This window comes from Nannobrachium achirus (assembly GCF_963921795.1).
Source record: "Nannobrachium achirus genome assembly, chromosome: 9".
NCBI classification, from domain to species: Eukaryota; Metazoa; Chordata; class Actinopteri; order Myctophiformes; family Myctophidae; genus Nannobrachium; species Nannobrachium achirus.
The window spans coordinates 27,989,011-28,048,386 of NC_137818.1; the positions used below are offsets into that span (position 1 = coordinate 27,989,011).

Below are 59,376 nucleotides of genomic sequence, written 5' to 3' on the forward strand. Positions count from 1 at the left end.
TCATTTGTTCATGGAATGTACCGTGTAGGCTTTTTGAAGTTATTATGAGCCACTTTATTCAGAATTCTAGTCTGCTGATTGATTAATTTAACCGTATGCTGCATCCACTCATTCTACATCTGCATGCATACAGTTGAAGTGGAAAAGGTGCAACTTGCCTTAACCCACTGCCTATGCATTGCAGCCTGCACACATCTCTGTGGACATTTTGTTCCAGGGTTGCATGCCAGTTGCCACACGTCATCAGCCATTGCAGTGGAGGTTTAAGTGCTGCCAACTGTGCCAGTCTAATATTGAAATCTAGCCACCAGCTGAGACATTATTTGGCAAAATGTGATTAATTTATGGTTACTTGTGTTTGAAATGTTTGTCAGTCTACCCTTTGTTTGGTTGAATTTGCTTTGTTGGTATTGCTGCTTTTTATGTATTTCAGCATAATTTCACTGCTCAGGTATTCCGTACCTGCTTATCTCCAACTTTTAAGAGTCCACAAGGGGTATCAGAAATCTGTCAGCACATGACACAATGGTCTACGTAATGGTTTGACTTGACAAATGGAAGGTCTGATATGTGCCATGATTTAGCAGCCATTAAAACATCTTAATAAATTAGAGCGGGCCTGAGGGGACTCTATGGGAAAGGACATATACTGTAGGAGAAATGGGTCTAATGGAATCCACACAAGACTAATATATCAGGATTTAGGGATGTCTAAATCAAGACGATCCCTCCCGGATGGCACCACAAAGATTGTGTGTGTGTGTGTGTGTGTGTGTGTGTGTGTGTGTGTGTGTGTGTGTGCGTGCGTGCGTGCGTGCGTGCGTGCGTGCGTGCGTGCGTGCGTGCGTGCGTGCGTGCGTGCGTGCGTGCGTGCTTGTGTGTGCGTGCTGCGTGTGCGCATATGCGCGTGTGTGAATGGAGTGCATGTGTGCTGCGTGTGCGCATATGCGCGTGTGTGAATGGAGTGCATGTGCATGCTATTCTGTGGGTGTCTTCATTTATAAAATGGGCACATATTACATTGCCCGGTGTGTGCCATGGATGACTGTGTTCTTAGGAAGGCCATTCAGCATTTGGAAAAAAAAACCTTAAACCCATTTCTTGTACTTACCATGGTTCAGGGCCTCGGACAGCTTAAGCATTGAGGAAGTTTTTGCACTCATTTTCAAATTGAACAATACTACAAGGTCAGTCAGGGGGTGGAGGAACCTCATTTTGAACCTAGCCATGGGTTGAAACATTATTCTATCTACATACTGTACTATCAACGCTATGGATTGCCAGTGAAAGGGAAACATTGGAAAAGCTCAGACTGCAGCAAAGTCAAGGCCAAGTCAAGGCTTTGCATTATGAAACGCATGTCTGCGTCTACATTGCTTCTGAATGTTTACCTCCCCAAATGAGTGTTATCCACTTTAGAAAAGCAGTCTTTGAATCCTGTTTTGTTGATGTGGCTTTACTGTACGTGTGGTCAACTTGCATACTTTCTCTCATCACAGAATGTCATTGTTAAGAAAACAAATGTTTACAAAGAAAATGCATCTTTCTGGCTGATTGAATAGTCCACCAAACAGAAGAAAATACAACAGACATTAACAGTTAATTAACTTTGTTTTGAGTGCACAAAAGCACTAACAACCATCAAGTTTTGTAATGCATTATTAACTCCAGTGGATAGAGATGTTCTTGGTTTTGGTTTCGATTATTTATTTATTTATTAATTATTATTAATGTCTTATTATTTTATGTTTGATATGTTCTTGGTTGTTTTTGACAATTCTGCACAAAGGTCAAGTGTTACTTTTTAAAACAACGAATTAGTCAGCCATGGCTCATTCAAAAGTGAGTTGGTCAAAGTCTCTCCCACTATTAGATATTATGTACAGTATTAATATTTGGAGAAATGTCCTCAAGTGGAGGACCATACCACAATGCTCCAATTTAAAAAAAAAAGCAGAGAGCAACAGATTTCTTGCAGCTGCTATCACGTCCGTTTGGTGGAGTGACACAAACCCTACCTGTTGCAAGGTAGTTGGCAAATGCATACTAGATACTTTTATTGTTTTTTTAATGTTATGACTTTACAATTCTATTGCTACTTGAAGGCCCATCAAAAGATACACACAAAAGTAGATCAGCACGAGTTGCCCACCGCTCTGTTCCATACTGGTCAAAGAACAAATACGTTACGACAACGCTTGGCCTTTCTGTTATGATTCCTCTGTATTTTGATGTCCAGGTGATCTCTGTGAGATCGTGTCAGGGAATGTTTTCACATTGAAAAGTCGTCAGCTGATCTTGGTATACCTAAGCTGTGCATGTATGATATTGTTTGGTGCATTTGTGTTTTCTAAATCAGGGAGTTAATAAAAATAATTCACTGGGGATCTTTTTTCTGTTTCTTCTTTTTCTAAATGCAGTTTCATTTTATCAGCATCATCCGATTTTAGTGTCTTTGACTGCAGGACACATAAAAGCAGTGTCTGGGGGGTACCATCAAAGCTGTAAAGATGATGTAGTGAAGAAATCATATAACGGATAGTAAACTGCTGCAGTAAAGCGTCCTCCTGCGGATTAACTATAGATTCAAGAATTGATGCAGGTATCGAATGCACCAATGAATTGGTTAATTATATGACATTGGTTGTATTGAAACACTTGCTTTCTGTATGTGGTGGCATTGAGATACTTCATTTACTGTTAAGAAACAGACATGCATCATATTTGTACTGAACAAGAGAGACTACTTTATTTTACCTTACTGAAGCCTTAACTTGGAAGAGCGTTTACAGCTTAAAATGAATAGGCCTACAGCTATTTGCTGAAGTTCAGATAGTTTCCCTGGAAAATACACCAACAACATAGGAAGCTACAGTGAAATATCGATCGGGGCAGTGTTGCAGAGATGCTTTTAAGATAATAAGAGGGAGAGGACCCTGTGAGGGGATCAATACGAAGGGGAAGTGAGGAAAAGAGAGGTTTCTCGCCACACACCACAGATCATCCATAATGAGTTGGTGTGTCAATACTTGGGCGATGGCTCTTCACGTGGTATTGATCTCTGAATCAGGAGGACCTGGGCTAACTTTACACCAGGCATAGTATGTAAACTGCTGGGATGCAGGTCAAGTGCACCTAAACCCATAGTGGGCACCTCAATGTTAAAATGCTAGTTCCGAAATGTAAAAGAAACCTGAATAAATGTTGCTTGTGGTTTGGAAAATACATGTAGATAAATTTAGAATATAAAATGAATTAAATGTATTTTTTATTATCCTTATTAGCATCACGAATAGAATACCATAATATTTTGCCTTAATAACTGCCACTGTTTGTTTAAGTTAGGGTTCTAAAATGAGTGAAAATTAGGTGTGGCTTGTGAAAATATGGTGGTGTTTAATGTGTAGTAATATTATGCTTATCTCCTATTTGATAGCAGCAGCAGCAGCCTGCAGATAGTGGTCGACCTGCGTCATTAATTATACTCTATCCGCTTCAGCGCCTCAAACGCTCCCAGGCGATGGGAACAACCCTATGGATGGGAAACGACCATGGATCATTTTTATAGTGAACACTGCCCTCTCGTGGTGGTACCTAGTAAGCATCCCAATGCAAAAATTCATTGGGGCAGAGTTGCATCCTCTTGCATCCACAGCCTCACCATGGTTACGATACTTTACTTTACGATGTAAAGTAACTAAGTACGTTTACTCAAGTACACTTTTGAGGTATTTGATTTTGTACTTTACTTGAGTATTTCCAATTTGCAATTCTTTTACTTCTATCTACTCCACTAAATCTTTGATTGATTGATTGATTGATTGATTGATTGATTGATTGATTGATTGATTGATTGAAGACTATCAGAAGTTTGCATAGGAAAAGGTAGACTACAGTTCTGGTACAAGGTCAACTAAAAGGAGATCCTAGAAAAGCATTTGGCTTATATACACAGGAAACCATTGAAGAATCTCATATAACATTGAATGACAGACAGACGGATAGAACACAGTACTATGAAGTAGATAGCCTATAGGGGGAAAAAAGGAAAATAAGAAATGCAAATAAAAATGTAAAATAATACAACAGTGCAAGAAAAATATATAGGTCTACAGTAGGTAAATACAAAGAGGGTCAGGGGAGGGTAGGCATGGGCTAGGTTTGTTTTTACCAGTTGCGAACGGCTGCCGCCTGTAAGTGGTTTTTCAGGGCGATTTTAAAGGATGCTTGGGATCCACACTTAAGGCCTTCGGTAAGGCGTTCCACATTTTGGTGGTATAGCAGAAGAACGAGTTTGACCCTTTGATTGACTTGACTCTGGGTTGAACGTGATCTGTGGCGCTGCCTCTGGTGTTGTAATTGTGGACATCCTTAAAGCTGGTTGCACACAGGCCTACTTTGAAAACTTTAGTTGTAAGATTTTGATTATTAGCCTATTACAAAACATGAATTAACAACTTTAGCCCTATATATCCTACAAAAGGCCATTAGAAAACAGTCGATCGATCTACACAACCTCACATTGTGAGCTTGTAGATGTGCTATTTTCAATAGAAAGAGAAACGTCCCAAACATTTTATACCAATACTTTTGTACTTTTACTCAAGTACATTTTGAATTCCAGACTTTTAATTGTAACAGTATTTCTACCAAACAGAACCGCATAGAGCATCGCAGCGGAAGTTGATTCCTGGGGTCACTACGTCATTCCCCATTCATTTTCGCCATAGACTTTTACAAAAATATTTATAACAATTATGTTAAGCCTCGAACCAAGCCATCCAGGATGGAGGTGAATCATGACCATATAACCTTTTTTTCTATGAAAAGAACATTTTGAAAATCGCTAAACAAAGGGTAGTTATTAAATGTAGTATATCAAATAATGTAATATTAAAATATGTTTTCACATAGGATCAAAGGTTATATGGTCATGATTCACCTCCATCCTGGATGGCTTGGTTCGAGGCTTTTAACATAATTGTTATAAATATTTTTGTAAAAGTCTATGGCGAAAATGAATGGGGAATGACGTAGTGACCCCAGGAATCCACTTCCGCTGCGATGCTCTATTATGCAAAAATGTGTCCACCACCCCTGGCCAATTGGTGGCGCAGTTTTCCCCGGATCGCCGATTAAGGGACATAGAAGGAATGCTGCTGCGGAAGTAGGGTTGTTTCCTCTCGGACACATGTATACATTTTGTACACAAATTCGACATGAATACTCCGGGGTCCAATGGTTCAGCAAACAGCGGCCAACAAGACAACAATTCGACCACAAATGACGAATCGGCTGAAGAAATAAAGGAGTTCTGCCCCGGTTTTAAGGACGTGGATGCGTTCGTTAAAGTAAGTAAAGCAGCGGTCTCTGCATTGAGACCACGCAACGTGGAGAGAGGGACAGGCTGGCTGCTGCTGGGTCACAGTGTGGAGTAGCCCTGAATACATGACTATCATATACATGAAATTCATGTATTCAGGGCTAGTGTGGAGCTGCCTGTCCTGACTGTAATACATTATAATAGCCATCTGGTGAAACAAACAACATACAGTAATTAATATGTTGTGAACATGTCGTAACATAAAGTAGATCTGATCTGATCTTTTAGCCCACGTCTCTCAACGAGGCTGGCCAAACTAAATATAACTGATGCTATATAGTTAGTTACTACTGACTACTAGCTGGCAAGCAACTCCGCAAATGACATAATCAGTATTCTATAATGCAATCTGGCATCTAGAGTTGCAATACCAGCCCTTGACTGCATAGTACTGTGTCTACTGCATAGTACTGTGTTCCGTCTGTCATTCAATGTTATTTGAGATACTTCAATGGTTTCCTGTGGAAATGAGCCAAGTGCTTTTCTAGGATCTCCTTTTCCTTTTCCTATGCAAACTTCTAATAAAGTCATCAATCAATCAAAAAGACAGTCCATTTAGCCAACTGAGAAAGGAGTGCATCTCTCCACTCCGACTGAGGAAGGTCCTATGTGGATGTATTCAACTACTTTGCACCAAGTTTGCAGGTGTACTTTCAAGCTTGTATTATCCTCCTTGTATCTGTCAAGTTTTGTCTAATACAAGACAAGTCCACTTTAGACATGTACAGTAGGAGGCGGAGCTACTGTCTTGTCAATAAATTCTGTTGCAGGTGATTATTTTTGTGTTTGGAAGCACTCGTTGGTAATCTCTCAATGGTCCTGCGTGCCACCTTGTTTCACTGCAAATAATGCAGAAGGCTGCAGGATTTATTGACAGAAAGTAGCTCATAACATGTCTATGGTGGATTTTATGAAACACAAACTTGACAGATACAAAGAGGATAACCCAAGCTTTCTTTACAGCTGCAATCCTGTTGAGTTTAATATAGCTTAATACAATCAGATAAGACTTTTCTGTTTGGATGAATGGGCTGTCAAGGGTTGGTATTGCAACTCTAGATCTGAGTTGCTTGTGGTTAGTTAAAGTTAGTTAAATGTTCATTGTATAGATAATGTTCTCTCTGCACAAACCACCAGTGTATTGTAATCTATGTTCTCTTGCCCACAGTATGGATTGGGGACTGTATTATCAGCCACCAAAGCGTCCGCTGGTCTTCCTCAAACAGGAGATGATTTTGATTTTTATCGCAGCTTCCCTGGGTTCCAGGAGTTTTGTGAAACTCAAGGAGATCGACTCCTCCATTGGTGAGTAGGCCTGTAAGACTCATCCCTCAGTCATGTCAAGAACCCATAGTTTGTTGACTAAATTGTAATTTGTTGTTAAACAGAAGATTCGGGACCTTGATTTATGTTTTACTCTTTCCGTATCTTAGCATGAGTCAGATTATGCATTACCATGGCTGCAGATCTCGCATGAGAGACCGGGACAAACTGACAGGGTTGGAAGAACGTCTTGACCTGGTGGTCGACTCCAACGATGTCATCCTTGAACGAGCGGTAAGGTCGAGGACACCAGACATATTTGAAAAGCTGGAAATATTGGAAAGGTGGCTGGTTTGCTGGGAAGTACTTTGTGCTTTGGAACATTTTCATGTCATGGACCGGGCCCCACATTGTCTTTAGTCCCCGGAACCCCATTTCAAATGTTTTTGACCTAGGGACCCTTATGTGGATGACATTGGGGACCCCTGGAACTACCCCATTGTTTGACCACTGAAGGTCCCCACTCTCTACTTTGAAAACCACTGCTTTAGACTATATACCAGTATTTTCTATTATTTTTAAAATAACTTAGCTGTTAGAGGATCTAGTACAGTATTTCTTCAAGGGGCCCATAATTCCTTGGAGATGTCCTACATATGAGCTATGGCTCCTGTTACTTTTGGTCTGTGATAGCATAGACATAGAAAGGTAGACACCTCCTCTGGCTCTGGGAAGTTGGTAAAAGAGGACTGGCATTTTTAAGGCAAGCTTCCTGAATTCTGAAGGACACTTCCTTGTGTGTCACAGAAGGGGATGTTCGGTAGGCCAATCGGAGGCAGGACTCTCTTTCCCAGAGGCACTTGCTTTTTCAATGTAAACGGTTGTCTCTAAGTCCCGGATCTAGCTTGTATCTAGCTTTTTATATCTGTGTGTGATAGATACTTGGATTAGAAAGTTTATTTCCTGTGAATGTTTCCCAGGGGATCCTGCTTGATGAAGCTGATGGGGTGAACAGGAGCCAGCAGCCTGTCATGCCTACAGGGTTCCAGACCCCGAAGGTTGTTGTGTCCAGCTGGAATCGCAAGGTTGGCTAATTAAAATAAACATGTCGTAATTTCAGAGAGTGCAGGCACTGAACACTGTAAGGCACGCCAGCTCTGGGACTAAAACAGTTGCAATCTTTGGCCAATAAATCTGCATGAACATTTATGCTTGTTATTCACAGTAGTTTGCATTTCATTTAGAGTTGGGGTATGGTTGGTTAACAGTTGTCGTCAATGTTCTTCCATCCAATCCCTTAATGACAAAATGTTTTGCTTTTATTTGTTCAGAGTTCAGAACCTGGCCGTGGTTCTGAGACATACAGATTGCTCCATGCCAAGAATATTATCAGGCCTCAGCTGAAATTCAAAGAAAAAGTCGACAACAGCAACACCCCATTTATTCCCAAGATCTTTGTGAAGCCAAATGCAATCAAGCCCCTTCCCTCATGTAAGCCAAATGTGTTATTTATTTATTTTTGCATCTGATGTCGGCCTTCGTTGCAACAATGTTATCTCGGTACTGGTTTTAATTTACAGGTTGTGTCATGCAATCATTTATTTAACCCTCCTTGATTGAAACTGCTTTGTGAGAGATTGCACCAAAATCCGTTCAACTGATTCATATCTTTGTGGTTCCCTCTTCAATTGTAGATTTCACCGACAAACAAATACGCAAAGAGAGACCTGAGGACTTGGACGTGCCGGCTGCTCTGGCTGACATGATTCATCAGCAGAGAACCCAGGAACATGTGGATGACATGTAAGACACGTGTTTCACCTTCATCTTATTGGATCATGAACAGAGGGTGGGGTGCATATAAGGAAACACAAATGGCAGGATTCAGTCTTTTTTAGGTATAGACTTACACAACAGTCTCTAGACATTTTGTGCAACTATAGACTGAGGATAATATCCCAGCTTTTGTTCCTAAAACTGTGTAGAAAATGGTTACAATTAGAGTTTAGAGAGTTAGCATCTTTAGGGCAGTCCTTCATATTGGTTGCAGTGGCGGATTGGTTTTCAAAGCTGTAGGCATAGGTTAGTTAGCTGTTCAACTATGGACTTGCAATAGAATTACTGTACTCATGTTACAGTTATTTATCTGTTTAACTCAGTTAGCGCCGGGCGACTTTACGAGCGACTAGTTCACTATGGCGTTTGGTGCCGAGCGACTCGGAGCGACTTTTATATAAAAGCATTGTTTAAGCTTTTAATATGTGTTTATAGACGGAGCGAAATGGTTAGCTTACCTCAGCTAATGTCCACACGTAAACCGTGAAAAAAAAGGATACGATTATGACGTCACCTTTAAACCAGGGCTTCCTGTTGACAACAGGCCTCTGCTAGCGTTAGCCTCAATGCAACCATCCGACCCTCACGTAGCTTCACTAGGTCGGATTTTGATTCTGAAACTTTCTGTGTGGCATCTATATACGTCCCGATGCCCATACCAATGGTGGTTTGAGACGATCAAGCACGAATTGAACAGTATTGAGCTGAAATGGTGACCGGCGGCCCGTCCATGTTAAGTCAATGAGGACCAAGTCAGCGTCTCATCCTGTTATGTGGATTTAAACAGGCTTAACATGGGACCATGTCAGTGTATGGTGTATGGTGGTCTCTAGTGGTCATCTGGTGGTATGGTATGGTGAACGTGCATTCGTTAAGGTGGTCTGGTTAAGGTGGTCTGGGGGGATACAAAATAGCTATTTCCTGGCGTTATAAGCGCACATTCATATTCATATTTTGGAAATCTGGCCCTGTATGAGTTAATGTCAACTTTACTGTCTAGCTTAATCTTTTTCCCTCTGAACATCCCGATCCGTGTAGGTTTGCACACCCGTACCAATATGAACTAAACCATCTGACAATACCAGAACGCCTTCTGTCAAAGCCTGAACCACAGGTAAATAATAAGATTTATAATTTGTTTTATAATTAATTTATACATATTTAATGCTAATGATCTTAAAACTGGATTTAGACTTGAGGTTGTGCTGGTGTCATGCACCAAAAATATCTGATCTACAAGCTAAAAAGGCTTCATGCTGTGCCACATTGTGTAGTTTTGCTATTTTCTCTGTGCAATAAATACACTGTGCAATAAAGTATAGTCATTATTTATTTCACTTTTAGCTTCTTTCACACGCTAAGCCTATTGGTTCATAAATATGTCTTAATATTTATGTATTTATTAAGTATTATTTGAAATGTTTACAAACGTATAATATAGATTATTTTTATGTTAAAATATTTTCCACTTTTTATATTTTGAAATGTACCCCTGATACATACATTCATTATTTCCAGATGTACAAACCATTAGATGAGACCAAGTGCTCCTTCGTGGACACACTGGAGGAGTTGGTGGCTCTTAATGAAAAGTTGTGCAAGCTGTCAGAATTTGCCGTGGACCTGGAGGTACAGGAGAGGACTGGACATTTATTGGATTTGTTTGGCTATCAAATTGATTTGTGTGAGATCATTGATTTTGGCTAAACTAAAGTGATGATAGATAATTTGCCATTTTATTTTATTATTTGTAGATGGTAATGCTGGCTATATTAAATAACATTGTGTGATGAATTAAATGTTCAGTGTATCGTTAATATGTCGGTTTTCTATATTTATGAGTCATTGACAATTACAAACTAAAGCCATCACATTCCAGTGTGAACAGCTGTGGATTTTATTTTCAGAAAATTAGACGTAATACCATTGCGTTTCAGACCGTAACACATTGATTCTGTATGAATGTTTTTCTCCCCTCCTAGCACCACTCTTACAGGAGTTACCTGGGGATCACCTGTCTGATGCAGATCTCAACCAGAGACGAGGACTTCATTGTAGACACCTTGGAGCTCCGCAGTGAGATGTATGTCTTGAACGAGTCTTTCACAGACCCGGCTATTGTCAAGGTAACTGCATCCCCTTACATCCCCTTACATCCCATCCCATCCCATCTCCCCATAGTGCAGTGGTTCTCAAACAGTTTTTCCTGTATAGATAATGTATACTAAGCTTCTAAAAACTGAATAACTACCAATCGAGGATATCATAATTATACATATCCTCGATTGGCAGTTATTCTGTTATTAGAAGCTTAGTCACTTCACGTGGCTCTGGGATCAGATTATTTATATTCACTGAATAATATTTGGTGAATTCACAGGCAAACTAGTGCTGAACATAAGGGGCAAATATTTAACATGTATACACACTGAACACTGCAAGAGGGAAAAGTAGGCAGTTCTAAGGCCAGACCCATCGTTTTTGGCAAGTTTGGAGGCTATTGGACAACTGGTCTGCTGGGAGGAGGTTAATGCACACACCCACTCACTCCACATGTTTTGGGTAATATCAAGTCTTAATTGATTGCCTTATTTTGACCAGGTATTTCATGGTGCTGACTCTGACATCGAGTGGCTCCAGAAGGATTTGGGCGTATATGTGGTCAATATGTTTGACACACACCAGGCGAGCCGTGCTGTTAACCTGGCCAGGAACTCTCTGGACCACCTGCTGTCACACTACTGCAACGTGGACTCGGATAAGCGATATCAGCTCGCTGACTGGAGGGTTCGGTAGGTAGATTGGTTCTTGTATTGTTCAGGTTTGGCTGTGTGATTTAAGCTTAAGATTGTACTTAATTGTACATAGCATAGCATAAATGGATAACCAACAACAACAGCAAGTGGAACTCAGGATTCACTGGTTTTGGTACCGGTGATAGCCCAATAGTTTGGTTAAAAAAATGAGGAAACGGCATGATTTCTGATTTGAAGGCATGATTGTTTGAGTGTTAAAGATGGTGTTATCATTTGTTCCTACAGACCATTGCCAGATGTGATGTTCCAGTATGCTAGGGCTGACACTCACTACCTCCTCTATGTGTACGACCGTCTGAGGGTGGATCTGTTTGAATTCAACCACGGCCAGCCTGGTCTCCTGCAGAGTGTCTGGAATAAGAGCAGAGACCTCTGCCTAAAGGTCCAACTCTACCAGGCTTTTCACCTTGCACCCATAAACCTGTCATTGTTTTAACCACTGGGCATCCCTTTTTTGGGTGTTTCTTTATTATTATAATTTTTAATTAAAACATTTTCCGAAAATATATTTAAAAAAAGAAACTCTCCACAAAAAACACTATAGCAGATCTACAAGGTCACAGCATGTTTGCATTATGATGTGTTGTTTGTAGATAAGTATTTAGGGCAGGGTTTCTCAAAACGCTTTTATACCATGACCCCATTTTATGAGGGAAATGTTATAGTCCTCTTCACGCAGGTCACGACGACCCCACTTTTTTCAGTTGATAAAAAAAAGACAAAAAGAGACAAAAACGTATTTTTCTGGTTGCCAGTGCCACACCTTCCCACGACATGACTTTGGTAAGCGACCCGATAGTTGAGAACCGCTGATTTAGGGATCAAGTTGTCTCATGCAACAGGATGATCAAAGCTCTTCGTCTACTGATACGTCTGGGGTGAATGGGCTAAAACTGTAAAATAACTTAACAGCATCACAGAACCAATGCAAAGACTTAAGGACGGTCCTTCATATTGGGACAGTATCGGGGTTGGTTTTCAAAGCAGAAGGCATAGGTTTGTTAGTGCTGGTTTCTCCACCGTTCAAGTCCTTACATTGAATTTAAATTTCCCCAGACAAATCGGTAGGCGGAGATCTCTGATTGTCTGGCTACGTGAGACTAGGGCTTAAGTGGTTTACGGGTCCATCTGCTATCTTTTTCGCGAGGCTGTTCCCTGTGATTTCTACATTTGTAACTGTTAGTTTAATATTTGCTGAATCTATCCTTATAGCCAAATGCATAACCTAACATTCTCCACGACACTCCCCCTCAAAACCCTGCAGAAATATGTGAAGCCAATCTTCACAGAGGAGTCGTACTTGGAGCTCCAGAAGAGGCAGAAGAAGGCGTTCAATACCCAGCAGTTGACCGCCTTCAGACTGCTGTTTGCCTGGAGGGACAAGTTAGCCAGGCAGGAAGATGAGAGCACTGGGTAGGCTGCAGAAATTGACGGAGCAGCTGTTACATTAGCATGTTAGAGCTACTTTCCAAATCAAAATGTATTTCTAGCAGAATTGTATATACTGTCGCTGAAACACAGAAACCTTGTATGTCCATAACTTTGACTTTTCAGGAAATGTGTGCCAATGGAGACTATAGTTATTATTTTGTTACAAGCGTGTGTTAATACCTTTCATTGGTTAAATATTATAAAATCCACCACGTCATCCCCATTTTGAGCATGTCATTGTAGGTGAATATCTTTCAAAGAAATTCAAACATTTTCAAAAAATCACACCTAGTGTGAAGTGAGAAGTGCTATTCATGAGTTAATTTCATTAAGCGTCCTGTGAAGCTTGGCCAATGTGATCATGGGTGTACAACAAACTTTGCGCTTTGTGCCAAGATGTAGGCCATGCTTCAGAGCCCATACAAAGCCAGATGTTGGATCTTGGCTCCTTCCTGGAGCACCATTAAAAAAAAAATACGCAACAACACGTTGCTATCCTTGATCGTGATTGGTGTACTGTACATACATGCAAGAAGTCCCGCGAAGCTTGGCCAATACGGACATACATACACACAAAGACAGATGTAGGAACGGTTAGTCCCGTTCAAAAAAAAAAAAACATAAAAAGATGAATATGGAGATGCAAGGTTTCTGCCCAACACAATGATAAATAATGCACTTCGCTGCTCTTAGGATCTTTCAGAATCAAAGCTTTCCGCAGCACTGGTACTTATGTTCATTTATATGCATCTCTCCTATTTAGATATCTCCTGCCTAATCATATGATGATCAAGATATCTGAGGAATTGCCCAAGTAAGTTAATGCAATGCAATGTCTTATTTAATTATTTACTTCTTGTATGTGGTGGGGCTGGGATCCTTTAGGATTTTAATGATTCTGATTCCTGGTTTCGTAAATGTGATGGAAAAGTATTCCGGTTCCTCAATGTTGCATCCGGTGCCGGATCCCAAGCCTAGCATGTGGTATATTTTGTGGAATGCTCATCACACCTGTGATCATAATCCTAAACTTGTGTTTTGTGTTCCTTCACCCAGAGAGCCTCAGGGAATCATTGCCTGCTGTCACCCTGTCCCACCAATGGTGAGGCAGCAGATCACTGAGCTCCATCTATTGGTACAGCAGGCCAGGGACATGCCTCTTCTTAAGGTGAGCAGTGATTGTTTTTAGATCAGTAATGCTCTTTTACTGGTTTATTTCACTTAAGGTCACATGACAATAATGGCAGCTAGATAAAGAAAACATGATTTTGTTTCTTCTACAGGCAGAAATCGTTGCTCAGAAGAGCAAAGGACTCACACCAATAAAGAAGGTTGGTTGAGAAATGTATATCAGCATTGATTTTGATATAACAATCATGCCCTGAATATTTGTAATGATCTTAGATGTACATTTAATATTTTATAATAATTTCACAGCCAGAGAATACATTGTTTGGTCCTCATGATACATCAAGGGACTCTGAAAGTGATTTCCCTGTCTTTTCACCACATGGTAAGTAACACAGAGTAATGTACTGTGTGTGCGCTCTTCAAAAGCAAGATAATATACAATAATTGTCATTATTAATTGTCAGTCACATGTGCTTAACCACTTCAAACCCTAAATACTTAGTTGACCAGTGTCCCCCAGGGCTCGATACTCTCTACACAAATCTCTGCGTACAAAGTTTGTAAATCTTCACCCCCAAAATAAGGATGCTAGGGTTCATGTACGTTATGAACGCAATATGCTATATGAAAAGAGTAGAGGAACCACTATGCAGGCCCAAGAAGGGGAATGCAAGGAGACATTTGTGTTGGTGTTATAAGAAAACAGGAAAACCTTTTTTGTTAAAATGATCACCTGTAGAATAAAATCTAAAAGATGATGTATGCGCTATAGATTAAATAATTCAAATGTATGTCTACATTTTGATTCCTTACAAATGGACATATAATTCATGCATCTGTTTTCAGAACTACCTACCAAAGAAGGAAAGCTGTTTGCCGACGAGGAACAAGGAATGGAGATCGACATGACAATAACTGCTGGTCTCATTGCACCAGCCAGAATCTCACTTTTTGAGGTAGAAAACGGCTAGTAAAAAGTGATGATAATGCTCTATTTTTAGCCGACATATTTGAAAATAATTGTTGATTCTTCTGTATTTGCACTTCCTTTGCAGGAGTCGGAGTCAAATAATGACCATGCTTCCTTCACTGTGGCTCAACAGAAAGCCAACCGAATCCTTGAGGCTTTCCAAAACCCTTTCAGAATGGTAAAACGTTGTCAGAGTGGAGATGACCCTTGAGTTTTGAAAATATGTTGTTGCTGGTTGAAATAGATTATTAATGTTGTTGAATTTTTTCCCTGCTTATTTTTAGTATTTACCCACCAGTGATGTGCACGTGAACAAAACTGCCAAGTTGGATCCCTCTACAAAGATGTATGAGGTAATCCAAGACCTATTAATCCATACATAATCATCATCAAATCAAGGATCAAAATTCTCATGGATGCAGGTTGTGTTCTCTTGTACATAATTCACCATTATCCTATAGAAAAGCTTTATTTGCTTGTCAGCAGACATTTTGCAAGGGTGGGTTTCACTTCTTTAAAAAAGAAAATGGACCCCTTCATATACTTGAATGTTGATTGCTCTACCATCTGATATTAATAGATCAGTAAAAGGTGGAAACTACAAAGCATCGAGCAGCAACAGCGCGAGATGGAAATCAAGAAGGCGGCAAAGCAAAAAGCAAGGGAGCAAAAGAAGTTGGCAGCAGGTATGGAGCATTAAGCTGCTTCAGAGTGGTAAGCACGCATGTCAACAGTCTTAATCATACTGTGTTCTATTCTACAGCGGAAAGGCAAAAGACCAAACAGACCTATCAAGATTCTCTACAGGACGTTGTTACTGTCCGACAACAGGCTTCTGTAAGTTTTTAGTTTTTCTTTTTAATCTCTCTTAGTTATTCAGTTTGTCCTCCAATCATTTTGGTATTTGTAACTCCAAATTTTGTGCCTATCCCGAACAAGTTCGGCTTTATTTCAATCCAATACAATGTTTTCTTTGCTATTTTACTTACCCTGAGCTGCTTGTAGAGATGTGGGTGGTCTTGGCTCGTCCTACGCTTTCCAACGAGTGATCCTAGATGGTCCGACGATTTATTCCATTGAAAATGGTTTAAAATAAAGTTTAGAGCCCCCCAAAAAAAACTCAATCTATACTGTCGGCGGCGCAACGTATTCCGGGGTGCCTATCCCGAACTAGTCCGGGATATTTAATAAAATGAATTAATTAATCGCAGGCCTCAACGAAGCCCCGGTCTAATTTTCCATCCATGGCCGGGGCCGAGACTCTGTTTACATTGGCCCGTAATCGGGCAACGCCGCCGCATCGCGCCGCCGAATCCAATACAAAGTCACATTTTTAGAGAGCATTTTCTCTAAACTGTGTTCTAATCTTAGCGGGAACGTTTTATTTGCGGCTTAAATCGCCGAATATCTATCTTCTAAATGAGCTATCAGGCTATAGCTATCTGAAGCCATTTTCATCTGGGTCATTTTCATCACATGCACAAACGTGACCACCCACGTGACTGCGACGTGGGTCCCTGTCTGTTGCAGCGCTCGCCTATGTAGTGAAGCCTGGCCACTCAACAGACTTTGGCTTTGGTGCCCCCAAGTGGCACTGTATGAGTTAACATGTTTTAGCTAAGAATGCAAGCTGTTATTCACATTATACAATAGAACAATTAAGAGCCCTAAAGTGTGCAAGCATTTATTTTCTTTTATCTTGCACTGACCTGCGCACCTGCCCAATTGTGGATTCGCGATGTGCATGTCCTTCCTCCTGTTCTTGTTTCGCCAACCACTATTAAATCTCATTCCACTTTTTTCATCTCATCATCTTTCAAAAATATTATTCAGGCTGCAAAATCAGGAGGAAAGAAAAGGGAGCGGGTCCCCAGTGAACCTGGAGCGTCGACTCCTAAACCCACCAAGAAACTGATGAAATCTGCTGCAGAGACATCTGGAAATTCTGACTCGACTCCCCAAGTCTCGACTCTCCAAGATGACTTCAAACCCTTCAACTATAGCCAATCAGACTTGAAAGTCTTTGCTGGTAAGAATATTAAAGCTGTCAAATGTTGGTTGTTTGGTTTTAAGGCCAGTCCATACTCTTCTCCGAAACCGAACTTTTCGTCGGAGAGTTCCGACTTTTCGACGTGCAGCTTTCCGAACTCTAATTCGGGGTAATGCTTTTCAGAAGTTTCGAGTGACGTCATTTTGTAGTTGAACCGGACCTTTCTGACAAAAAGTTCTGTATATTTCAAAAACTCTGGCCCAGGCTGCCGGTGTGATGGTCCGGGAACCCTAGGCCGCGTGTTGCGGGTTCAAAACCCGTTCCCGATGACCTTTGCTGCGTGTCACTCCCCATGTCTCTCCCCATTTCCCGTCAGTGTCTCTAAAACGAAATGTCATGATTTTCAACATTCACTGCCAAATTGTCCCAGTTTTGCCAAAAAAATCGTTGTTTTCAGCCATTGCATAGACATTAATCATGTTCCGTTCATGTAAACATTCTCACCTAAGCCAATCAGAAAACATGAACAATGCATTGCGTGTCTGAATTCAACCGCTGATGTATTTCAATCAGTTGTTGCCTGTATGCAACGACTATGGTGCACATATGAATGGCTGTGTACATGCACGAACGTGCACATTCATTCAAGTGTCCTGGTTTTGGGGGATGAAAATATGGTCCCCCTACTCTTCACCAGGGCTGAGATAACTTTGAAATACCAGTACCTATAACAAAAACAGGTGCAACACCTATAAGGGCCACAAGGTGGTAAACATTTCAATTTCTATAAACCAGAGAGATAAACTGGTATATAGGAGAATGGATATCTAAAAGGGTATCAGGCCAGAGATCTCTAGAAGAGCATAGCGCTCATTTCAAAGGCCTCATTCATTCCAACAGAATATAGGAAGCCAAGATTGTGTACAATCACTTACCTTGTCAACTCTCTTGGTGACTAACCTTTGGTGATATTCTACTTTTTCAATGGTCTTGTTAAACCGAGGAAATCACTGTCTTTTTTTTTCTAATAATATAAGCTGTAAAATAATTGTAGTGAATGTTTCCCATTTTGTTTTCAAGGTACCAAATCAAAGGACAATGGGTCACAATTTGACCCAAACAGGGAAGGCCAGGGGCCCAGGAAAAAGGTAAAAAAGCAATCAATTATGGTTTAGCATCTATTTTAATAGGGGAAAGGAATAGATCACAATTTTGTAACAACGTATTAATGTTTGAAATTATCATATCATTATGCATTTCTGGCCATTCAGAAACCCCCTAAAGGACATAAGTCTGATTCATCTGCTGGAAACCGAAGTATGTCCTACATGGCTGGAAAATCTGACAGGTAAAATGTTCACGCGTGTTAAAAGGGTAGAACTACACCCCAATTATAGTTAAAATGTCAAATGAGGTTAAGTAAAGGCGTGGCTTCCAATTAAGTTTAATACAATTGTTAGTTACGTTATTTTACATGAAAATCTATATATTTTACTTTAGGCTACTTTCTTGGAGAATGGTAATAGATTCCATTGTGTAACTGCCTTTTTTGTTTCTTTTCACAGAGGATTCCGTCACAGCTGGCCCAAAAAATAAACATGACTCTTCAATGCATTTTATACATTTTTATTTCCAACCTCAAAGCCCTTTTGATGCTTTGTTTTTGTTTCCCTTCAAGATGTTTATCAGTGTTTATTAAAGTTCAACATGTATATTCTATTTTATGGAATACTTTTCCATGTAAATAGACTGGTTGATACATAAAATGTCTTAAAGGGTAGTGTGATGTATATTTTTTTGAACAAAAACATTTTGTAAAAAAGCTGAAAGCTCTATATTCTGATTAGTGATCATTGCTATAGAGTTTGTTCAGTAAAGTAACAGGTCTACCTACAGTATCTCTCCAGCTCGTTACTAAACGGAAAACCCACGGAGAGAACCCATTATCAGCTTCAATTTTGTCTATTTGTTTTGTATTGCTTTGGTCATTGAAGTTCAACGTGCATTTGTTTTATGGAATCATTTTCCATGTAAATATAGCCTGGTTATTGCTTAAAATAATGTTCATAATCATAACGTGGGAATACTGTGCTAACCTCCTTATTAAACAGTATTTTAGACAACAACAACAAAGGTCTGCTGTTCAAGCTTACACTTTTAAACACATGATACATGATTTTTAACCAGTAAGTTCAGCCGAGTCTTTTTCTGTAATAACACCTGAATTCCCTTCAGTGTGGAACTTCAAATCAAAAGTTTGGAAAGGCCTTGTTTTGTTCCATTTTGACAAAGTGAATCATTTATTGGCATCAATCTTTTGCAAACTTTACTGACACAGTTGTATAAAACATTGCGTCCAATCAAAAAGCCATGAATAAAAACTTTAAGAAGGTACAATACAAATATACAACACACAACACAAAATCCCATGACTCAACTCAATTACAACAGGAGCTCTCTGATGCTCCAAAAGTGACAGGCAGCAGAGTGACTCACTGCCTCAGCCAGGGATGTGTGTCCCTTTGGTCTGGTGGTTAAGATGTTAGACTTTCATGCGGGAGACTCGGGTACAAATCTTGGGTGTTAAAACGGTGCCGTGGGAGGTCAAAAGGTGGGTGAGTGTAGCAGAGTGACTCACTGCCTCAACCTGATGGACTCAAAGTCTAGTATCTCCCCTGGTCCATAGATGACCAGATGTTAGACTTTAACACAGGAGACCTGTGTATGAATCCCAGGCGTTGCACAGGCAGGAGGCATATATGTTAAGTTCCTCTGTTAGTGCGTTAATGTTAACTCCATAGACACAAAACAGAAAAAGTACAAAACTATGGCACCACTTATTAACGCAACAATAGTTACAAGCTGTGCGTTATTGTACGTCACTGCACCATGCGTGGAATTTCCTCATTTTAGGGGTAAGTGTAGCCTAGTAAACTAGACTCCTCCTGTCTGGTTTATGGCTAGGGTAAGTGTAATTCTTTCGAGGCCACAAAGCCCCAATGCCAGTGCAGCAAGGCCATCAAAGAAATGTTCAGTCCACAGAAATTGTTAATTGGATCCAAGGGACCAGTGAAACAAACAAAGCTGTTTATTTCACAAAATATTTATGGTAGTTACAAAGTACAAACTCCGGAGTCACTGACTGGTTACTTGGAATTAAGAATTCATAACATCAACTAGAAATACTGTTCCTACGAAACAGTGTGGGCTCGCATGTAACACCATGTATGGGCACAAAGATCTACCCTTTGGCTGCACCTCATTGGCTAAGGGCCCTGCCTTTGTCCTGTCGGTACAAAGGCAGTGTCTTAGGTCTCCTTTGAGGAGTTGACTGATAGTTTATGTCATTTTGAGGAGAACTTGACTGATAGATTACGCACCTCATTAGCTAATAAGGGCCCTGCCTTTGTACTGTCGAGGAGAACTTGACTGATAGATAACTAGAAGAAGTGCTCTTCCGAGCACATGTCTCCTCCACCAGGCCACGCGTCCTGGTGGTGCTATAATAGGCCAATGTAAAAAGGGTGGCATGTGTTCTTCACCAATCTTAGACCTTTCATGGCGCCACCATGAGGCTGATTTGAACATTTTGTAGTGTAATTTCTTCCTTGGCCTTTTGCGAATGTGCGTGCACAATTTCATTACAATTGCACGCTGTGTTTGATATGAGGCATTTTGTTCAAAACGGATCAATCCTGCAAAGTTTGGAGGCCAATCTTAGCCAATCAGGATGGAATATTTAATATGGGACAGATCCGTCTTGATCATATGACTGTAGAGCTACTGTGCACTGATTTGTGTTAATTGTCTCCACCAGCCAAAGGCATGGGGGAGAGTATGTTTTCGCCCCTGTCCGTCCGTCTGTGCGTCCGTCCGTCTGTGCGTGCATGCGTCCATCCGTCCGTTACCAGCTAATCTCCGGTGCCGTTGGCCCGGTCGCTGCCAAACTGCACACACACTCCCTGGATACCAATTCAGAACCTCTGCCCCACATTTTTCACATGGGCCTGTTCTAGCGCCACCTGGAAGCCGTTTTTTGCAAAACTAACTATTGCCAGTACTCCTACAGATTTTGTCCAAAAATCACGCAAATCGGTAGACAGTGTCTCTACAGTCATGTGATCGACATGGATCTGTCCGATTTTCCATATTCCATCCTGATTGGCTAAAACTGGCTCCCAAAGTTTGCAGGATTGGTCAGTTTTGAATAAAATGCCTGAAATCATGAACGCAGTGTGGGATTTTGGTGAAATTGTGCATGCACATTCCCAATAGGCAGAGGAATAAATGCCACTTCAATATTTTCACATCAGCCTCATGGTGGCGCTATAGCAGGCCAATTCGTGTTTTTACCTATAACTCCACTGATCAGTGTACAACTTTGTATGTGCACTCCCTAGAGGCCAAGGAAAAACCTTTGCCCTGCTTTTTTCATATCTGCCTTTTATAGCGCCACCAGGAGGCCGTCTAATGTAAAACAAAAATGTTCCTATTATTCCTTGAGATTAAAAAAAAAAATCATGCAAATAAATACACAGTATCTCTATAGGGTGTGCCAAATGTAGTTCTAAGAGCGGCCATTTCTTGAGTAAACACAGCCTTACACAGGTGTTCTGATTAGACTATAGCATTAGTTCTATGCAATCAAACAATTGAAACACCTGTGTTTTGACCCAAGAAATGGCCGCTAAGGACTACAATGACGTAGCCGCTGGCACACACTATAGTCATGTGATCAAGACGGATCTGTTCGATATTTCATATTCCATCCTAATTGGCTAAAATTGGCTTCCAAAGTTTGCAGGATTGGTCCATTTTGAACAAAATCACTTAAATCATGAACGCAGCTTGTGATAGCGCCACCAGCAGGTCGACTTTTTCCAAACACATTTTTGGAACAACATACCTCAAGTCATACATGCAGCGTCACATTGCCGTTAAAGGCCAAAGAAGACATGGCACCCTTTTCACATTTAGCGCCACCAGGACCTACCTGACCTGGTGGAGACCTGTGCTTGGAAGAGCACTGCTTCTAGTTTTGTGTAAAATCTGAAGGAGTAATATCCAAAAATGTGTCTTACATAAGTCGGCCTCCTGGTGGCGCTATAAAAGGCTGATGTGAAAAATGCAAGGAAAGGGTTTTTCCTTGGCCTATCGGGAGTGCGCTTACAAAGTTTGAAACTGATGGGTGGAGTTATAGGTAAAACCACGAATTGACCTGTTATAGCGCCACCATGAGGCTGATTTCAAAAATTTGAAGTGGCATTTCTTCCTCGGCCTAGTGGGAACGTGTGTGCGCGATTTCATGTTAATTGCACTCTGCGTTTGTGATTTGAGGCATTTTGTCCAAAACGGACCAATCTTACAAACTTTGAAAGCCAATCTCAGCCAACCAGGATGGAATATGGACAATCAGATAGATCCATGTCGATCACATGACTGTAAAGATACTGTCTACCGATTTGCGTGATTTTTGGACAAAATCTGTAGGAGTACTGGCCAAAAGGTAGTTTTGCACAAATTGGCCTCCTGGTGGCGCTAGAACAGGCCCATGTGAAAAATGTGGGTCAGAGGTTCTGAATTGGCATCCAGGGAGTGTGTGTGCTCATTTTGGCAGCAACCGGGCCAACGGTGCCGGAGATTAGCTGTTAACAAACTTGGAGGACGGACAGACGGACGCACGGACGGACGGACAGGGGCGAATACATACACTCTCCCCCTGCCTTCGGCTGGTGGAGACAACAATATCTGCCCTTTGGCTGCACCTCATTGGCTAAGGGCCCTGCCTTTGTACTGTCGAGGAGAACTTGACTGATCGATGTCTTACGTAATTTTGAGGAGAACTTGATAGATAAATAGTGAAGATAACATACGCAACTAGAGATACTGTTCCTCAGAAACAGTGTGGGCTCGCTCGTGACTATATTCTACAGCGTGCTAACTGTCATGTGAAGCTCAACCAAAACTCCAGCTAACACCACTCCCAGATTTTCCACACCTCAATTGCACCTCATTGGCTAAGGGCCCTGCCTTTGTACTGTCTGCAACGGAACTCACTCTATAAATAATGAAGACTAGAAGTTCGCGGCCGCTGTGCGGCCGCTCACATCTAGAAATCGCGCCCTAACGGGCGCTCATATTAAAAAGAAAAAAAAAGTTAAAAAAGAAAAAAAAAAAAGTTGATGGTCAGCAAGGAACATGCGTTGTTGATTTTTGTATTATGTTTTTGAGACAATTGAACAACTGCTGAACGTGGAGTTGCAGATGCAAGACATTGGGACATACAGACATACAGACATACATACACACGACCCCATTCTGATTAGGTTGTGAGATAACATAGTGTCCTCGCTAGTGATGCAGTCAGGTTTTTTTCATAACCCGCAAGGCCCACAGCCCGCACGAAACGTAACCCGCCCACCCACGCCGCAGGACAATATATAAATCAACGAATCCGCCCGCCCCGCAACCCGCATTAAAAAAAAAGATGGTATATCATCTCCACAATAGCTCATCTTTATACGGCTCTTCTAAGTACCCAAAGTCGCTTTACAGAAAGGTTTACAGTAGCACAATATTGTCATAGCCCAAAAGACATTCATTCAAAGACGTTCATTCTCTCTAAATCGCATCGTCGGGGTAAGAATGGCGTTTCAGGTTTTATGTCAATCATTTTTATACAGCACCTCGCACTTTAAACAGACAGCAAAATACGGAAAATATTAAATCCTGTTGGTTATTGATTAATCACCAGATTGGAGAGATGGGAGCGACTCGAGGTGAGCGTGGTTCATTCAGTCAAAAAATCTGTCTCACTTGCGAAAGTTGTCAAATGTTGGCAAAATGTGGTTCGCGGGCCCAACAGGAGCAGAATTGGGACGGTCCTCGCACCAAGAGCGGAGGAGAAACCTCGCTCTCTGGCACATTTTAAAACTCACTCGCTCGTGCTCGTATTCAAACGTTGTATTCTTATTCTTATAGGCCTAAAGAATAAAAGGCAAATGAGAACAGGTGATTATTCTTATTTGTTTTTTGCACATGAGAGTGGTGATAACCCACCCGCCCGCCACCCGCCAATTCGCTCTGTCAAATCCCGCCCCATTTTGCTCTTGTTACTAGGTGGGACGAAACTAGCCTAGCCAGCTAGACATCCCGACCCATGTTAACACAAGGAGGGAATAGATAGATTGCAGTTAGCTAGATGCATTAGTATCTAGGCTGGCCCCATTTTTATAATGGAAGTGGATGGGGGGGGGGAATATTTTTCATAGCCTCATTATTGCTATTTAAAGTACCAAAAGAAAAACATCTACGTGATATTAATAAAAAGGGAACACAAAAGTACAAGAGTTTTCATTGCAAAACAGGGGTTTTCCCCCGAAAATACATGTTTTAATTAGTTTAATCCCAGTGGGACAGAAAAACCAGGGCAGATTGTTTTTATATTGGAAATTAATGGGGAAAAAAGATTTTTCATAGCCTCATTATTGCTATTTAAAGTACCAAAAGAAACACATCTACGTGATATTAATAAAAAGGGAAGAAAAAAGTACAGTAGTTACATTGCAAAACAGTGTTTTTTCCCAGAAAATACACGTTTTAATTAGTTTAATCCTCTGAAACAGGCAGAGGATACAGAGATGAGAGAAAGCGCAGTGCATCTTGGGTAGGAAGTTGTGGAATTATAGGCTGGCTGTCAACATAACATTGTAATGTTTAATTGTAATTCTGCCCATTTAAAATATATTACCCAATCGAATCTCTTAGTTACATCATTATCGTTCATGTGAACTAGTCTGTTGAAGCTTATTCATTATAATTATCGAAATCGCTATGACCGCGCAGCGCCGTACTGCGCGCCGGCCGTGCTCCGCATCACGGCACCGCGGTGAAGACTGAAGCGACATTCTCCCACTGCATAACTCCACCCCTGGTAGCGAAAAGTGAAAGTTTTTTTTCTGGTTGGCCAGTCAGGGAGTCTCAGGGACCAATCAGAAGGCTGACAAACGGTGAATTGAGTCTGAAACCTTGACCCACCCACCCGCATCGCAGGCAGGTTGGCGGGCGGGTGGGGGCACCGGGTCGGCCCGCGCATCACTAGTTCTCGCCTTTCAGGTGAGTCCTTAATAAATAAAGTTTCCCCAGGACTATAGTCCAACATGACTATATTCTGCAACATGCTAACTGTCATGTGAAGCTCAACCAATACTTTAACACCACTCCCACTCCCTGCCTTTGTACTGTCTGCGGCAGATATATGCGGCGGAACTCACTATATAAATGACATGTGAAGCTCAACCAATACTCCAGCTAACACCACTCCCAGATTTCCACCAATTGCGGCTCATTGGCTAAGGGCCCTGCCTTTGTACTGTCTGCGGCACAAATATGCGACGGAACTCACTATATATATAAATAATGAAGATAACATAGTGTTCTCGCCTTTCAGGTGAGCCCACAAAAAAATATAAATAATGAGGATAACATACTAGTGTTCTCGCCTTTCAGGCGGGGCTCGCTCATACTATATTTTTCACTACTATTTGTTTTCTAAGTAATGGAATTTCTTAGATTTTTCTTTTATTTATTAATGAAACTTTAACTTTAATTCAAGAAAATCTTAGCTTTTTGAGGAATGTTTTTAGAAAATGTTTTGAAATAATAAAAATGTAAAACTAAATGTAGGAAACAAGAAGGGACCCATAAAGATGTGTCTGCATGTGACTGTGGCCTGTGATGATGTTGGTGTGTGTGTGTGTGTGTGTGTGTGTGTGTGCGTGTGCGTGCGCCTGCGTGCGTGCGTGTGGCATGCCGTCATGCCGATCAGGCCAGCAGAACAATAGCACGAATGTATCAACGTACGATGATTGACATTAATTCGTTTCCTGATCAGAGTTATGTTACAGAAGTATAATTTATTTCACTGTATGCATGCATGGAAAGCACTGTCAGGTGAAAGAGGAAAGTGGATTGTTTGGTTCAGTCTCACTGAGCACAGGTCTAAAATTGGTCTACCAGAGGTATAGATTTGAACGTTTTTTAGACGTCTAAACGTTGATTAGACGTCTAATAGACGTCTAATCAACGTCTAGTCTAAGTTTAGACTAGACGTTGATGGGGGGGGGGGGGGGGAGTCCTTCATTTTAGTCAATATTTCATGCTGTTTTTAAGAAACTTTAATATTGTCATTGTGCTTTGGCTGTTTGGGTCACACAGTCTTTAGTACGGGACAAGGAAATAAAGAAGACAACTACCCTCATCATCATCATCATCAGGAAAAGCATCTTGTGCTGTATCAGTGCAGCACAGCACATAAGATTAGTTGCAGCATATCAGGTATCAGGATATGTGGACCTCAGTCACTCTTCATTGAAGGGCTTGGGGCTTTCCAGACCGACCCAGAGCCGGTTGCGACGCACCTATGATGATGATGATGAAATACATTAATTAGTTCCTTCTTCCTCATACCTTCACTATTCATTCCCCTCCAGTTGCAGGTGCAACTTATTTACCTGCCAGTTTCCTTGTATTTCCAACCAGCATTATGTAATACTTTTAGAGGACAACGGTTATAATCGTCGGGGGTCAACTGCCTGAGCCACCTTTGCCCGGAGCCCTTCCAGACCGACCCAGAGCCGGTTGCGACGCACTGCTGCGGAGAAAGTGCAGCCGAAGGGGATACCCGGACCTCGAGCAGCCGATCCTCCCGCCGGGTTGAGTCCTCCGGCGGACTGGGTTTGGCGCTGGCCTCTTAACTCGCCGTTACTGGGGGAATCCTTGTTAGTTTCCTCCGCTTAGAATATGCTTAAATTCATTTAAGCACACTCACACACTTTGCATGCATTGATTGAAGCATCCATTCTATTGAGATCTGAAGTGTCTTGGATACATTTTATACTTAGTTACATTCCACCACCAAGCATTAGACGTAAAGGGGAGGAGTTAGTTGTCATTGTCAGGTGGCAGCTCTGTCTCTGCTTATAAAAAAGGCCTTCTCTGTGTCCGTGTCAACAGGTGCACAGACTTCCTCACTATGGCAAAGACTTGCATCGTGATCCTCTTCACCTGGACACTCCTGCAGGCTGTGGGCGGGTGCGACTCCGCCGACACCTGTGTAGCAGTCAGGCCGTGCGACAACGCCAAAAACATCGGATCTCTGGAATCCAGGCTCCAGGCTGCCCTGGACTCACAGGTGAAGCAGAATGCAAGTCCGGTCTGCCAATCGGGTAACTTGAGTGAACTGCCTTGTTGATAAAAAAACAATGCATTTATCCGTAAAGCAATATTATCTGACATTCACCATTCAATTCAGTGATACAATGAGTCAGGGTTGTGTAATACACAATATTGTGCAATATGCAATTTATATTAGATCCACATAATTGACACAGGAAAGCTTTACTATTGGATCAAATCACATGAACCACTAAAACAAATTTATTTTTTAATGTAAACTATTCATAATTTTATGATTTCAGACCTCCTTGCTCAGCTGTCCACCCTAGAAATGAGACTCAACGCCACTGAGAGACACAATGCAGGTATTATAACTTTATGTTTAGTAACTCAATGTTACACCTGATGTTGTATGCCTTTACTTATAGTGAATAGTGGAGATGTATTTATTACAAGTAGACGACTGGACTATGATTTGGGTCAAATCATGAACAACCAAAAATAATGGTTTTTTTAGTTTTTTTTTACTATTTACCATTCATGATTTAAAGGGATATTTCACTTAAAAAAAAACGTTTGGTCATTTTATCATCTAATTAGGCTTTTATGAACACCCTGGACAGTTTTTAATTTGCTTCATTCAGTAGTTAGATATTTGATGTAAATGTTACCAGGGCATCCTCCTGCAGGACACCTCCCCATACATTTCATTAAAAACACCCATTATTTTTTTCTGGTGACTCTTACTACCGTCCTAATACGTGAGCAGGCTGTGTTTTCTTTTTTTTTCGATAACTTTTTTAATGTATTTTCTATTATTTCTTATCGTATTTAATTGTTTCCATTTTCCCAAAGAATTATTAAGAATAAATGAAAAAAGTTATCGAAAAAACATGGTTGGTGGTGGAATGTAACTAAGTAAAAGATTATGGGTGTTATTAATGAATCTATCATGGTTAAAATGGAGTTTGAAGTTACAATGGGTGTGTATGGGGAGAGGCCCTGGGCCTGGATGGCCTGATAACGTTTACATCAAATATCTAAATATTAAATCAAGCAAATTAAAAACGGTTCATGGTGTTCATAAAAGCCTGATTAGACAATAAAATGACCAAAAGTTGTTTTGAAAGTGGAATATCCCTTTAATGCCAATGCTGGTATGATTTCAGCCCTCCTTGCTCAGCTGTCCATCCTAGAAGTGAGGCTCAACGCCACTGAGAGACAAAATGCAGGTATAACTTTACGTTTAGTAATTCAATGTTACACCTGATGTTGTATGACTTTATTTATGGCGTATAATGGAGATGTATTTATTACATAGACTGTAAAAAAACCATTACACAACACAAGAGCTACTTAATACAATTATGGCAACTATTTACAAGCAATTTTATTTAGTATTGGCTTGTAATTAAGTAAATATACATATTAGATCATTTAATGTAATGCATTAATTTAAATTGAAACTAAGTAAATTAATTAACACTTTAGCAAAAATATGGAGTTCATAGCCTACTAATAACATATATTGAGTTAACCTACTTCTTTGTAACTAGCACGAATACATTTTATGTTAGTTCAACACATTTAATATGAGTAGATTTAAATTAAAACTAAATAAATTAACTATTATGTGACACCTGAGCAAACTTTTGAAACAAACAACACTGATTAGAGTCAGAACTGAATGTTTTTCCATGTTTTTATTACAAGTAGATGTCTGGACTATTATTGCTAGTATGTCACAACCTCCACCCCTCATTTCTCACATGGCCCTCAAGACACTGCTCCTACAGATTCTGCCCTAAAATCATGCAAAGCGGTACACAGTATCTCTAAAGTCATGTCATCAACATGGACAGACCAATGTGTGTATACATGCGACCTGACGGTCGCTTATCTCCTGATTAGGGAGGCTAACTGGTGTCTTAATGTGTCCACAGATCTCGCATCTAAAGTGACAACACAGCTGCGAGATACTGAAGCACAACTGACCACCTTCAAGAGAGATGGTAAGCTCATACAGTGCCAAACGACTTTCAGATCAACATTCTTACTATGGACTTCCCTGCCAGACGGCTTAAATCGACTTTGACTTAGAAAAAAAACAAAAAAGAAAAAAGAAAATGTTTTGATTTTTTTTTTTTTGGACCCCATTAAATCTAGTAAACATGATTTCAATCGCGATTTTGCATGTTCCACCCCCATACAACCCCATCTTTCATACAGGGAAGCCATCTTTGTTTACATAACGTGTAAAACATAATGGCTATTATCTCAAGAATGCCTGAACGGATTTCCAATCTGTTTTTTTTGTTTGAAAGCTGTGAACAGCCTGCACAAACATGGTGCATGATCTGTGCATGGGCGTGCATGATCTGTGCACTATAAATTACATGGGAGTCTATGGAGATTTAATGGCAATATAGCCATTAGAAGGCATATTTAATTTGGCAGTAACTGAGTTAAGAGTGATGCTTTGTTGCGACCGTCAGGTCACAGTCACTATCAAAACCTCCACCGGCTGTCTGTCTGTCTGTCTGTCTGTCTGTCTGTCAGTCACGTTAAAAATGGAGTTCAAGGATTTAAAGATTTAACATAACTCTTTCTGTGATATTACTCTGCAGTGTCTGTCAATGTGAGCGCCAGTCAGACCAAGATGGAGGAAGGTAATTTAAACATATACTACAGTATATATTATTCATAATACATGTTGTTTTAAAATACTATATTTATATTTGATCCAAATAAGTGACAAGGACTTTACAACACTGCAGGATTGTCCATGATGGACAAGAATCTGACCGAGATCCATGCTGACCTTCACGCAATGACCAGGCAGAATGCAGGTAAACTCTGCCAATCTGATAACTAGAGTGAATTGCCTTGTTGATAAACATCCTGAATGCCGTTCCCCATAAAACAATATTATCTGACATTCATCATTCAATGCATAAACCTCCACCGGCTGTCAGTCAGTCTGTCCGTCAGGTCACACTTTTGCCCTACTCATATCTCAGCCACCGTTCCCCCTATCCATGCCATTCCATTTGAACCATTTACAAATATTTTTCAAAATGGTAAAAAAAAAAAGGAAAAGAAGGTTAGGGGGTTTAGGGTTTAGTATGGACAATAATAGGGCCCCAAGCATTCAACGAAGACTTTTTACTCAATATTTCTTAATGTGTCCACAGATCTCACGTCTAAGGTGACAACACAGCAGCGAAAAACTGAAACACAACTGACCACCTTCAACAGAGACCTCGGAAACCTCAAGAGAGATGGTAAGTTAAGAGTGATGCTTTGTTACAAATAATTAAATAAACTAAGAAACAAACAAACAAAAAACATACTCCTTGGAGCACATTTCTCCTCCAGGCCAGGTAGTGGAAGTCAATCTTAGCCAATCAGAATTTAATGTTTAAAATTGGACAGGTCTGTCTTGGTGAAATGACTATAGATATAATGTGTAGGCTACCAATATGTGTGATATTTGGACAAAATCTGTAGGAGTAATATAAAAGAATAAATAAAAAAATAAAAAACCTTTTGCAAAAATCAGCCTCCTGGTGGCACTATAGCCCCTTTTCGACTGCAGCTTTAGCACCACACCACACCACACCACACCACACTAAACCACACCACACCGCACTACATAAAAATATCTACATTTTCCATTACACAAAAGTACCCCTATCGGTAAGAAACAAATTGACCCTTTTAACTGTGATTATAATACAATATAAATTGGTATTACAACTATCCTAAATTATAATACACTATAATGGATTATAACTGTGATTATAATACACTATAAAGTATGAATGTATTACTATGATAATTATAATACACTATAATAGATTATAATAGTGGTTATGACACAATAGAATCTATTATCATTTATTACAACTATATCCTGGTGGTCTACATGAAAAGTCAGTGAGTGGTCAGTCATTATGAAGTGTTAGGCCTTGTTTGGCCTAGCTCAGACCTACTCTAGATTGGATACTTTTTAGTACCACGTTTAGTACCACTTTCACACCACTCTACCCAGGTCCTTGTGGTGGAAAACCTGGCACAAGTGGGCGGTGTGGTGTGGAGTGGTGTGGTGTTGGGCCAGTGGAAAAGGGGCTTTTGACAGGCCATTGTGAAAAACACTGAACGGTCCCGGAGATTATTTGTACACAGATGGACTGATGAATACACACACACATTTTAAATGTTTATTTATGACCACATAAAGAGAAGTACAAGGATGCCTAATACAAAGGTCATAAACAATGACAGTGCAGTCAGATATGAAAGAACAGCCAATTACAAAGAGCCTAAATGGCAGAGCATTGATACTGAACATACAGTAAAGTTGACAAACATGTCTGTCAGACAGACAGACAGACAGACAGACAGACAGACAGACAGACACACACACACACACACACACACACACACACACACACACACACACACACACACACACACACACACACACACACACACACACACACACACACACACACAGGGTGCAGTCTCAGCCATGCCCTCGACCTGTTGGACCCAACTATATGGATTAGACTAAATGCAAATCTGATTGGATTATTTACATGGTATTCAAATGTCAAAGGAAATGTAGTGAAATAATGATGAATTATAATGTTTTCTCCCTGCTTTCTTTCTTCTTTGTTCTCAGTTGGTCCCAAAGTGGGCTTTTCAGCAGTGTTGGCAAGTGGACGATTTACTGGTTCACGCGAAACCGTAGTGTTCAAGCATGTCATCATCAACAACGGCAACGCCTACAACCCTACCACAGGTACTGAGAACCTCAGAGAACTGGTCTTTAATGTTTTTCATGCCAAGGAACCCTTAGCTGAGAGAGAGATGAAGCAGGGACCCCTTAGCTGAGAGACAGATGAAGCAGGGACCCCTTAGCTGAGAGAGATGAAACAGGGACTCCTTAGCTGAGAGACAGATGAAGCAGGGACCCCTTAGCTGAGAGAGAGATGAAGCCGACAACCACCTAAACCGTCAATACTTAATAAACATCAGCTTTGTCTCTGCACTTGGTTCGCTCTTTATTCCCTTCAAACCAAACCTCGAAAAATAGCCGTTCTACAAGCTCACTCTCACTTGAGAGCTTGTAGATCTGACATTTAGATTTTTTTCCCTCCAAGAATAGGGATGCAAGGTTTCAAGTAATTAAAGGAAAAAATTACTTATTTATTTAGATTCTTAGTTTTTGCCACATTCATAAGACAATAATTTGATGACCGGGTCATCAATCAACAGGAGACTCAGTAGGAGACAGTCATCACATTACTGTCTTAGGAATAGAACTAAAACACATGAATCTACATCAATTAATGGATTCATGAGCTGTGTAGTTGATAGAAAATAAGTCATTTTTAGTGTGAACTACTCCATTTTGGAAAGAAAGAAAGAAAGAAGTTCCTAACACATATTTGGTGGTGCCCCACAGTGGTCCATTATTACTGCACTCAATTTATCAGAAAGACATAGAACAGGCAGGGCTCTAATGATTCCATGTTGTGTCTCAGGTGAGTTCACTGCTCCCCAGAAGGGGGCGTACCACTTCACCTTCACAATTATGGGCTTGGCCTCCTACTACTCTGGGGCCAAGCTGGTGAAGAACGGCCAGCTTCAAGTCAGCACCTACAGGAAGCCCAGTAAAGATAACTACGACAGCACCGCCGGAGCAGCGACTCTGTCACTCAATGCCGGAGACATTGTGAAAATTTTCACTTACGGGGGCAGGTTTCTAGTATATGGAGATGGAGACAAATGCACTACTTTCAGTGGCTTCCTGCTCTTCCCACTGTAGACCTTCTGTACTGTAGACCACTGGTTCTATGCCTTTTCAGACCATGACGTGGAGAAAATAATTGGTCACATTAAAAAAGCCGGACGGATTACCAGGTTAACGGATGAGAATTGATGCTGGTGGTTCCATGACCAGGCATGGGATCGAGTATTATAGCCACTCATAACTACCAAATGTATTTCCAGGGTTATGAGGGGTGACAAACTATCGCTGAGCTAGCTACTGCTACACGCAACTGCAATGATAAACCTGTAGAGAAGACATTGGTATGAGGCCGGAACAGGGTGAATTATTAAAAGTGGACCTGAACATGGACATCTTTTTCCTATTCGGCACTAATTGAAGGAAATAGGGGAAGCAAGCAGAAGACTTTTACTTAAGATGGGACATTTGTCAAGTATGCCAAATCGTAACCTAAGGGGAGGGAACAAAAGGGGAGTATGTTGACACGCACCTGGTAAAAGTCGAATCTACAGGGTTTCATTGCACTATAATCAAGCTTCGCAATTAGTAGTCACATCCCATACCTCCATAAGTTTACAGGAGGATACCCCATCCCTCATTAGTAAGAGTGTTGACAAGGAAAGCGTATACTCACTTGGTTCCATATATGCATGCATAACCAGTTTACTTGTCATATTGCTTGCCTACCTGTTTCTGTCGTTAAGAGAAGATGTGCGAGAGTGCCGCACATAGATATGGCGAGGGAGGTTGCGCACATTGGCGTGAGGTGGCGTGATGTGGCGTGATCCGGAGGTCGACGAAAACATGGTAGGCATCCAATGAAATTGTGTGATGTGTTCTTGACTCTGCCTGGCATACTGTATAAACCCAGCTGTTGATCTGGCACAGGGCAGAAGTTTGGGGGATACTTGGTGCACCAATGCAAGGGAGGCAAGAACACAGAGAGTGTGTGTCGCATCTTCGCTATTTCTGTACTCTGTCTACATCGGGAAATAAAGGGCAGAGTGTTATACTCATCTCTATTCTTGAGTTTCAGTGTATTATTCAGTGTATTATTCAAGACGACCTTTAACTATATTTGATACCAGAAAATACCACAACAGTAGTCTTTTGAATCAAATTTCATTTAGTTTTAGTCACATTTTAGTAATTTGATTTTATTGTTTTAGTCGACTAAAAACCATACGATTTTAGGTGACTAAACCTACAGTTTATTTAGTCGACTAAATATATTTTTGGTGGGTCTTCTCAGTTTTAATCATCATATCATCATATATGTTTTCAGCTTCTTCCGTTTTTGTCATTGTAAAAAGAAAGTCAACCAACATTATTCGTCAGTTTTAGAGAGCTAAATTCATTAGCGTCAAGATCAGTTTAACCCCTTCAAACCTATACCAGTACATGTTGTAAAAAAGCTCACAATGCGTCACATTGCGAGCTTGTAGATATTTATATTTTCTGAATGGTTTTAACAACACAGCTCATGTGTATTTTCAGATGATAAATGCATATTGTGTTATGGTTTTAACAACACAGCTCATGTGTATTGTCAGATGATAAAAGCATATTAATGTGAATGGTTTGAACAACACAGCTCATGTGTATTTTCAGATGATAAAATCATAATAATGTAAATGGTTTTAACAACACAGCTCATGTGTATTTTCAGATGATAAAAGCATACTAGAAAATATTGTTCCTTTGTGGGCTCGCTTCAAGCCAAAAACAATGGCTATAATAGTACAAAATGTCAAGATCGCAGGCAGTGCTTTCTTTGACATTACTGACGTAAAATGGTAATCGAACTACAATGCAGACAAGCAGTGTTATTACATGAACTTAATGGTATGGACAATTAAATCAAAATATAAATATAGCTGCAAGCTTCGATAAAGTGGCCAAGCCACGAAAAAGTATAAGGAAAAAATCAGGAAAAGTGGGAAAAGAAATCAAAGAACAAGAATTTAATAATATTACAGATGTAACAATGCAACAGGATTAAGTCAATGAGGAGGAAGAGGCTGACTGTCTTTCAGCAAGAACTGGACTGGGACAAAAGATTTAACAGTAACAATTAATTGCCTATCAAATCAAGTCTGTATTGACTTTGACCCCTAAGGACCTTCCAGGGAGAGTGCTCATGTGCGTCTTGCAGTGACACGCTCCCTAGTTTTTCTTCTTCTCTGAGCTGCTTTTTTTTGTCTGTTCTTTCGCACTGATTTTTGACTTTGCACTATTAGGTTGTGTTGGTAGTTTCTGAGTATTCTGCTTTGTTTAACAATGTCAGTACTGTACTGCTCTTTTTTTTCCTCTTATCTATCTTTTTTTCTTACTTCTCTGTAACTTTGTAAATACTGTATACTGCTATGCTACAACTGGACAACTGAATTTCCCCCTTGGGATAATAAAGGTATCTATCTATCTATCTATCTATCTATCTATCTATCTATCTAAGTCTGGGACCCCTGAATAGAGATGAATCTACAGCGCGTTGCCCTGTTTGCAGTGTCTTTGGATTGGATAGTCTATAGCTGAAGTGAATGAATAGGCTCTCCCCTAATCCTGCTGTCCGGAGGCAGAAAAACGGAAGTACTAACACACAGCAAGAGTGAACACTGACTACTGACAAACTACTATTAGTCCCATTTAAGCTAACTGTTCTGTCGTACTGATGTCACCCTGCTCATTGATACTTTTACTTAAGTATAAAATGTGAGTAGCCTACTTTTTCCACCACTGATTTCACACATGTTACTTTTCAACATCACGGCAAATGAAGCGCGGTAGATCCGCCTCCTTATCAACGTAAAATTAGTTGAAAGAATTAACACAAAGCAACAGTAAGGTGCCCTACACACTACAGGCGGTTGCCGCCGGGGCTGCCGCTAGGATCAGCGGTGGCCGCACCGCGGTGAGACACAAACACACTCGCTCAGTGAGTAAACGCCGCGCGGTATTTCACAAAGATGAACACAATCCATCTCTCACCGCCCGCGTACGCATGCACATACGAGCACGCTCGCGGGGGATTTCACGGGACAGCGCCCGCTCTCCTCGCCGCCCCAAAACTGCGCTGCGCGGCTGAAAAAGCCGCCCGCCTCCCATTGAAAATGAATTGCAAGGAGGCGGTGACCGCGGCTAGTGTGGAACCCCCTTATGGTGCCCTACACACTACAGGCGGTTGCCGTTGGGGCTGCCGCTAGGATCAGCGGTGGCCGCACCGCGGTGAGACACAAACACACTCGCTCAGTGAGTAAACGCTGCGCGGTATTTCACAAAGATGAACACAATCCATCTCTCACCGCCTGCGTACGCATGCACAAACGAGCACGCTCGCGGGGGATTTCACGGGGCCGCGCCCGCTCTCCTCGCCGCCCCAAAACTCTGCTGCGCGGTGACCGCGGCTAGTATGTAACCCCCTTAAGACTGCGACGCAGTTAGACAACATTGCTACCTATTAGCTGCCGTTGGATCTACTCTTTGAAGCAATGTTTTGGTGCGTTGAGGAAAGGACGCACAGACAGCAAGGTTTGTCTCACTGTTGCACACACATGCGCGTACAGGTCCATTTGGTGCATGCATTTGCAGGGGAGTGGCAGAAGTAAAAGCATTGGGCTGCAGCCACACACACACACACACACACACACACACACACACACACACACACACACACACACACACACACACACACACAGTCCCATTTCGCGATGCACCCGTGGGTCGAGACCCAGTGCTTGGGACGGTGCTGTAAAGCGCACACACACGCAGTTATTAATTTGTGTCTCTGTCCATCTCCGAGGCATTAACACACACTGACTGTCTCACACACACACACACGGTCGAAAGTTGTGCGAGCGAAACGCTGAAAAATCAAAAATATCGCGCACACACATTCCCACTAGGCCGAGGAAGAAATACCACTTAATTTTTTTTAAATCAGCCTCATGGTGGCGCTATAACAGGCCGATTTGTGGTTTTACCTATAACTCCACCGATCAGTTTCAAACTTTGTAAGCGCACTCCCTAGACTAGAGGCTAAGGATACACCTTTGCCTGCATTTTTCACATCAGCCTTTTATAGCGCCACCTTTGGGCCGACTTATGTAAAACACATTTTTGGATATTACTCCTTGAGATTTTATCCAAAAATCACGCAAATCGGTACACAGTATCTCTATAGTCATGTGATCAAGTCCGATCCGTCTGATATTTCATATTCCATCCTGATTGGCTAATATTGGCTTCCAAAGTTTGCAGGATTGCTCAGTTTTTGAACAAAATGCCTCAAATCATCAACGCAGCTTGCGATTACCGTGAAATTTGCCACACATATTCCCACTAGGTCAAGGAACAAATGCTACCTTTTTCACATTGGCCTGTTATAGCGCCACCAGCAGGTAGACTTTAGCAAAATACATTTTTGGAACACAGTGCTTCAAATCATGCATGCAGTGTCCGATTGCCATGACAGATCTAAGGTGAAGAACATATGCCACCCTTTTTACATTGGCCTATTATACAGTAGCACCACCAGGACGCACGGGCCTGGTGGAGACCTGTGCTCGGAAGAGCACTTCTTCTAGTTGCATGTCGCTTTGGATTAAAAGCGTCTGCTAAATGCCTAAACTGTAACTGTAAACTGTAATAGCACACGTCGCCACAGTAAGCTGAACACATTGATGTTTGAATGGTGATTTTCGTTGTATGTAGGAGTAGAAAGGTGCCAAAGTTTTGAGTCGAACTTGATATGCCTGATAGATAAATAACAATAAAAGACCATATTGACAGGAGGAGAGAGCCAGAGGAAAAGCTGGTACGATCAGCTGGAGCAGTAAATTCGCTAGTCTCAGCTAGGTCATACTTTTTTCATGGGCAGAAGGCCAAACGGGGATAACTCAGGCTGGGATAAAAGTCTTGCTTATGCTTAGAGCGCTGCAGTGCCCCTGGGATGCTCTTTCTCGCTCGGAGTAAGTCATGGTTGCATTCAACATCTACGTAACGCAACGGCAACGGGTAAGAATTAACGTTTATTTGAATTAATATTTAAGCTGTGGTGAAAGGTAACTGAGTACATTTACGTAAGTAGCCTACTGTACAAACAAAACCTAATTATGTAAAACATTATATTCTTACTTATTTACTGGAGTATAGCCTATTTTCACTTTTAGCTTACTCCACTATAGCCTACATCTCAGATGCAAATATTGTACTTTTACTCCACTACAATTATTTGACAACTTTAGTTAGTTACTTTGTACATTACATTTAGATTATTATTACAAAACATGCATTACCCACCCGGCTCATTACCCGGAGCCGACCTACAAGCTTGTAGATCTGCTATATTTTCAAAATATTTTTATCCACGAGTTTCCAACGCCCCATAGTGCATTGCGTAGACGTCTGCACCGAGCTTCCGCCGCCGATTTACAAGCTCACAACGGGTTGCATCTGCGACGCAACGTGAGCTTGTATGTCTGCTGTTAAACCCGGAAGTTTGGTCCCAATAGTCTCCAGTAAATACATACATATAGATACATTTGAAAACTTGAAATGGGACATTCTGCCTAATTAGTTATTTTACTTGGTACTTTATGTATATTTTGCTACAAATACTTTTGTACTTTTACTCAAGTAGCCTACATTTTGAATACCAGACTTTTATTGTAAGTATTGTAAATAACAGTATTTCAAGTAAAAAATGCTACTTTTTCAACCAGTGACCACCACTGATTCATTCCAAGTGGGAATGGGTTACTGTTGTAGATACAAATTTCATCCCAGCGGGGATCTGTTAAGTATGACATCATTTTGTAGGCAGAGGAGAATTTCTGCCCCCAGTTTCCGTGAATCTTTTTACTATTTTTACTATTTAAACATTTTTCTTCTTTTTGTTGTTGAAAGGAAAGTGTTAGAATTATACTTTAGTCTTATTTTTGTCTCGGATCTGTTGAAATAGCGAGGGACAGAAAATGCTCTGGGGGCAGAGTGAGTTCTCCTCTGCCTACAAAATTATGTCACGGCTTAAAAGCCCCTAGTTAGCTGCAGGCAACACATTTCACACTTCTCACTCACTCACTCACACACACACACACACACACACACACACACACACACACACACACACACACACACACACACACACACACACACACACACACACACACACACACACACACACACACACACACACACACACACACACACACACTTTACACATACAGTATGGCACTTTGAGAAGCACCGGGCACTTTCACGTGGTGACAACAGCAGCATAGTTGTGCGAGGGCGAACAAACTACATGAACTCACGCTCACTGCTTTTCCATTGGCCGACACAACTTGATCTGACGGCAGCGTCGCCCCATTTGCCAGTCCGGGAAGCACGTGTGGTTGTCCGTGACGCCCAACAGTGAAGTGTCACAGCCTTGCTCACAGCACTCACTTGCTTTACTCGCATCACATTGATGCCAGTTTGCCACACAAGCAAACCCCCTTCGATAAAGAGACTGTGGTCGTCTTAATAAAATGGACAACATGAAAGACGGGTGGTTCACGGAGACGTGCACGTTGTGGCCGGGACAAGCAATGAGCCTTCAGGTGGAGGAGGTCCTTTATCACAAGAAGTCAAAATTCCAAGATGTAATGGTCTTCAAGAGGTCAGTACTCTGGCTAGTCAACTAGCCACTATACGCTAACTTAACGTCAGTTAGCAATTAGCAGCCAGCCTGGTATACCTACTCTTTGCTGAAGTTGGTTAACTTAAGTTTTGACTGTGATTTTTGTCTGCAACTGAAAGGAGTGTCTACCCAGTGGCCGATATACATGCGTTTGTGTTAGCTATATGAACCAGGTCTAAATCAGTCAGTCAGTGACAGCTGGCTGCCAGCAGTGTGGCTATGAAAGCATGTGCTAGCGAGTCAGCAAAACAGTATGTATATTACATAAGCATAGTGGCTTAGATATAATTAGATAACCTGGCTATGAATCATCTATGATGTGGTCTCGATGACGTTGTGCTATTTGCAGTAAAACCTATGGAAACGTTCTGGTGCTGGATGGGGTCATCCAGTGCACAGAGAGGGATGAGTTCTCATATCAAGAGATGATTGCCAACCTTCCCCTTTACAGCCACCCCTGTCCCAAGAAGGTAGTCTTATTTTAACAATTAACAGGTTCATTGTTTTGAATTAAAAAATAAATAATAATAATAATAAAAATACATACATACTGCATCATTTGTTGTTGTGGCTGCTGCCCTTCTCTTTGCAGGTATTGATCATAGGCGGTGGAGATGGTGGTGTACTGAGGGAAGTGGTGAAACATCCACTGGTTGAGACAGTGGTTCAGTGTGAGATAGATGAGGTGCGTTACCAAATGAGCAACTACATGAAAAGCTGTGTAATCCCCACCCCATGCTTCTATCTTACATGAACAATACTGTTGTTTCTGTGTTCATATAATTATTTGCCAAAGGACGTCATCAATGTATCAAAGAAATACCTCCCAGGGATGGCCAAGGGGTTCTTCAGTCCAAAGCTCACCCTTAATGTTGGAGATGGGTTTGAGTTCATGAAACAGAACCAGGATGCCTTTGACGTAATTATCACAGATTCATCAGACCCTGTGGGTAAGTCATCAACCAGGACCACTTTGTTCTTTCTTTGCACACTTGTTGTAACTGGTGTGTATATCTGCTATGGTTTGATCTCTATTTTTGTGTCATAGGCCCTGCTGAGAGTTTGTTCAAGGAGTCTTACTATCAGCTGATGAAGACAGCCTTGAGAGAGGGTGGAATTCTTTGTTGCCAAGGTGATTTTTTTACCACAGAGAATAGTTTTTTTGTAATCTGTCATTGAGAAATAGTCTCTATACCGAAGCTGTCAAGCCGCCAAAGAGAATAACACTGTAGTTACAGCAGTTGGATGGACGACAAAGGAGGATCAGCAATAGACCCCCTGACCTGAGCATGCCAAAAATATGTATTATATAACTGGGCTAACACCTTTGTCTTCATGAAGATTGTTATAGTGAACAAAGAATAGACACCTTAGACACCTTGGCCTGAGGCTATCTTGAGTTAAGTAAATAACTGTAGCAGTGAATGAAATATTGTACATATTAGTATTGTCATAATTCCCATCACAAATCGATAACGCCAGACAATGAAGTTATGAACAGACAAAGCATAGCATGGCCAGACAGTAAGATTCTGTATGGTATTGGGGTGTTTTTACTTGCTCTACAACTTAACACACGACAATTATTACATACCGTTTGCGCGGGCACACACTTCCATCTCTCATGCGCCAAATGGAGAGATGCCAACGTTTGTGCGCTCACATGTACATTTTAAAACCGGCTGCACCACTTGAAAACAAGTTGCACTTTAGGCAGAATACAGGTCCCATCGAGTAAAACTGTGACCTGATCTACCAACCAAATTGAAAAGCTCTATGAGCCAAACTCTCCAAGATCTCAGCAAAGGCTTATCAACAGTGCCTGCCTGCACCATCTTGCTATGCAAAGCATTATTAGGTAAGTAATTGCTTGATGATTCTATTTCTCGGTCATCAGACCTAATTTTTCTGTTTATCTATTTCTGAACTCTGTAGGGCAGCCTGCTGATTGATTCACACCAGTTTCATGAAAATCCATCCATCTGCTATTATGTTTATTATTGCGACCTACCTCGCAAGTTTACCTTGAAAACCGCCACATCTTGTCCGCGTATCTCTGTCTGTAGGTCACGCCTGACACTGTGGTTCCCCTGACACATCACTGTAGTCTGTGACATCACAGGTGATATCATCACCTATGTAAAGGTCCATATATGGGTATTCCCCAGAATCCCTTTCATGCCCATGTATGAAGATCCCTGATGTCATCGATATACATCACTGGCCAGATGGCCAAGACATGGCCCATATCAGTGTGTATGTTGTGATGTCATAGGAACCACTCTAACAGAATCCCTTTTATCCCCATATATTGAGATTCCTGATGTCATCAATATTAAGCCATATCTAACAGGACTTCATATGGAATGCCCATATATGGAGGAAGACAACCCATATATGTGTGGCTGGTTCAGACAGGGATCTACATGTATGGGCATGAAAGGGATGTACCATGGATCTCCATATATGGGTACCAGGTCCGATATACATCACTGGCCAGATGACCCTAGGGGGTCCTCAGAGTTACTACAGGGTGTCCTTCAAATCTTTGTAACTTTTTTATATTAAGCACTGCGAGGCATTGTGAGCTTGTAGATCGGCTATTTTCGGCTAAGAGGTTTGGTGTAGAGGAGAAAAAGAGCAGACTAAGTACAGAGTGAAACGTCAAGTTTATTAAGTATTGACGGTTCAAGTGGTTAAATATCTGAAAACACAAATTGACATGAATCCAAAATACACTAATGATTGTGCTGTCAAACGATGAAACTATATGGAATCTATGAAGGTTGTGGGGGTCCCTGCTTCATCTCTCTCTCAACTAAGGAGTCCTCGGCCTGAAAATGTTGAAGACCCCTGGCCTAAGGAACCTTCGTTGTCTTATTCAATGGTGAACATGGCTGTCTCTCCTACCTAATAGATGAACCCATTTAGAACGGGTACACATTTTTTCAATGTGTATCATTATTTTATGATTTAACTATTGAAAAATAGCAGATCTACAAGCTCACTGCGCGGCACCGAGTGCCGCGCTGCGAGCTTGTAGATCTGCTATTTTTGAAAAATTGTGAAAATTTCAATTTTGACACGATTCCATAAGTGTCTTTTGAATCCTTCTATGGTTTAAAAAAAAACCTATGTTTTTATGTCAGCAATCTGGCCAGCCATCGTCAAAGAAAAGGTCCTTTTCACAAACTGGAGCTCAGTCTGTTCTTGAGAGACTACTAGTAGTTCTCAAACCTTTTCATGTGAAGGACCCCCAAAATGATATGTATTTGGCCACGGACCCCCAGCTCAAAATATCTAGTTCCAGGGACCACCCAGAAGCAAAATTTGAGTTACAAACGTTCGCTTAAAAAATACATTATATTCAAAGATTTGCACACATTTTCACGACTTTAAAAAAAATAGCAGATCTACAAGCTCGCAGCGCGGCACTCGGTGCTGCGCTGTGAGCTTGTATATCTGCTATTTTTCACTGGTTAAAGCATTCAATAATTCTAGGCCTAAATGGGTTAAGAGACAGTTACTGACACTTCCTGACTGTGCACTTGTGTGTATTTCTGCAGGGGAGTGTCAATGGCTCCATTTGGAGCTGATAAAGGAGATGCGGACCTTCTGCAAGAGTCTCTTCCCTGTGGTGGACTACGCCTACTGCACCATCCCCACATACCCCAGTGGCCAAATTGGCTTCATGCTGTGCAGTAAAAATGCTGTGAGTGTTTTTGTCATTCTCCATTTGTCAACCATTGGCTTATCTATAAACAGCAAAGGCTTAAGGACTGTCCGCACAGCAATAACTGTAAAGAACTATGAATGTAATTTTAATAATCGTTTTAACTCAAGTGGATGGCTATATAATGACAGTAGTGAAATGATGCCTTTGGGATCATATTCAGAGCCATTTGATGAATGATAGAAACGGTGAGAGTCCATGAAAATACATCAGTATTTAAAGCTATACTGTGTAAGTTGCTCAACTAGTGGTCAGTAGCGGTATTGCTTTTTTCGGCTGTTTTTCGGCCGGAGTCGTCGCGGACCACCGGAGCGGCGCCGCAAACCACCGCGACCGATAGTAATCCGTGGAGGGGTAGAACGCATGGTAGAACGTAATTTTCTGGCCAGGATTTGTGGATTAAGAGGTTAAAATCCTTCACCATGGTAAACACTGTAGCCAAGCGGAGGCGCTTCCTGGAGACCAGAGCAGATAAGCTGTGATTGGCCGGTAGTGTACCATGTGTGCATGATCGGCGATGTGATTGGGCAACGTATACACAACGTATACAGATGATGCAGATTACGTCATTTTGGCGCGAAATCCCGCCCCTGTCACTGCTAAGAAGAAAACATATAAAGAGAAGGCTTCAGAAGCTGAAAATAACGGAGTGGGTGTTCTAAAACTTTAGCGATTTAACAGTTAGGACAATTTTAAGATTTGTTTTATAAAAAAGGTTACATGGTACAACTTTAAAGGGCTTCTTGTTCAACGCATCATGTTCAACATTGAGGATGCTTACTTATAGTTTACACTTTACAGTTAAACTAAATGGTTTGTAATACAGTTAACTACACTTCTTTTGTGTTGACCAATGGAATAACTGAGGTTTTCATTTTAATTAGGAGACAAATTTCCGGGAGCCAGTGAGAGAGCTATCGAAAGATGAGGTGGAAAGTATGAACCTTAAATATTACAATCCTGGAATCCACAGAGCATCATTTATCCTCCCAGAGTTTGCAAGAAAGGTAAATGTTGATACACACTATTAAAAAGAAATTAATTCATGTAGTAGGTTGCTTTGTAAACTTCTTTCCTTTCATTCTTACAATGGTTGCTAGCTCAGTGTTTTCCCTAAAATGAAGTTCTAGCTGTGGCTGTGAATATTTATCTCGTGCACACGTGTCTTTGAGATCAACAGGTATCGCACAGTCAGGTGGCCCTCTGGACCATCTCTAGGCAAAACAAAAACAACAAAGAAATGTTTTATGATGATTATGGAACTTCCAAATGTTTGCAGATGTTTCCTTGCACATTCCAATGACCTGAATATGTAGATAGACGGAGCCTGATCTGTTGAGAGAGTATGCTTAGTAAGACCCAAGAAAGAGTATGCTTATATGCTTATAAACCCATAGGTTTCGGTTGTAAACAGAGACAAAATTATTGACAAAACGAATGTACATTTGATTTGGAATTTGCGCTCAGAGATCACAACAAGAACAAGAAAATGCTAAATTAACGTGAGCGTGTCGCAAGATAAAGTGTCTCATAACTCTTTCAATGGGTCTGGACAGAGCCGCCTCTAATACTTTGAAGTGTGTAACTGCCTGGACACGTCGGTACTAATGTGTAATGTAACTAGTTTACAAAGACAAAATAAAGCATAATATAACTTTAGTTTACAAAGACAAAATAAATCTGTATTGTTAAAAATGAAAATGAACATAAAAATCCAGCAGTGGCACTCATTTTTCAACAGCGTTCAGCGTTCAACAGTGGCGCCACTTTTGAATGTACAGTATATAGGGGAAACACTGTAGCTACTTTCATCTGCTCTGCGCATGTTGAACTTTGTATTCTCCCAAACCTTTGACAGGTACTCAGTGAAGCTTGAGTGGCAACAAAAGCCCAGACCTGTTAATCCTCAACCTGGCTCTCTGACAACAGAAGCTCCACCTTGTACCACAATTGCTGCACCTCCTCTCCAAACACTCAACACTGTCCAGCGGTACTGGAGGGGAGTAGGAGGAGGACCTGGACCTTATGATACAGTCGTAGGGGGGATGCTGGGCCTTACAGAGAGTGTTAATTCCTTCCAATGCTTCCCTCCTTCCAGTCTTACATGCTCTTTGTATGTATTTATTTGTTTCAGTAGATTTTTGTTTTTCCTTTGTCATCCTCTCGTAAAGAACAATGGATTGGTTTGGGTTGAGTGGACACAAAACTCGGTTGAGTGGACACAAAACGGCTGTCTTTACCAGAACTTTAAAGCAAAATGCTCTTTAAGTCAGTGATTAGACTGTAGTACATATATAGACTACATTTCATATTGGTTATTGTGAACAGAGAAAAGATGTATTAATTTTGAATTTATTGCAATATGAAAAGCAAAAATCTGTCTGAAATGTATAGTGCCTGAGATTTGGTTTTCAATTGCTGAACGGCAAACATTGCTATTGTGTGCCTCCACGCAAATAGAAGAAAGCTAAGGTCTCAATGTTTGAGAACATTTGCTTCTAAAATATCATTGTCGTAAGAACCACATTAATTACTTATACTACACAGTATATTAATTTTGACTGAAGAGTGATACTTTACTATAGACTAGAAATGAATTTACCCACTACTGACCACAGAAACATTGCCATCTTTTGGCCCAAGGAGTTTTTGTTTTTCTTACTTCAACTTCTCAGTACAGTACCTGTTGCAGTATCATAGTATGGTATGCCTTAAACCGAAGGCTTGATGATACATTCTTGAGCGAGACTAACGTTTTCAAAACTATGCCTGGTTTTGGTGTTTTTAGAGGATGGGTCCTGTTTGAGATTTATGTGATTAGAAGAGTAGTTAAATCACATTGCAAATGATCATCACGGAGTACAATGGTTGTAAATCCACAATGAATTTAGCCTATGTTAAGAAATTGTCATACCTGAGCAATGAGATCATGTTTTTTATATGAATTAACTGTAATAAATAAATCAATTATGTAAATTTCAGTGTGGGAGACCTAATCGAATTTTTGCTTTGAAGAGAGTTAAAGGTATGGCAGGTGATATTTATGTTGTTAAAATAAGTGATAAATGATTAGCATTGCTAGTCATCATTGCTATAGTAGAGCAGGGGCCTTCAACAGAGTGTTAGGGACCCCTAGGAGGTCCTTAGAGTTACTACAGGAATGTTTGGCTTTTTTTTTTTTTTTTTTTTCACTTAAACCCTTGCATCCCTATTCTGGGGGAACATTCACCAAAAGTAGCAGATCTACAAGCTTGTAGATAGAGAGATTTGGTGTTCAGGGGGAAGAGAGCCAAAGGTCAAGGTCAAGTTTACAAAGTATTATGAATATAGTAAATATACCCCCATTGATTCCGGATGGGGACCCGAAAGCATTTGGGTCTCCATCCGGAATCAATGGGGGTAAATGTATTGTAACTATTAGGAATGAGACAAATCAAAGATATATATACAGTATATATTGAACTCAAGTCTCCATGGTGTGAGTAATCATTAGGAACTACTCCTTTAAGTTGTTAAATGTTTGAAAACATGAATGTTAACATGAATCCAGCATATTAATAGAAAAGGTGTGTAATAAAAAAAAACATTTATTCACAACACTGCTAGTACTGTCAAACAAGTCTGAAGCAATCTGTGAGAAAGTTTATTCTGCAACACAATTTTCTACATTATGCAGGGGGGTCCCTTCATCTCTCAGCTAAGGGGTCTTTGGCCTGAAGAATGTTGAAGACCCCTGCTAGAGTGTTTGTTCACTAACAGGGGTCTCACCTGTCTCAACAGCTCTTAGTAAATCAAATGTACCCAACCAGTGGAGAGAATAAACTAAGGAATATGAATGAAATGGAAGTAATGAGACAAAGAAACAAGCAGACAAAATTACACTGGAACACACAAATTGAAGCTGATAAATGGGTACTCAAATTGCCTGCAATTGGCACATTTTATTAATGATCTAAATGGTGTTACTGAACACTAACTATAATGAAAAAACAAAACAAATTTATTTTTGTTTTCACCAAAAATATTACACATGCAGCAAGAGGATTTCTCCAGTCCACACCACACTTCATTGATAAGTCAATGGTCCATTAGTAATGGATTCCTGTGTCTATCTACAGTGGCCTCTCATTACTGTATCATTGGCTTATGGATACAGTACATGGAAACGGCCTTATCTGGCAAGAAGAGGATCACAGGGAAAGCATTCATTTAAGTCAGAGTGTAAAAAAGGACACTTGGTTAAAAATGTACATTAAATTACAAATTGATTTATCACCAGAGGATTTTACTGTGGTGTGTTTCTGATTAATCAATGGTAAATATGTATTTGAGGTGATAGGCATTAGGTTGTGATGGAAAAGTATGGTTACATTATTTAGGCACTAGATGGCATACTTTGTTTTCTAATGTAAAAGGCCTCATTCAATGTGGAATTGCAAAGAATACATTGTCAACACGAGTGTGCATAAACAAAATGTTATAGTTGGGGACAGTATAATATCTGTAATCTGGGTTTATGGAAGGTAAATACTTCACTTAATATTAAATTGGTCGCAGTAATTCTGAGGTTGTATGAGAACTCAGTCTTCAGGAATTTTCCTTTGGACTGTGGTCAACCTTAAAAAGAAAAAGAAAAACAGCACTCAGGCTCCTAACCATATGATTCCCTTGGATGTACTTCTCGCTCCCTCTGCTTTTAAAGATTGTACTAGAAAACTATGAAAACCTTCATCATGTAAATGTGTGGCACAAAGGTTGGTGTGAACTTGGAAGTGAATGGTCTTTCTGTTTTTATCTCTTAGGAGAGCCATCCAAGTGGTGCTGGATGCCTGCCGTGGTGAAAATGTAGCACACCATGCGAATTAATTACAATTTGGGAATACCTGTTGTCATGCTGATGTTTTCCACTGTTTGAGGTCTGTTACTGCATGCGCATGAGATACCCTTGTGGAGGTCAATTCTTCAAACCCACCACACTGTCAGCTAGCTATTCTAGTTGCCAGATAGGCCTGCTTGTGAGCAGCTGTTCATGGAGGAAAATGCTCTGAAGAAATGATTTGAAAGTGAGGCGAATCCATTTTGAACACATCCTATGATCTATCATCATGAGCATACAGTAACATAAATTCAGTGCAGGTAGCACCACCCACAGACGTCACAACAGTAAACCTCCATTATAGTCTGACGCAAAATGTGCAGACAGAGTTTGATGGTTGGAAATTGGATTAAATAACAAACTCAATCCAGAAGCAATTTATTTATCAAATATGACCACATTTTCAGGTCCAGTGATCTCTTTTCTAAATGGTTTTGCATTTGACTAAATTACTACATTATTTTCAGTGATACAATATTTGTAGTTTACTCAACTGCAGTACACATTAGCTTACACAAATATGATATGATAACCATGAAATATAGATTCCTAGATGGCCTCTCTACCATCCAGATACTGTATGTCCCCTAAACATATCGTTCTTGGTCATTGTATCTGTTTTGTTAGTATCATTATTAAAATTATTAGTATTATTCCACAGTTTTTCTCAGTTCTTCACAGTTCACGCATAACCGCCTAGTACATTTTTATGAAACCTTACAATGCTAGAGTGTCATCCCAAATAGGCAAGAAACTAATCTTACAGTCAGTACATTTGATCTCTAGAATGATGTGTTCTCTCAGCCATATCAAATTTAAGACTCAAATATGATCATTTCTAGAATTGGGTGAAATGAAATGCAGTTTGGTAAATTTCACTTTCAGAGTACTACAGTAGTTGAACAGAGTAGACTACTGTGGATTGCTTAATCCTGCCAGCAACCCCTTGGTTTGAATTAAAATAAATATTATTGGATAAAAAATTCCAATAAGCCACGTTGCATAAGTAGGGCCTTAATAAAACACATGCAGAGGTCAACAAATGGCTTAAAGACTTTGCATGAAAATGTTCCATGATTACTCATTTATGTCTGTGATATGAAACTGTTCCACAATTACTCCTGTATGTCTGTGATATGCTTAACATAAAAAAGTCATACTAGGTGTCAGACCGTTTCATTGTAATCTGCAGGTGTCTGACAGAGGCAGAGGGAAGCAAAGTGACAGGAATCAGATCGAGAGACAGTGGAGTAGAACACCAGGATGTGAAGGTAATATACGTTGTTCATCCCAGGACCAGACTTCATTTCATCTTTCCTTTTACCGTTGATGGCTACGGCAGGCAAATGTGACCTTTTTGATTTTGAGAGTTACGGAACTTGAGATTGGTTTTCTTGAAGTTCTGCCATGTCCCTGCAAATGTGATGACCTCTGCCCATTGCCCATCACAGACTGAAAGTTGTTCATTTAGTGTTTTGTACTCTCCCCAGACATGTTCCATCATATTACTGTGATAGATATTAATATCAGTACTATTTGGCCTGCTGTAAATGTCCCCTCTAGTAAACCAGACCGATGCAACTCCCCTCACTGTTCGCCAAAAGGGTTAACTGTTCAAAGAATCCATTTGTTGTACCCTGACCCCTACATCTTACAGACGCCCCACACACACATACCGTACACACATCCCACTACCCTCTGACATACACCCACCATCCTCTACGTCAGTAGCAGCAGTCAAGAGCGGAAGGCTATAAAAGAGTGGGTGACTTTGGGGGTGTAGCAGAAGACACAGTGGTCATTTCCAAATCGTGTGACAGTGAAAGGCAGTTCTGGTCCGACCCAGCTCACCACTGACCGCTACGCCGCACTCTCTTCACAACTGCCCTCCTGGCTCCAGAACTCTTAAGAAGTCTGACGGCTGAGGCTCTCACCGTCTCTTTCACTCTCCACTCCACTCGCTGCGCGTCTGTGAGTGTCTTGCTCCACTGATTACCACCACAGCTCTGCTTCACCCCTACACTCCTGTCACAGTATGCAGTTCCTGGTGGTCTTAGCAGCTCTCACGGGGGTTCTGTTCAGTGCGAGGGCAGCCTCCGTGCTTCCTGCAGAAGAGAGGACCTCCATTCATGCAAACAGGGTGAGTACAAAAACAATTTGTTTTAATATTTAATTTTTTATTTTTCTAATGATTACTGTTACAATATTACATTTCATATTTAAGATGTGTCAACCTAAAATCAATGTGTCTAATTCAATCAGGAAAAAGATATATATTGTCTTCAATTGCTGAATTAAAAATGTTTTTACATTTTTAATACTTAAAATAATGCACAATTGACTATGGCTCGAGTATGCCTTTTAATGGCACATTTCCTGAATGCAGTAAAAGCTATTTGATGAAATTGGCATATTACACCTGTCAAACTTAAGATAATCAATTTCAGTACGGGTAAAACATGTTCATATCTCGTCACTTTACCCAATGTATAGGACATAGAATAGAATAGAATAGAATAGAATAGATCTTTATTGTCATTGTAAAATTAAAAGTGCCAACCGTATATATATTGTCATGCTGGCATAATAATTAGTTCTTTCCATATCCTTCTCAGGAACTGAGCAAAGAGCGCAAGGAGCTGATTCTGAAGCTGGTGTCTAGCTTGTTGGACGGAGCACTGGACAACAATGTGCTGCCAGAGGAGGCATCACCTATGGAACTAGAGGAGCCCCTGGAGTCGCGGCTGGAGGAGAGGGCTGTCTACAACCGGCTAGCGTTCCCCCAACGTGACCGCAAAGCCCCCTGTAAAAACTTCTTCTGGAAAACCTTCACCTCCTGTTAGCGGTTCCAAAACTGACAGTCCGTATCCTTCCAGTGCACACCCTATCCTGAACCAGACACCACCCAGCTCCTCATGAACTGTAGTAGACTTCAGCTGTATATATACTGTATATCATCCACACTTGCCGGACATGCAGTCTTCGATGGACTTCATTGACGCAGTCTGTCTGTTTGAATATTGATGATTTATTTATCTATTTGTGTATACAATGTATGTATTTATGTAATTATTTATTTTAGGGTCAATAAAGCATGGTTTTATTCGAGATTGTGATAAGTGTTCTTTGCTTTTTGCTGCATATGCCATCTCTGTAAAAAACTATTGTGATAGAAAATAAAACCGAAATTAAATTAATTAAATTGAATCCTTATATTATAATTGCCAAAGCATTTTGTGACGTATTTGTCCAGTATAAATATATTATCAAGACAAATGCTGGCTGCCTTAATTCACAAAAAGGTCTTTTCATCCTTTTCAAAGTAGAATTGTTTCATTTTGCCTTTTGTTGTTAAATGGATATTTTTACTCAGGCTTTTGGGAGCACCTGGGACAGTTTATAAGTTGCTTGATTCAGTATTTACAGCAGATATTTGAGATTCATTTTATCTCACACCTCCTTCCGATGCAAACCCATCGAAACAAACCCAGAAACAAAGACGGTTGTTTTTGATGAATCTTTCATGGTTAAAGTGAAGTTTGAAGTTACAATGGGTTTGTGTAGGAAGGGGGTGTGTCTGATCAAATAAATATCAAATATCTAAATACTGAATCAACTGAAGCAACTTAAAAACTGACGATAAAATGAACAAAAGTATTTTTTTTTTTAGTGAAATATCCCTTTAAGCTTAATTTATAGACCATTGCACGGCAATGCTGCTTGTTGAAGATAGCTTCTGTTTGCAGTTGAGAGCATTGTACTACAGTAGTTTGTAATAGTCAGTAATATATAATAAGGCTTAACGGGATGAGAGATCTGCTGTTGCTGCTTGCTTTGCTGAACTAAAACTGGTATACGTATGCATTCACGATGTTAGAAAACCATGTCCCTTTAATTATAGACACGACAAACAACATTAGTGACTATTTGGGTCAAATATGAATCAGAGTTTTATGCTATTAACAATAAGTTCCATGTTAAATGGCATGTAAGGATACATTTGCCACGACTATCTCAATTTGTAGAATAGATTCAGGCTCTGCCCTCCAACGGTTTCACCAGCTCCCAAATGGCCATCCTTATTAATTCATGGTCACAGGTTGAGAGTGAATTATCAAAAGGCCATAAAACATGACAGTGAGACAGAGAAGTAAGTAAATCCGATACTTCCCACGTACTCACTTAATGCTATAACGCACGCACGCACGCACGCACGCACGCACGCACGCACACACAACATGTCAAATCTGCATTGGAATACTCCTGGATGACCCCACAACCTGTTCTTTGATTATCACTGTACACTGGCCTCTGCATTAGCTAGAGGCTTGGTGCTATGCCTATCAATTGCCACGTGTAGAAGTCCTTCTGGCATGTAAGGGCTGTTATACGCCAGTTTCATAAGCATGTAGAGCCTTGATGCAATCAAATATTGACTGAACCTTGAGCACAGTGCTGCAGTCAGCTGATGGATTTCATGTGGTAAATTACATGTTGTTATAATTATAGTCCTGTCATTGATTCATCATGTTAATGTGTGGCTGATCATAATTTGCTGTGTCAGACAGTGGCATGACAGGTTATTTCAGATGCAGAATATAGTGTTTCATGAGAGCCTTTAACTGTTGATAGATTACATACATGAAATATACTTTTCCTCTACACTATGTTTGTTGTTGGAGTAGTGAATTAGAACTGATCTTCTCCCATTTGCAGACATTTTACGTTAACTATAGCCAAACTAGATGACATCAGGAATTGACATAACTAACAGGAATAATATGGTGCTGACTGAGACATTATCTTTTTTTTTTGGGAACATCAGCCCACACTAAACCCTGTGTAAACCTAGGCACAGATCATTAAAACCTAATTAACAATATTCAACTTGAACTTGTATTTAAAACACATTTTGAAGTTCTGTCCACTAGAACAGTGTTTCTCAACCTTTTCAGGCCGCGACCCCCAAAATAATCATATTTTAACTGGACCCCCCCACCCTGACGAGCACTAAGAGATGAGGCATTTTGTATAACACAGTTCTATTGTGAAAATAGCAGATCTACATGCTCAAAACGCCTCGCAACGCGAGTCGTGAGCATGTAGATCAGCTATTTTCACAATTTCACAATTTGGCAATTTCACAATTTGGCCAATGTTTAATTTCATTTTAGAGGTATTAAAAAGTCCTTAAATTGTCACTTTAGAAATGTGTAGATACCCTCTATGAGTATGCACTTAAACTTTATGTTGGTTTGTTTACTGTTAAGGGACGAAAACAATGTTGCACATCAAGTTAATCATCTGGGGACCCCCCAAAATAATTTGGAGACCCCCTGGGGGTCCCGACCCACAGGTTGAAAACCACTGCACTAGAAGATGAACTTTGTGATGATGCAGGTATTGTGAATAAATATTGAATAAAAACAATCAATAACAAAAAAACTACTTTTACAATTGGGGTGGTTTTGTCTCTTCTTTTGAGACATTTAAATCATGTCAAAGGTCATATCTTTGTTTAAGGAGTGCGTACATGGAAATTTTCCACAGGCCAGAACATCAGCAGCACTTTGTCTTCCCAAGAGGTACAAAGATTATTCGGCAAAGACAGCGCTTATGGAAGGCATGAAGTCTCCTTTTCTGATGAGCCTTGAGTGTCCATGTCTCACAGGCATACTGGAGTGTGCTCACCACACAGGCCCGGTATAGCTGCACTTTAATGTGCAGACTATTGTGTATATGAAGCTGATATACAGTACCGGTATGTACAGCAACAGCCAGCCTACAACAGTGTGTATATGGATATACAGTCTATCAATAGTGAATATAATGAGCAGCTATAATCTATCACAAATGAAATGTTTAATTCATAGCAGTTCTCTTTAACAGGCATCTGTTATGGTTCTGTAGTGTACATCCCAGAGTCAAGCAGCAGGTCATTAATACAAGAACAAAACCGAACGTATGCAGCTTGATTGCGGAGCCTGATGGCTACTACAAAGGACTGATCAAGTCGCTTTGTGTTGCCACATAAGCTGATGAGAGGTTCATCAGTGAGATGTCCAGCTTCCTCCATTTCCTCCCCTTCTGCAAACACATCTATCTATCTATCTATCTATCTATCTATCTATCTATCTATCTATCTATCTATCTATCTATCTATCTATCTATCTATCTATCTATCTATCTATCTATCTATCGTTTGAACCTACCTACCTACCTACCTACCTACCTACCTACCTACCTACCTACCTACTGTACCTACCTACCTTTTAAGAATGTATTTGGGTATACCATAGTCTAGTTAGTAATCCATACCGGTAAGACGCCCTAAAGGGCGAGGTTAGCTGAAACAACAGATACGGACATAATATGTCCATATATGGGCATTATCAGAAATGAGCTTAATTAATATTGATGACATCAGGGATCTCAATATATGGGCATAAAAGGGACAAGGATGGAGGCGGGGGATGCAGATCTGTCGTCAGCAGTCTCCTCCGGCACGACAGACAAGCGGGCGGCGGTGTCCTCCGTCACACTGGCGCATACACGCATCCGCTTGGGTGGCAGCAGACTTCTTTTTTTTTTTTTTACATCTGTTTATTAGTTTTATACAAGATTTTTAAAGACTTACTTACAGGCATACAAATAAAATTGTACAGCAATGAGTCAGTTCTGTATATGTGTATACCACATAAAATATAAATACTCCCCCCACCCCCCCACCCTACACAAACATAGACAGACATACATTTTCAACAGAAAGGTAGCACTTAACAAGAGGTGCCCTTAATATAAAGTGTTACCTAGTTTTTTTTATAGTAGCTATTGACTTACATCTTTTTGAACCACAGTAAGCCGGAGGCAGCTCATGCGGCAGATCAGATCCGTCCTGATCAGATGCTGCCTGATGAAGGCAGGGAGCTCTTCAGGAGCCCGCCACCCTGTAGATAGATAGGGCCAACCTGGTGGTGCCTGCTGCTTGGGCGGTGTCGGGGAGGTGGTGGGTGACCTGAACAGAGAAGAGCATGAATGAGAAAAGGAAGGGGGAGGAGTCCTTTGTCATGAGTGATGCTGTCATGAGTTAGGCTAATCTGATTGGATCATAGTTGATAGGGCAGGGATGATAGAGGTGACAGCTTGTTCAGTATGTCAGAACAGGTCAGCTATATCCATATCATGTAGAGGTATTGACCAGCTCCATATATGGCTATGGAGCGTGACTCGCGCACAGGATCCTGTTTTCATAGTAAATGCGACCTACGGTCACAACAAGTGTGCCAGATGTCAGTAGTTGAAAGTCAGTATCAAACGGTGCAGGTCTTAAAGTTGTCTTATGGGGTCAAGCTTGGTTGGGGAGCCCATTGGCTACTGGCACAAAGGACTGTCTTATGTGTTCCGCAGCTGAACATAGCTCCTCATCCTCACTAGCTCATCATAGAGGGGATGGCGACATCATCATTAGGGGTTTCGTACAAGTACAAGATGAATAGCAGATGATTGCTCATAAGTGTGTTTGTTTCTCATATGTGCTATGATATAAGTAGAAGTAAGTTGTGGGACTTGAGTCTGATTGCAGCGCGTAAAAGGTCATGATGACGTCATAGTGCACACACGCAGGCGGTTGGAGGGGGATAACAATATGCCATTCCATTGTTGCACTGAACATGGGCAAGACAATGAAAATCACCTAAAAAGATGAGAAATGCACATGTACATGGGAAATGTGCTCTTTCTCACCTTAGTGGTACTGGTACTGGTTTTCCCCCCAGCCATACAATATATCAGACATAAACCAAGCAGCAAATCAAACCTAGTGTTCAGAATTACGTCTGCTCTGATCGGAAGAGCAGTGATCAATACTAATGAGTGTCACTGCTACTGAAATGACGAATACACAAAAAAAAGGCAGTGGATATGGTGTCCACTCCTTACGTTATGCTCCTTAAGCTCAAAGAGCATGCAGAGGAGTCACATCAAAGCTGATGCCTGCAACCAAAGCTTGTTTTTATTGCTTTTCCTTTTGATCTGGAAGAGGAGAGGGAGCAGTGTACCGGTCTAACTGTGTAATTCAAATTTAGACGTGACGCAATATGTGCCAGTGTTAAAAATAAATATAACAAAGTAGGAGGTTTTGTTGGTGTTCCTCGTATGGAGAAGGGGAGGGGAGGGGGGGAGCGATATCCTTACAACTTCAAAGCCTATTGTGGTCACATAAATGTTGCAAATTGTTGTAAACTATGCATGACCATACTGCACAACTGTCCCGATGTCATGTATAAGTGAATAATGATTTTGTTCAACTGTGACAGGATTAAAGTTATGAATTCCAAGTTTAATGGTACTTTAGTATTCCTAACCATCTTCCCCCGTTGTTGTGTCCGTGACCGTGGCCGGACACAATGTTTTCACCACGCTCCGTCCATCTCACAGTGGTCCATCTGCACACTGTGTGTGTGTGTCTGTAAACAGCAAATCTCTGGTACCGTTGGCATGAAACTCACACTCCCTGGAAGCCAGAGCAGAACCTCTGCCCCAAATGTTTCACATCGGCCAGTTATAGAGCCACTAGGAGGCCGCTTTTTGCAAAACATTTTTTTTTATATTGCTCCTACAGATTTTGTCCAGTATATTCCTTCCTGATTGGCTAAATTGGCTTCCAAATTTGCAGGAGTGGCATAAACGCAGCATCCGATTTCTTTTTTCAAGTCAACCTCATGGTGGCACTATAACAAGTAGATTCACGTTTTTGCCTATAATTCTTGAACAGTTGTATTCCTAGACCACACCCACTTCCAAAACAGACTTTTTGACAATTTCGACCAGTCATGTGATCAAGATTCCATTCTGATCGACTACGAGTGGCTTTCAAAGTTAGTGGCAGTGGTCCATTTGGCATGAAATGCCACAAGCACCACTGGACCGATCGGTGAGAAACCTCACACTCCCAGTAGGCCAAGGAAGATCCTCCTGCCTACGTGAGACTACCTGGACAGTGATTATGTCTGAAAAACAGTCCATATCCACATGCAGGAGTGCAGTTCCCCTGTAGGTCAGCCTTCTTCTCCCCCTCAAGGCAGTGGGCTCTCGTAGTCGGGGCAAAATGTCAGACTCTGACATATTGACTCTTCAGAGGCTTCATATGGCGTCAGTGGGGGGCACTGACGGATCAGTGGGGGGCCATCTAAAATAATCTGCAGCACCAGATTTAAAATGTATTTTTGGAGGCATATTGACTTGCATTTAATCAAGTACAGGCAGCCAGGCCTAGAGTGAAGTTGGGGATTATGGGGGGGAGGAAGGGCGAGGGCATAATAAAGCTAGTTTTTGGATAGGGAATACATGACATAATGCAACAATATGTTTAAAAAAAATCTTCTTCCTTTCATGTGGCCCTCTTACTGGTTGTGGCCCTAATCGACCCCGGCCCTACTTGTCCCTCCAAAAGAAACCTGAGAACAACCTAGCTGTTCTTAGGTCTTAGGAGGTAGATAATTATCATCACCTCAGGTCTATGTGCGATACATTGTGAGATTGTAGATCTCAGCTATTTTCTCTATTTGGTGTACAACAAAGTTTATATGGTCTGGTAGGCCACACAAAGGCCACTGTCATCATGATCACCCAGGGGAAACCAGGAAGTATGGATTGTAGTTTTCAAATTCACAGATTTGACCCCAGTGACATCACAGAGATCAAATTTTCAGCACAACTTCAGCAGTTATTCCCAAGACTACCTGGCTGCAGCCACTAGGGTCCTGTTGAGGTCCACGGGAGACAGGAACCTCAACAAGTGGCAGGAAGTGACCTCACACCTCTTTCTTGCTCTACCCCATGGAGGTTAAGTTTAGGGTTAGGGGTAGAGTTGGGTTGTCTAAAAGATAACATGTACACATAGCGACAATGCGGCTCAAAGGGACTGTAGTGCCTTGGACTGCAAGGCAGAGACGTCACGTGACCTCCACAAGCGGCATGAAGTCACTTGCGCACTGTGAGGTCACTTCCTGCCACTTGTTGAGGTTCCTGTCTCCTGTGGACCTCAACAGGACCCTAGTGTCTGCAGCCAGGTGCTGCTCGTTATTCAGAGACACAGAGAACCATTGTGTTTTAGGTCTGCTGGTAGTTTTTTAATAGACTATTTGAAAAATAAAAAAAAATAAAATAAAAGAAAAAAGAGAGCCGTAACATATATTATTGTTGACAAGTATTAACAACTTAGGTTGTCTGTAAGTGAAGGTTGTGTGATTATTGTGTTGGTCTCTATTTTTCACAGGTATATCAGATCTACTTTTCTCTCTTCACAGGCTGAAATGTATAAACGGCAAATGTCAAGTGGCTCTCCAACATGCCTTTAATCAGTTGAGAAAAATGTACAGATTTAATACCTAATTAATACGCATTTGCTTCCAGGAATGTTGACCTTGTGAAGAGAGAGGTTGTGTGGAAATTTCAATTACGTACACAAGTAAATGCTGTTCTCTTCTCTGTGCTGTTTTCATAAATGTTTTACTTAATTAGTTTGATGCATTTCTTTACACACTGAAGACATGCAATTTACTAACTGCTTGAAGGGACATCGCAGTAGAAATAAAACGTTCCATTTAACCACACTATGTACCGTATATTGTACAGCAGGGGTGCCTAAAAGGTAGATCGTGATCTACCAGTAGATCACCAAGGGTGTGCAGGTAGACCACATGACATGCCTCTAAAAATATATAATTAAAATATAAAATATATGTCAATATGACATCAAGAAGGTCCTGTCAGCTCCCTTCATGGCTTCTAAAGTAGGCAAACCTCCAATGCAATACTTTGTTCAAGAGTCAGTAGCATTACAAAGAACCCCAAAACCTACCACTTCCCTACAGAATGGGGTGAAGACATTTCCCATGTATTTCCCCCTAAAATGTAACGCCAGTGCTGCTATTCCAAAGCCTCCACCAGGCCCTCAGCTAAAACATTTTGGATGGGTAGATCATGTTGAGCAAGTCATTTTAAAAGTAGATCTCACGTCAAAAAAGTGTGGGCACACCTATAGACTAATTATTTTGAGAAAGAGCAAGTACACACACGTCTACTGACTTGGGTACAATGGTGACTCTGGGTACAATGCCCGCGGCAGAATTATTCATCTATGCCAGTTGCAGTCAATTTGTATATTTGTGACATTTGAGATTCTCGAGAGCACCGCGCAAATGTCCTACGGTTGTGCTTCCTGAAACATTTTGAAGTAAAAACAAAGCAAACTGAAATGCTATACTTAAGGAAGGATCTCGTGTCTGATGA

The 59,376-nt window shown here is 40.9% G+C and overlaps 2 protein-coding genes across 2 annotated transcripts; both read left to right on the plus strand.

Annotated features, from left to right (window-relative positions):
- Nucleotides 1–5,188: 5,188 nt before the first annotated feature.
- srm (spermidine synthase) lies at nt 5,189–46,189 on the plus strand. Its single transcript, XM_080732659.1, has 39 exons — nt 5,189–5,351; nt 6,552–6,688; nt 6,817–6,940; nt 7,627–7,731; nt 7,978–8,137; nt 8,341–8,449; nt 9,521–9,596; nt 10,001–10,111; nt 10,465–10,608; nt 11,084–11,274; nt 11,524–11,680; nt 12,563–12,711; nt 13,493–13,543; nt 13,786–13,897; nt 14,013–14,060; nt 14,167–14,242; nt 14,707–14,816; nt 14,916–15,008; nt 15,115–15,183; nt 15,411–15,516; nt 15,594–15,667; nt 16,664–16,859; nt 17,901–17,968; nt 18,092–18,168; nt 18,386–18,412; nt 26,835–27,046; nt 29,624–29,665; nt 29,774–29,845; nt 30,191–30,280; nt 31,684–31,803; nt 32,549–32,765; nt 39,302–39,454; nt 39,825–39,945; nt 40,068–40,160; nt 40,272–40,425; nt 40,524–40,607; nt 43,042–43,187; nt 44,093–44,215; nt 45,067–46,189. Exons 1-39 carry the CDS (start codon nt 5,220–5,222, stop codon nt 45,082–45,084), a joined length of 4,347 nt encoding a protein of 1,448 aa, XP_080588785.1. The 5' UTR covers nt 5,189–5,219; the 3' UTR covers nt 45,085–46,189.
- Nucleotides 46,190–50,119: 3,930 nt separating this feature from the next.
- Nucleotides 50,120–50,927, plus strand: LOC308291367 (somatostatin-1B-like; the record flags this gene model as incomplete). Its single annotated transcript, XM_080733363.1, has 2 exons — nt 50,120–50,224; nt 50,700–50,927. 2 exons carry the CDS (start codon nt 50,120–50,122, stop codon nt 50,925–50,927), a joined length of 333 nt encoding a protein of 110 aa, XP_080589489.1.
- Between the last annotated feature and the right edge of the window lie 8,449 nt (nt 50,928–59,376).

Coding starts and splice junctions, on each gene's coding strand:
- srm (XM_080732659.1), top strand. CDS start 5,220: ATGAATACTCCGGGGTCCAATGGTTCAGCAAACAGCGGCCAACAAGAC. Junction 32,766..39,301: donor ATTTTCACTTACGGGGGCAG/GTTTCTAGTATA, acceptor CCTTCGATAAAG/AGACTGTGGTCGTCTTAATA. Junction 43,188..44,092: donor TGCTGTGCAGTAAAAATGCT/GTGAGTGTTTTT, acceptor CATTTTAATTAG/GAGACAAATTTCCGGGAGCC.